The sequence below is a fragment of the Rosa chinensis genome, chromosome 5 (assembly GCF_002994745.2).
Source record: "Rosa chinensis cultivar Old Blush chromosome 5, RchiOBHm-V2, whole genome shotgun sequence".
NCBI classification, from domain to species: domain Eukaryota; kingdom Viridiplantae; phylum Streptophyta; class Magnoliopsida; order Rosales; family Rosaceae; genus Rosa; species Rosa chinensis.
The window spans coordinates 26,591,858-26,663,946 of record NC_037092.1 but is presented as its reverse complement, the minus strand read 5'-3'; the positions used below and the strand labels follow the sequence as shown (position 1 = coordinate 26,663,946).

The 72,089-nt window shown below is 38.5% G+C and overlaps 3 protein-coding genes and 2 long non-coding RNA genes across 5 annotated transcripts in view; 3 read left to right on the top strand and 2 right to left on the bottom strand.

The window, feature by feature from the left end:
• LOC121053065 overlaps positions 1-10,758 on the top strand; it is a 10,801-nt gene extending 43 nt beyond the window's left edge. Inside the window, exons 1-4 of the long non-coding RNA XR_005810620.1 lie at positions 1-124; positions 207-326; positions 10,572-10,619; positions 10,744-10,758. The exon at positions 1-124 is cut by the window's left edge and continues 43 nt beyond it. This is a non-coding gene — a long non-coding RNA (uncharacterized LOC121053065). The remainder of the gene's footprint in view (positions 125-206; positions 327-10,571; positions 10,620-10,743) is intronic.
• Positions 10,759-32,837: 22,079 nt separating this feature from the next.
• LOC112166614 (squamosa promoter-binding protein 1) lies at positions 32,838-34,493 on the top strand. The gene is made up of 2 exons (XM_024303489.2): positions 32,838-33,260; positions 33,926-34,493. The coding sequence occupies exons 1-2, from the start codon at positions 32,905-32,907 to the stop codon at positions 34,155-34,157; spliced, it is 588 nt and encodes a 195-aa protein (XP_024159257.1). The 5' UTR covers positions 32,838-32,904; the 3' UTR covers positions 34,158-34,493.
• A 7,433-nt stretch (positions 34,494-41,926) lies between these two features.
• LOC112165413 (probable protein phosphatase 2C 39) lies at positions 41,927-44,725 on the bottom strand. Its single transcript, XM_024301899.2, has 5 exons — positions 44,473-44,725; positions 43,327-43,572; positions 42,904-43,180; positions 42,401-42,555; positions 41,927-42,253 (listed from the first exon to the last, which is right to left on the bottom strand). The coding sequence occupies exons 1-5, from the start codon at positions 44,503-44,505 to the stop codon at positions 42,116-42,118; spliced, it is 849 nt and encodes a 282-aa protein (XP_024157667.1). The 5' UTR covers positions 44,506-44,725; the 3' UTR covers positions 41,927-42,115.
• LOC121049426 lies at positions 43,956-44,451 on the bottom strand. Its single transcript, XR_005800175.1, has 2 exons — positions 44,334-44,451; positions 43,956-44,186 (listed from the first exon to the last, which is right to left on the bottom strand). It is a non-coding gene; the product is annotated as an uncharacterized LOC121049426 (long non-coding RNA).
• Positions 44,726-47,566: 2,841 nt separating the features above from the next.
• LOC112203539 lies at positions 47,567-48,358 on the top strand. Its single transcript, XM_024344497.1, has one exon. The coding sequence runs from the start codon at positions 47,567-47,569 to the stop codon at positions 48,356-48,358; it is 792 nt and encodes a 263-aa protein (XP_024200265.1).
• The last annotated feature ends 23,731 nt before the right edge of the window (positions 48,359-72,089 follow it).

Sequence of the window (72,089 nt, the reverse complement as noted above, 5' to 3'; positions counted from 1 at the left end):
TACCCAAAATCCCATCTTATTGTTGCTGATGGTGTTCTTCGCCAGTTTCACTTTGATATCAAAATTTTGGGAAAGCTGAAGGAAATGTCGAGAAGAATTGGGGGTCCGAGAAGAATTGATAAATGTATGATACATCTCGCATATTAGATTGGTTCTTTTTCTTATTGAATTGAAATCCTATCTCTAATCCCTTTTAGTTGTTAGAGGTCAAAGAATCACGGGCATTGGTTTGAAGAAGCTGCGGCGCGATTACGGGATTCGGTTTGAGTACTGTGCTTGATAAGGGTTCGGGTTCCTGCCTTGGGTCATTGAAAGGGGTCACTCAGGTAATCACCTCTCTTTCCACTCAACTTTCAATCTCTCTTCATTCTGAAGTCTTCGGATGGTTGATCTTCTATGAATATGGCTAGTGAATTTTGGATTGAATGTGAATCTGATTATTGGGTAATTGGTTTGCCTGATTTTCATGGAAAGGGTGTTTCTTTTTTGAATCATATTTTCTCTTTCTATCTCTCTCTCTCTATGCTGGTAATCTGATGATCTGCTATTGAAAGCTTCGTTCTTGTTCTTTGTTTTTTCTTTTTCTTTACCTTGGGTGTCTGATATGGATCATATATGATTGGGTTTCTGAAATCTTTGTTTCTTAATTGCTCTTAGGTACTAAGGAATTGTGAAGGGATTGTTTGATTTGATTGTGTAGTTTAGTAGATTTTCAATCGACACTTCTAATTGATCTAGTGGTTTTGTTAAAATCCTGCTCGAAACCTTCTAATCATCATCTTCGCTTTTCGCTTTTGGTTACTCTGAATCAGTCGATCCCTTTTATTGCTGTATTCTTCAATTCTTGTTTCTCTTGCTTTAGTAATTTCCTTTTTTTTATATAAATTAATTTTCCTTTTCACCAGTGAATGGTTCCCAGGGGAACCCAATATCCCTGCAATCTATCTTCTTCCTTCTTCAATTTTCTTTTTCTGCAATTCCTATCAATTATTGGAGACTTTCTTTTCTGATTTTATCCTGAAAAGCTATATTGTTTTGGGTCTTTTTATATGTATATGAATTCTCAGTAGAATTCATGGTTTTAATCAATCTATTGACTTGTTAGTTTGATTGTTCTTGTTCTTAATTGAATGGACAATGGTGATCGAACCTAATCTGTTTTACTGTTAATACTTATATGTATTTGAATTGTTTTCCTATCAATGAACAAAGTGAGAGCTCAACCACAATTGCTATATTCTCTTTTTCACATGTACTGTAATTATGAAAGCCTATTATATAAGAACAGAAGCCATATAAACAATCAGTTATCATTGAATTAAATGGGTGGAAATTTGCTCAACATTGTGTCTGATGTTGATTGCTCTTTAATCAAGAAAAACGAAAGAGGGTTGAACGAAGAATGAACTGCTGTTTCTTCTCATTTTGATATTGGGGATTTTGATTATCTAAAGTATAATTTGTTGGGGAAGTGATTTGGACATATATAATGAGTTTTATGCTGAGGTGCTTGTTGTTTTATTGATTTCTATCTCATTGAGTCCTCCAAACATATTCTTGTTTGCCTCTTTGGTTTGCTGCCAATATGTTCTTCACTGGGTTGCTTCTGGACTAGGATGGCCTTATAAATTATTTGAGTGCTGCTACTGCATTATTCTTCTATTATTGGTGCTGCTGTTCTCTTCTTTTGCTGCTGCAACTTTTCTCACATGCTGCATCACTTTCCAGCTGTTATCAATATATCTCTTCTTTTTCAGTTATCAAAAAAGAAAATAAGTTGTCTTCTCTTGAATGTTGTTCTGGTTTGATTTGCATTTGGTACTAGTACTATTTGGAATTGTTACTCTTAGTAAGCTGCTGCTTATTGTTTGTTAATGCTTAAAGTTCAGCGGTAGCTAAATCTTTACTAACGCTGGTCCGATGGGCGGACCACTATCAACGATACTTAGAGTTCCCGCTACCTGTCAAGTAAAAATATAAGGTGGCGTCAGAGGGAGACCGTGCTGGGCGGTCTTCTGTTATCCGATGCCTAAGTTAGTCAATGTATTTATGTTGACAAAGTAACAGTAGGTAAGTATTAATTGCGTAATCAATGAGGAGAGAGGAGAGAACCTTTTATAGGTGGGGAGGGAACTGAACTTCTCCATGTTTTCGATGTGGGACTGACGTGCTTCAGTCCCCAGCTTCTAGAGCTACTGATGCCGATGTGGCGTGGCGCGTAGCCGCGCGTCAGCAGCGCTCTGGAGGCGAGCCGGGGCTCAGGCGATAGCCTGTTTGGCTGTGTTTCTGTGGGTCACTCCTATGGCGGGAGTTGGTACCACTAGTGGTAACATGAGCATGGCTCATTGTAGCTAAATTATTGATACGCCCAAAATAGACGCTCAACTTAACCCTGCAAGATGTAGTCGTTAGCAATATAGAGTAAGCAGGGATCGTTCAAGCCGTTGAGGGTAACTTTATAATTCACACAAAAGAAAACTAAACTAAACTAAACTAACACATAAAAAAGAATAACAAAAATCTGAACTAAACTAAAGAAAATGTCAAACACTAGAAAAGAAGAAAGAAAGACGGAGGGTCAGAGAGGGGATAGAAGAGTGCGTTGCAATCCTAAGTTGAAACAGATTTGGGGTTTTTATGTTCCTACGAAAATAAAAGAGAAAACAAAAGGAAAACAAATTTGATTTTTGATTTTGAGAAAATAAGATGGAGAATATGTTAGAGACTCGGAAATCCACCACCAATTACTTTCGAACAATGTTAAGTTAACCTAGTTTCAATTACTAAGGTGTGAACATAAATCAACCAAGAAACAAGTCGGAGCAGATCATGTCCCTTATTAATGTTTCCCTAATTACTTAGTCTACGTGAACGCACAATAGCTAAGCCTATCAAACATGCAATCAAGGTATAGAACGCTATCCTATCAACAACACATATAGTGTCAACATATTTGAAGCATTAAGATCTCATGGAAACGATTGATTATAGAGTTGCAGTCTAGTGTGGAATGCCTACCTAGCATGCTCTTCTAGTTGTTTAAAACATCAACTTTTGTTCAAAGCCTTGCATACTTGTGGATTAGAAAACAAGACGATTAGGTGAATTATTTTCTAAACCTAGCTCCAATTACATGCATATATCCTAAGTGTCGACCCAAAGAACATAAACACATAAAAGTTTTCAATCAAGCAGAAATAAACAACCAATTCACACCAAAGATCAAGAAACTAAATTTAAACAAACATATGTTCTACATCATTGGGGCTTCAAACCTTGCCCCTAACAAAAAGATAGTTAGTTACACATTGTTTTAAAAACCAAAATAAAACAAATAGAGAAGAAGAAAAAGATGATGGCGGATGAATGAGAAAGAGAGATAGAAGAGAAGGTGAAAGGCGTGGTCCTCTTCAACGTGTGCAGAAGCTCAATATATATAGGAGAAGTTCAGCCCTAGTTTCCTTCTTCAACAATGCTTTTAAAACCTTCCCTTGTTGCTTGAGGATTCCTTTAATTGGTGCACAATTAAATGATTTTCAAGCTTTGGTAATCTTGTTGTAATCTTGTAGAATTATTCTAAGACTCTCCTTAATATTTTCAGCAGCAATAACCTTCCAAAAATTCCCTGGAAATCCGTCCAAAGAAGAATCTCGGCCAAAATGCCCTGTTTTGACTAGGATTCAATTTCTGACTCTGAAGCTTCCTTCTTGGACAAGGAATGACTTTGTCTTGACAAGTTTCTGGATGGTTCTTGACTCCCACGTGCTCTATGACATATTATCTTCTAGATTGATCAACAACCTTCTGGAAAAACTCCAAGTAAATCGCCGGAAAAGATCTCCCAAAAGGCTTCGTGAAAAGCTGACAGTTTCTGCCTTATCGGGAAGCCTACTTTGCGCTTGGTTTCCTACTGCCTCGTTGATGCTTATGACCAGTTCTTTGGCTGTAGTTGAAGTATGATATCATGTATTCATGGATCGCTGGCCCTTTCTTCAAAGTTGCAGCTGGAATGATGCAAGAATTGCTCCTCAAAACCGTTCCAGAAAGCTGATTCTGAAACTGCAGTTTTCTGCTTTGCAGCAACTGTTTTGCACAATGAATTCCGTGGACTTCCCTTGTATTTTCTGGCCAAAAGGTTATCAATCTCAGTCCTCTGCATCAGTACTTCATGATCCAAGGCTCCATTGCTCCCGTTAAGCTCTTATTTCTCTTGAATCAATTCACGAACAACCTAAAAAGAAAACAAAGTTAAAACTGACTTTTACAAGGAATTAACTACGAAAAGTGTAAGGGATTTCACACTATATTTGTCACATTTATGCTCCTATCAAATTCCCCCACACTTAGCTTTTGCTAGTCCCTTAGAAAAATAAAAACAAAGAAAATAAAACAAGAACTCAAAAGACTCAAAACAAACTATGCCTTCAACATTGTTGTCTCAGAAATCTCTTACTTTCATAGCATCAAGATTAGCACGCAACCAAGAGTCATTCATAAGTAATTCAAGAGTTAATTAAAACATATATTCCACATATAAGCATCTAAGACACGGATGTGACAATGGTGATGGGTGGAGCTTAGCATGTATCTAACAAGTATGATTCAAACCTCACAGGATTCACCACTCTTTCTTCTCTCAGATCAAGGCTAATGCTTAAAAGCTTTTTCACTCAAATATATGTGAGAGATAATAATATTTTCGACAAACAAAAAGCTCACATATAAAGAAAGAAAGGCTATGTCGAAATATATGCATTTTTTTTTTCTTTTACGATCTCATGAAGGATACCAACTACTTGCCGGACGGACCGAACCATATGCTCAACTCTTGTAACCAATCTCCACAGATCAAAGGCTGCCCATCTTAAGGATCAAAGAGGTCTTACTTCAAGGTTGTAATGGGGCCAAGGTTTAGAGGTTTAAAGAAGCGAAAGGGTAAGGAAAAATCACAAAGTGTTCTAAAAACCTAACGGAGCTTTCATTGAAGCATTGAGACGTCTTCTTCTAGTCACCAAGGCATCTTGCAACGTTGAAGCTTCTTGTGTGTCATTATTGAGAGCCGAATGTCATTGTGTTGGACCCTTGCTTCATTCTAACATTCCTTCAAACACTTGTGAAATAGGACAAAGACCAAATTCATCGAACTTAGGCCTTCACTTCAAAACAAACTCCTTATCCACAATGGGGGGACTAAAATCCACACATACTTGCACTCTTTTTTCTTTTCTTTTTTTCTTTCATTGCCGTATACACTTTTTTTTTTTTTTTTTTTTCAGCATACATATTTTTCTTCTTTCTCATGGACAAGTCTTTCCCCCACACTTATTCTTTCTCATCATCTCTTTTGTAGTGCCTTCAAAATCATGTCTGTCTCATGAATTAGCTCCACTAAATCTTTAGAACAAGGGTGGGGATATAACTATACTAAGTTTTAAAGGTTAGGATTTTGAGGGTGACGAAAGAAAAAGGTTTAAATGTAGGCTCAAAGGGGTTAAACTATGGGAGTCCCACGACAGGCACAAATATGAACACAGGCTATTTTTGGCTTTGGTGGAATTTCCTAGGTGCCTTTATCCTTTCCAGAATCAGGGACATGTATTGATAAAAGTTTCGATCAGTACAAGAGCAAGTTCTAGTAATCTCTAGAGTCCGTCAAACTTAATCTGTGGCAAGCAGTCAATCAAAGAGAAAGATAATGAGATCACTAAGCATCGCCAAAAAAAAGTAAGAATATATTTTTCAATAAACACTCACAAAGAATAGCAAATAGGCTCAAATTCTCACAAGGGGTATTATGAATCAAAACTCATCATCAACATGCTCATAATTCTGTACCAAGGTCAACAAAAACCACATCTACTATACAATCATATGCTTTATATATATCGTAATTAACCAAAGAATTCTTTTAACATCATCTCAATATTGTGATCCTCTTTTATCCATAATTTCGGAGATTAAGTTCATCCTAGACAGTTGAAAGGCAACCTAAGACTCGAAAAACAAAACAAGAACTAAAGACTCTAAAAGACAGAAAATAACTAACGAAATTTATTTTTTGGATTTTTGAAAATTTTCAATTTTTTTTGGTTTTTTTTTTTTATAAGACTCAAATTGGATTCCCTTCCCCCACACTTGAATCATACATTGCCCTCAATGTATGGCAAATTTAATCAAACAATGCATAATAGAAGCATAAAGAGAGGGAATCAAAAAAATTTAAAAGAAGAAAGGTGAGAAGGTTGATAGAAAAGCTCCCCCTTGTAGACCTCCCAATGCTCACGACCTTTGGAGATGACAACAAAAGACCCCAACCTCAAGACCATAAGGTCTTGACTTCCTAACGTAAGCTCCATGCGAAGTCTTGTTGCATCTTTGGCAACCATAAGTTTGTGTCGGCAGCCCATGTTCCAGGTCCCATAATTTTTCTATGCAGATTTAGATGACGATTATACCACTTGGAGGTGAAAGTGGACATTGCGAGCTCTCTGTGCATATGTGGAACACCTTCTAACTCCAAGCGGTTTGAAAGTTATAGCCCTATAAAGTTAGAGAAAAAACAGAAATTTGAACAGAAAACCGGGCAAAGTGACCTTTACCCACTCAAACCTTTATTCCGAGAGCATCACTGGTCCAATGGACGCGATTTTTGGCCTGAAGGTAGTATACATATAGAGCTTTGAGTCCATGTAAAGAACTCCTCATTTAATCCACGGAAATATGCCCAGTTTTTCTTTTTCTGTGACACAACTGCACAGTTTTCTGTTTTCCTGAGCTGACCTTGCTGCATTCAAACTGGAACTGGGAACACATATAAACTCCGAATCCAGTTCTGTAAAAACTTACAGAAACTAGACTCAAAGATCTTTCCATTAATGTATGGTATATCTTCTGGTTCCATCTGAGCGAAAAACGGCAGCAGTCTAAAGTAGACTGACTGTATGGTCAGCACCCTGTTTTTACAGAAGGGACACTTTTCACACTTCTCTACAACCTTATGACCTGCACACAAACTAAAAACATAAAAAGAAACTAAATAGAAAATGAAGAAAGAAAGAAAACATCCTTTGAGTTGCCTCCCAAGAAGCGCTTGGCTTAAAGTCTTTCAGCCTGACATAGCAGCTCTTCATCTAGAGTAATCAGGAGGTGTAGGCCGCGGTTCGATCAAATGCTTAAGCCTCTTCAAAGATGTTTCATGATCCCTTGACAGCAACTTGGGTAACTTGGGAGCAACGGAAAGATAGGATTTGATGCTTCTCTTTTTCTTTCGCTTCTTCCATTGCCTCGTTCTTCTCTTAAGTTCAACAATCATTGCTATAATGATCTCCTTATGTGATTTGAGATGTTCACTTATGACCATCTCCACATGATCAACAAACTCAAAAGTTGCTTGGATGGGGAGAACATGTGTAGAGGTTGAATGAGGCATTGCAGGATCAGATGGTCTTCCATGTGCTAGCAATAACGGCCCAAATGTAGGAGCTTTGATGGACTCCTCTTTTAAGCAATCCTCCCTTGTGGTCTCATAACCTTTTGGATCTTCATGTGATACCATGATTGTTTCAGGCACTTGGGACACACTTGCATGAAGATCATCCTTACTTCCTTCATGATAGGATTCATCATCATCAAACGGATCTTCCATTTCCCACTTTTCAAGCTCGGTCATGTAGTGATCCTCAAAAATCTCAACGTTGAGTGGCTCTTTATAAGACTCCTCCAAATCCATTACTTCATCCTCATCAAATGTTGAATCATGGAATGCATCATGGGGTTGGCACAAATCTGTAGTTGTCGGGAGCTCCTCTAAAGTTTCCATCGGTTTAGAAGGGTGCTCCTGAGATATTAAGTTCTCCAAACGCTTTAGTTTTTCTGCCAAATTATCATCAAGAGCTTGCTTTTCCTGAATCCAAGCTTGAAAAGAAGCATCTGAAGCTTGTTGTCCCTGAATCAAAGCTTGAGTAGCAGCATTTAGTTCCTTAATAATCTCATTATCATTATTAGACATACCTGAGTTTTGAGGAGGTGGTGCTTGTGGACAATAGTCATGGTATGAATATGGGGAAGCTTCAAACTCATTGAAAGATCCTTGTTGCACGTTTGGATCGTCTTTCCATGAAGAGTAAGGAGGATTATCCCATGCTGGATTGTATGGAGGTGAAAAATAATTATTCCAATGCCCTTGGTTGTCATGAAATCCTCCAACCATGGTATTTTGATCATAGTATCCCTGATATTGGATGCTCGGACATGTCTCCATTGAATGACCAACCATGGAGCATATGGAACACAACTCGTAAGATTGATGCCACATTGAAAAACAAAACAAAAATTGAAGTTAGTGATATATATACAAAAAGAATGTATAAATCGTAAAAGTCAAAATATATACAAAAATAAAACCAAACAATGTGAAAAATAAGTATTTTTCAATCCCCGGCAACGGCGCCAAAAATTGATACGCCCAAAATAGACGCTCAACTTAACCCTGCAAGATGTAGTCGTTAGCAATATAGAGTAAGCAGGGATCGTTCAAGCCGGGGATTGAGGGTAACTTTATAATTCACACAAAAGAAAACTAAACTAAACTAAACTAACACATAAAAAGAATAACAAAAATCTGAACTAAACTAAAGAAAATGTCAAACACTAGAAAAGAAGAAAGAAAGACGGAGGGTCAGAGAGGGGATAGAAGAGTGCGTTGCAATCCTAAGTTGAAACAGATTTGGGGTTTTTATGTTCCTACGAAAATAAAAGAGAAAACAAAAGGAAAACAAATTTGATTTTTGATTTTGAGAAAATAAGATGGAGAATATGTTAGAGACTCGGAAATCCACCACCAATTACTTTCGAACAATGTTAAGTTAACCTAGTTTCAATTACTAAGGTGTGAACAGAAATCAACCAAGAAACAAGTCGGAGCAGATCATGTCCCTTATTAATGTTTCCCTAATTACTTAGTCTACGTGAACGCACAATAGCTAAGCCTATCAAACATGCAATCAAGGTATAGAACGCTATCCTATCAACAACACATATAGTGTCAACATATTTGAAGCATTAAGATCTCATGGAAACGATTGATTATAGAGTTGCAGTCTAGTGTGGAATGCCTACCTAGCATGCTCTTCTAGTTTTTTAAAACATCAACTTTTGTTCAAAGCCTTGCATACTTGTGGATTAGAAAACAAGACGATTAGGTGAATTATTTTCTAAACCTAGCTCCAATTACATGCATATATCCTAAGTGTCGACCCAAAGAACATAAACACATAAAAGTTTTCAATCAAGCAGAAATAAACAACCAATTCACACCAAAGATCAAGAAACTAAATTTAAACAAACATATGTTCTACATAATTGGGGCTTCAAACCTTGCCCCTAACAAAAAGATAGTTAGTTACACATTGTTTTAAAAACCAAAATAAAACAAATAGAGAAGAAGAAAAAGATGATGGCGGATGAATGAGAAAGAGAGATAGAAGAGAAGGTGAAAGGCGTGGTCCTCTTCAACGTGTGCAGAAGCTCAATATATATAGGAGAAGTTCAGCCCTAGTTTCCTTCTTCAACAATGCTTTTAAAACCTTCCCTTGTTGCTTGAGGATTCCTTTAATTGGTGCACAATTAAATGATTTTCAAGCTTTGGTAATCTTGTTGTAATCTTGTAGAATTATTCTAGGACTCTCCTTAATATTTTCAGCAGCAATAACCTTCCAAAAATTCCCTGGAAATCCGTCCAAAGAAGAATCTCGGCCAAAATGCCCTGTTTTGACTAGGATTCAATTTCTGACTCTGAAGCTTCCTTCTTGGACAAGGAATGACTTCGTCTTGACAAGTTTCTGGATGGTTCTTGACTCCCACGTGCTCTATGACATCTTATCTTCTAGATTGATCAACAACCTTCTGGAAAAAATCCAAGTAAATCGCCGGAAAAGATCTCCCAAAAGGCTTCGTGAAAAGCTGACAGTTTCTGCCTTATTGGGAAGCCTACTTTGCGCTTGGTTTCCTACTGCCTCGTTGATGCTTATGACCAGTTCTTTGGCTGTAGTTGAAGTATGATATCATGTATTCATGGATCGCTGGCCCTTTCTTCAAATTTGCAGCTGGAATGATGCAAGAATTGCTCCTCAAAACCGTTCCAGAAAGCTGATTCTGAAACTGCAGTTTTCTGCTTTGCAGCAACTGTTTTGCACAATGAATTCCGTGGACTTCCCTTGTATTTTCTGGCCAAAAGGTTATCAATCTCAGTCCTCTGCATCAGTACTTCATGATCCAAGGCTCCATTGCTCCCGTTAAGCTCTTATTTCTCTTGAATCAATTCATGAACAACCTAAAAAGAAAACAAAGTTAAAACTGACTTTTACAAGGAATTAACTACGAAAAGTGTAAGGGATTTCACACTATATTTGTCACATTTATGCTCCTATCAATTATGCTTGTGAATGCTTATGTAAGTACATTGTTCTAGTGGTTGTGACTTTTGACAAGTAAATGAATTGTATTTCATCATCTTCCTTGTACACTTACATGCTCATGTGAATACCATGCTGAATGTGTATTTTGTGTTGTAGGTTGTCACATAAAGTTGTAAGGTATTATAAATAAGCAGCTTAGACACAGTAAGTTGCTTAATGGTTACATAAATTACTTATGGAATAATCGAGTTTTGACCTGAAATTAATTGGATCTTTTTCTGATGATAAATCCTCAGTTTGAAAGCTTAATTAAGATTGTTGACAATAGGAGATGCATATTATGAAGAGCAAGTAGGAGCAATGATTGACCAAATGCTTCAACAGGTCCATGTGCTTTGAGAAGGGTAAATTCAAACTTGTATTGCATTTCAGTTACTCATTGTTTTGCATTTATGGGTAGCTGAAATCTATGAAAATTGAATATAAACTTCAGTTAATTGAATATGAACTTGAACTACATACGATCTTTTAATCTGATAATTCATGTTCACCATATATGGGAGGTGTGTTTTGAAACTTCCATTTAGTTGCTTGAACAATTACTGGGTTTACTACTCTTTATTAGTTCTCTGCTCTCTAAAAACATATATAACACATATATGTATTATGTATATATGTAGCATAATATTGGTGTTTGTGTTTATGTATATATATGCTTAGGACCAGAATACTACTCTTTATTCTATGCATGCTTGTTTCTGTGTTGGATCTCAAGCTCATTTTGCATAGATTGGCATAAAAGAGGATAGCTACACGTTCTGTGCTCAGTTTGCTGGTTCCCTGCCATTTATTTTTGTTGTGCATTATTGAAATATTGCATCAATGGCTCTACTTATTTCTTTATTGTTGGTCAAGTCTTACTTCTCTTCAACATCTGTAAGGGTGGCTTTCAGGTGGAATTTTGTGGTCATCTTATAGTCTCATGATATAACCTTCAACTGGGATGTGAATCTGTTTTTCTGTGAGTATAGAACCTCCTAACTACCCATATACACACACTCAAGATGTGCTGCTTATGAAAAACTCCAGTACATATGCTTTAACTAGGAATGGAACATCATGGTGAAATGCCTTCATCCTTCCTTGATTATAAAACTTCTTTATGCAGATAAATTTGTGTTGGCTGTATGAGTATTTCTTATTCAATCAGACAGTCAACATCACAACCTCACAACTTGCTCGTTTTGTTTCCTTCTACCATGCTTACACTTTCCTTTTTTGTTTAGTGTATGTTAGTAGTCAAACTTCACAACTTGCTCATTTACTTAGTGAGTTTGGCATGTACGTTCCGGTTTGAACTATGAAAGTACTCTTATTTCAGGTTGCTAGTAAACTTTGAATTGCATATGTAGAAGATAAGTTGCAGCTGTTATTGGCCATGTTATGTCTTGATGTTTTGCTCCAATTTGGATTGTTATTGCAACAATATTGTTGACCTTATAAGCACTCAAGTCTTGATTGTCTCTGTTTTTCCCTTGTTCTTTTCAATGAGAAAAATGATTATGTCAACTAAAATGGATATGTATAAATGCATGGGACAAGATTTGGAGATATTACGTTGCATTGATATTAGGTTGATAGTTGCTTGATGACTTACTAGGAAGATTTGGAGAATGCCAATGGAGGAGTTATTGGGAATCAATGAAATCAGAAGTAGCTGATATGGTCAAAACTGGTGGTTGTCTAGGTGGTGCTATTACTGCAGCTCTCTTCTTGAAACAGGTATATGATCTTATTGTTCTATTCTCTTGGTTCCGTGAAGTTTCCCTCCTTTTTGTTTGTCATACTGATGCATTATTCTAGGTGCATGCATGTGTCTTTAATTTGTTGCTCCAGCTAAGATGTATGGAAAAGAAATATTTGTTTTTCCTTGGTTGTTAACTTTCTTGTTATGTACATCTTACAGGCATGATTGGGACAAATTAAAGAACATGCTATCCTTTCAGCTGAAGCAGGTACTTGGGTCTTCTAGTATTTATGGTTGTCACATATATTCATGAACACACGTGCACAATGCATGATTCTATTTCTTCTCTTCCTGATTGCCTGATTTATGAAGATTCTGTCAGAGTATCCTGGTGCAGAAAAGACTAGTGAGCAGCAAATTACTACTTTAGGAGAAACCTACCTAGAACTGGTGAAGAGATTGGATGAAGGTATTCTCATTCACCTGATCATATAGGAGATCCACTCTATTACTATGCCCTTATATTTGTTGCTTCCTTTTGTTATTCCTTGAGAGCCGTGTGCTCTTTACACCGTACATTATCTCATGTACTTACAGTCTAGGCCATTCTGGGTTTGCATGAAAATGGGTTGGATGGTACTAACTGTTGGGGGTTTTTGGGTTGACTGATAATCAAATTTGTGCTTTCTAAACACTAGATGACTGGAAGGATCATCATTCACAGTGGAAGATGTAAAGATGCATCTCTCTTTTAGTTTAGTTTATATTTTCTTTCCTGTAAGCTAGTTTAGTTTATGTTGTTATGTTTTTATGGGAATTGTTTATAGTATGTGTCTTCATTGCAGCTCTTCATGGTTTTACCGAAGGTCCTCCATTTACCCTTCAGAGGCTTTATGAGGTGATCACTTCAACTTTATACTAGGTATTTATGTGATGAAAATATCCAGCAGGTATTCTTCATTATTGTGTTCTGCATCTCATGGTTGACACTTTTCAAGTTCTTTGATAGTTGTGTTAAATTGTCTACATTAGCTACCTTTTTGAATCTACTATCCCTATCTCTCCTTTCATCTTTCTGCACCCATTAGATGGTTCCCTATTATTTCTTACTGAAAAATCTGTGGTATTTCCATTGAAACGGATTCCGTTGGTACATTTTTTTACTTGGCTTAGCATGAGTATTTATTGCTGAACATGATTCCTTTGTTTGTTATCCAGGCTATGGAATCAGAAAGCCAAGAATTGAAGTTGGATCTTTCAAGTTTGGGTGCTGTAAATACCATATTTGCTGATTAGAGCAAGATCTATCAGAACAAATGGGTATGTGTACTAATTTGAGCTTCAAAACTATGGTTAGCATATGATAACTATGACCCAACATGAGTGCTCATTGCAAGTCTGAACATTTATTGGGTTAACTACTCTTCATTAGTTCTCCGCTCTCTAATAATATATATAAAATATATATGTATTTTGTATATATGTAGTATAATATAGGTGTTTGTGTTTGCGTATATATATGATTAGGACCAAAATAGTATAAATTTCTTTTATACTTGGAAGAAATTTGGTTTATTGTTGCTTCATGTTTTATATAGCATCAGTTTTGTATTACCTTAGACAGAGGACTATCTATTACTATTGGTTGAGGTTTAATGCCTTATTGTTGTCTACTTGCATGTTCTGTTGACTATATGTGCAATTTCTTATCTATCTTGCATACTGGATATTAGATTATTAAGCTGACTTTGGTTTTTCTGTGTTGATATTACAAATTCTCATGGCAGAAAGAGCAAAGTAAATGAAAGCAAGTGCAAAAAGGTCCTACAGAATTAGTGCTTGGAAGCTTCTAAAGCTAGACTCCAATGAGGCCATGAGAGCAGCAAAACTTGCAAAGCTACTCTTTTATGTAAATTTCTAGATGTATATTGCTAGGAGAGTACTATTAGATGTACTTCTTTTGTGGATAAAAGATTACCTTTGCACAATCCATTTTGGTGCATGATGTGGATTATAACAATTTCTTTTATATATTGATCAGTTACTGTTAATTTGGTCATTTTTGATTCCGCTTCTAGCATATATAATGCATTGAATCATTCTTTTAGTACAACAATAACCACACAAAACTGTCATATGTACACAATATTTACAATATCCTCAAAATTAAAACTGTCGTCTGAATGCAAAACAGATCACTGATGCTATGAAAAAACTGTTATGTGAATAACAATCACACAACGGGTTTTTAAGTTGCCCGTTGTCTGAGTAACGTTCACACAATAGTTAATGTTGTCGACATGCTATCGACATGGATGCTGAGTTCTTCAGACGACGGTTCTCTAAATCATATTTCATCAGACGGCAGCGAGATATACAACAGTCAGCTCCTTATCAGACGACAGTTTTTAGCCGTCGTCTGATTCAATTTTTGTACTAGTGTATGGTCTTTACCCATGGTGAACATTTAACCAGTTTGGGAATGACCTTTGTGTGGGTCAGAGAGATACCCAACATCAGCAAAACCTTCCAAAACACTTATGTCGTTTTGGGATGGGCATAGAGGATGCAGACTAGTGTTGGTGACGTTCCTAGTGTGTGATGGGTCTGAATCCATCGTCTTTATGTAGGGATAGAATAAGCCAATATCAATCGTACATCTCAAGTACCGAAAGATATCTTTTACACCAATCTAATGGTGTCGCGTTGGCGCAGAGCTATACCTTAGCTAACAAGTTCTGTGCAAATGAGATATTCGGTCTTGTGCATTGAGCTAAGTACAATAATATTATACTTAAGTAAGATACTTCTGCCTCTAGCTCATCTTCGTCATCATCCTTTGGACGAAGAGGATCATTTTCAAGATCAACACTACGGACGATCATGGGGGTGCTTGAAGGTTTAACCTTGTCAAAATGCCTAAGCATCTATCAACACAATGCTCAAGTTTCAAACTGAGACATAATTGTGTTCTCCCAAAATCCTTCATCTCAAACTCGGATTTCAAGTGTTCAGCGGTTTCCCTTAACTCTTTAAGGGATTTCAATGAAGATCATGTCCAACATGAACCGAGATAGAATCTGAAACTTGTTATGGAAACGCGCGGGCATATCCATTCCTAATCAAGTAGTCACTTTAGTGAGCGTTTCAACCTTATTGTAAACGCACTTCGTGGTCTAGAGCCACTTGACTTGGGTAAATGAAGTTCACCATAAACCTTCATGTATATTCCGTATCTAGATCCCTATATAGATATGTAGTGACCACATTCGTAAGCTGCATGTTCAGTTATTCGGAAACTACCAAACTGACAAGGAAGTTGTGGTGACCCGAGAGAGGGGTCCCACAGTGCCGCGACCCCGAGCCAATGAGAAACCAACATGTCACGAATGACATCCCGATAACTCATCAACCTGAAATCGTAAAGCCTTTTGGGTTCAAACTGTTGGTTTACAAAACACTTTCTTGGACAAATCATTCTAGCAACAGAACAGCATATTTTCAATAGCGGAATTTAAAGTGGGCTAAAGGATTTGGGCTTACAATAGGAGCCCAATTTGGGAAATAACAAATTGCTAAGTAAATATAAGTATGAGAGACGCGCCCCAGGGCTCCGGGTCTCTCAAAATTTTTAAATAAGCGAATAGGAAATAATAAAAAAGCAAATAAATAAGTGACTTCAAAGCCTGATTAAGGACCAAAACCTTCTTTTGATAAAGCTAAAGAGAAATGCGCCAAGCCGGGCCATGTGCCTCCCCTGTACGCTTCCCTACCACATGCTCGAAACCTGCACACTATTGTAGGGGTGAGCTTTCGTCCTCCCATGCCCAGTAGAGGCCGACCCAACCATGCTAGGTTTGAAAGATAATATAGCTGAAAATATTTACTACATAATATTGTGCACGTTTATCGAAAAATACTTTAAGAAAAGAGGCAACCATAAACATTTGTTTTCTTTTATAAAACATATGCAGTATACTTCACACAACTTGGAGCTCCTAGATACTTACTTGCCAGCTAAACTCAAAAAAATCGGTGACCGACCCGGTTCGTCATCCTTCGAGAACCGGCCAACTACTATGTAGTCCTTGTGACTACAAGTAACGAAAGTGTCCATTTCCTGGCCCTGAGTCTCCTATGACTGGTTCACTGTCGATACTCACCTTTCCTCGGCAAACATAAGAGCACATCCCCCTCCGAAGGTTCACGGTTATCGACACCGTGGGATCCCTAGGAATCTACGAGTCTAGGTCCCATTCACTTTCAGGTCACAAATACAAACATACAATGGGTAGAGTATCTCAACATACAAGTCTAGCCTCGGTTTTCGCAAACAGCAATCATCAGTTATGCAAACATAGATATCACAAGGCATCGACTAATGATCAACCAAAAAAATACTTGCAGGAAACATATTATTTTACTAGAGCATTCCATGTATAGAAAAGTCTCTAACAAGGAAGGGACAGCACACCCTACCTGGATATGGAGTGCTTAGCCCAAACTTAGCTTCGTTTCCGACTTCCAATACTTCGTCCAATTCCATGTGCACACGCTTGAGTCCTTTAACAAAAACTATTTCCGATAAGAAATAAACTCATAATTTCAAATTGTTCAATTCCTTTATAAATTACCAATTTATCTCTAACCAATAATTATTGGTAACCATTCCCAAACAGTTCACTTAACGTAATAAGCTCATTTGGGACATGGTGATCGTACTTCTTTCCTTAGTGTAATTCGGGTCAATCGAGTTGACATTTTTACTTATTCTTTAAACCTTAAGCAAAAAGATAAATATCAATTACCATTCCCGAATGATCACAATTCTTAGAGTTATTCCAAGATATGATAGCTTTAAAGTACTTCGCTAGTGACTTAATTTCTTAACCATTCAAGTTTGGCTTAATCACACCATCAATTCCACGTGACGTGGTTATTCATCAAATTCCTTACTACCAACTCCTTTAAAGAGTTTACCTTGCAATACGACATTCCAATATTGATAACAGATTCACCATTTTAACTAACAAAACCTATTCTGTCCATACAAATTTCCAGTTCACTCTTATCCACAGTATAGTCAAGTTCTCACCAAACTTGACAACTCAATCAAGCATTAATCAATCAAGTGACCTTCCAAAAATGTATTTCATTCAGTAACAATCCACTAGAAAAATACAATCCAAAATGTATTTCTAAAATACAACCACCACACCAAAACCGGTGGTTTGGTAGAGACCAACACCTTACCATTTCTCCATTTCCAACTTGGAAACCAATTTCGTCTTGACTGTATTCCACAACCATCAGCCAATTTGAATCCCTACCAAACAGAACAGTATTAATTCTTAATTCCCGCAACCAATTCCAAATCCAAAACATAGTTCAAGGTTCTTACCCTTTTCTCGATATCAACCAAACTGACCCAACAGTTTGTCTCTTCTCCAAAACTTCCCAGAATGCAAAAATCCATCCAATCCTCAATTTCAAATTAAATGGCAGTGGGTTAGGGTTTCTAATCCAAATCGAAATTGGATGTGTCAATTGATGGAGGGTACGATAATTACCTAATCGGAAGGCCTGAAGATCCGGTGATTATGAGCGGCGGAGCTACGGTGGTCGACGAGTCAGCAGCGGCGCGTGTAGTGCTTGCGGCGGCTCTGATCGGAGTCGGAGGTCCAGAATTTGGGGGGTTTGGGAGGTCATGAAGCCAAGATTGTATTCATGTGGGTGTTATAGCTCCATTCAGGCCGGGAATTAAAGAATGAAGAACCGCATATCCTCGTCTCCAGCAATGGCGCTTACAGTGGTCTTCCAGCTTCAGACGTTGCAAAGGCTTCGGGGTTTGGGTGAGTGGCTTGTTCCGAATCAATTGGTAATGGTGGTGAGTGGAGAAAGTGATCGAAAGTAGCCTTTCCGATTAGGCATGGCGGCGGAGACCATGGTGGTTGCATGCAATGGTTGGAGGCAGTGCATCCCGGTGATTCTTGCTGGGTTTAGATCAGAATTTGGTGCTGGTTCAATTGCTAGTGACGGTTTTGCTAGGTGGTGGTCGGAAATGGTGTTTTCCGATGCTGGCAGTGGGAAGACGAGAGAGACGTCAAGGAGAGAGAGAGAAGGGAGGACGCAGTTGCAAGGGAGGAAGGAGAGAGTTTAGGTTTTTGTGGGTTCTTTAGTTCCTATTTATACTTGTGTCCGTGAAATACCCATTTTACCCTTGTGACAAATTACGAATCTCTTCTAACTAATTGTTTTCGGTTTTGGGCTTGTAACTTTTTCTTTTCTTCGTTTTTCGTCGGAAGCTTCCTAAATTATTTCTCAACTTCATCCTAGGCCCAAAACTAGATTTCATAAAATTTAAAATCCAAAACTTTGTTACAACTCAATTTATCGTCTCCGAAACTTCAACAAACGATCGCTTCACTTAACTTCTGTAACCTTCTAGGCCCAAATGAAAGAATCTCGGCCCAAACTTAAATCATAAGACCCAATAGGTGGTCTCGACACTAAAACAATCTCCAAAGTCATTTCCTCCACTTAAATCACCTTGCGGAAAAATCTTATTAGCAAGAAATTACTTTAGGAAATTAACTAAAATTTTCAGGGGCTCACAGTAGTGGAGTGCAATGACATCCATTACGAGAGAATATGTCTCATCGTAGTCAATTTTAGGGCGTTTTGTGAGAAGCCTTACGCCATAAGGATAGATTACTATATCTTTTTCTCAACACACTTTCTAACGAAGACTCATTAGTCAATAGGTTTTATGTTAGGAGCTGTTGGCATCACTGGCTCAAAAACCTTCCTCTTCGTTAGAGAATCTATCTTAACCTGGATCCAGTGTTCTAAAAAACGGCCGCCCAGGCCGCCTAGGCGCTGGGCGGCAGCAGGCCGACTCGAGTAATAGGTAATCGGAGGCATTGGGCGGACAAGATTTAGGCGGGCGCCTAGGCGGGTTGGGCGGCCTAGGCGGCTAGGCGCTAGGAGGGTTGGGCGGGCGCCTGGGCGGGTTGGGCGGGCTCCTAGGCGGGCTGGGCGGGCTCCTAGGTGGGCTGGGCGGGTTGGGCGGGCGCCTAGGCGGGCTGGGCGGCCTAGGCGGCTAGGCGGTTTTAGGCATTGAGATTCATCAAATGATTTAGATCTGAGATCTTAATGATTTTCGAAGCAAATGAAATTCATCTTTACATCTACATTTGAGATCTCATTGAAACTTTGAATTCTGAAACACTTAATGACCTCATGTTTAATTGATCAAAATATCTCAATGATCAATGCTTAGGACGATGAGGAGGTAGATAGAATGAAAGAGAAGATAGACGAATTGAACTTTGTCTTTTAAAAAAAGAAAAAGAAATAGAAATTCTAGTAAATATAAACTCTTCTAAGTAGTTTTTTAAACTCTTTTTAAGTCTTTATATATATTTTATATATAATTATATGATATAAAAATTAAGAAAATAAAAACCGCCTAGGCGCCGCCTGGACGTCCGCCTAGGCGCCTGGGCGCTAGTCCCCTGGCCACCTCCCGACTAGCGCCTAGCGATTTTTCGAACCTTGCCTGGATCGTATCTTTCCATTTCGGCCAAATTTCTCTACGTTGGCATTCATTCATTAATGGAGCGTGGTTCGATATCATCGGACTCAACAGACTCATGTGCAACGAAATGTGCAACTACATCATCAATTATAATGGAGTTTTTATCCCACGTCTTATGTACACTAGTGTAATTTTCAAAGAGCTCTCTATATTCTCAGGAATAGGTTCTGACGTTGAGGCGTTCCCTAACGATAACCATAACCCGGAAGATTCTCATGAGACGGATTTTGAGTCTTCATGATCAAAGGATAAGAATGTGCCAAAGTATCCTTCGAATCCACAGGCCTCCCATGCATCCTAGCTGGGGCCAAGGCCTATAACGCTAGAGTGCCACATTCTTTGGCGTTGATGCCATGCCTACCTCCAAGTAGGGTGGCGTTACAACCTCTCGTAGGGACGTCCTTCCTTGCAAGCATGTTTCCAGCAGATATGTATGATCTCGTCACTTTATTGGGAATCGAGATGAGACATAGTGGGGACAGGCCACGATAATTCCTGTCATTCCTGCTGAACATATGTGTTCTTATCTCCCCCTAACGACTAGAAGACTATCTCATCAAAGTGACATCAACAAATCTAGTGGTAAGGAGATCACCTAGCAAGGGCATTAAGTGGTGGACGATTGTTGGAGTCTCAAATCCAACTGATTTTCCCATTCCTGTATAAGGACCTATCATAGTGAGATGTGGTGGCGCAATTAGCACATAAATGGCACACTCAAATATGCGTAAGTACGATACTTGTACCCAATCACTAGCTGTAACGCAGAGATACATTGGGTGGCGGTAGGTCGTAGACGAATTAGCATAGCTGCATGCGATATTGCATCACCGCAAGCGGATATAAGGAGATTGGTGCGCATTACCAATATCCGGGCTACCATCGTAGTCGTTTCCGCGAGACCATTTGGGTGTGTTCATAGGAATATGATGTCCAACATCAGTCCCAATGCAATAACCATCGAATGTCTTCGATGCAAACTCTCTAGCATTGTCAAGTCCAATTGACAGAAAAGGATGATCCGGAGAGTGAGCTCGTTGTCATATGATATGTGCTAGGAGTGTAGTATACGCAACATTTACAGGTGGACAATGACACAACACGTGACCAGCGTGTTTACGTGTCAACCAACATCATGAGATATTTAAACGTCCGCAGTTGGTTGAATCAGTCCACAGAATCCCCACGGACTCTATGTAAGAACAGAATGAGTATTATCATATCCTTTGCACAGAACAGTCTCAGTCCTAATTTCCCTAAGGAATGGGCTTTGAAAATGAGCGTGAGGCCGTAGAAGCAACCAATTTTGGTTGGGCCTGAGCATCTGTTACGCTATTTGAAGCAAAATTGGTGATTATAGCATCACCTGGGCCGCCGCCACCACCATGATGGATGCCATCCATGGAATTATGGATAGGGAATGTGCCAGCCCTAGGCTGGTGGTGGACGGCTGAGGTACCTTAGGCAGCGGCGGCGGTCATAATTAGTCCAAGAATCAATCTTTGATTCGTGCTTCATTTCGCTCAAAAAATGGATGTTCGTGTGAAGTCTTTAGTAAATGGATCATCATATCATTACCAGGATGACCTATCCTGTCATGACAAAGTCAATATGTGTCTAAATCCAAGAGATCATGATTACACATATTTATATATGTGTAATTATATCTAAAACACTAAAATCAAGCTAATCCTCATGTCAATTATTATGTAATTAATCTACTTTTATTTATTTTGTAGAAAATAAGCAGAGTTACGAAAAGCGTGAGAAAATGAGGCGTAATTGGAGCTAATAGGAATTATCGACAAAATGGTGAAAAAGTCAACATTAGTCAACCATGATTAACTCGAAACGAGGAGATAGAAACCGATCACTCTAAAAATAATTTGGGTGAAGGTGCCTCAAGACCGGAGCAAAAGAGAGAGAAAAGAAAATATATAGAATAATAGTGAGAGGGATTAATTAAACAATGTTCAATTAATTAAACAAATGTTTAATTAATTAGATAATTGTTTAATTAAAGGAGGAGGCACGTGGGCTGTGCATCAACATAATGAAGGTGGCTTGATTAACATTAATCATCTCCGCCAATGACCATGTGACACGTGGCAAGAAAAAGAGAAAAGAGCAGTTTCCCAGCCACCCACACGAACCATTGCTTTTTTCTCCTTTAATCACAACCATCCATTGCTAACTCATTCTCGCCTCTCCCTTAAAAACACACGGACCACAGCTCACTTTGGGGGATACCTTCACACATGTGCAGCCATATACATTTGAAAATTGAAACCCTATTCCTATTCTCCCGAACAGACCACACCCCAATTCTCTCTTCCTTCTCCAACAGTAGCCGCAACACACACCAAGCCACCTCAATTTTCTTTCACCCATCACCTCACACTCTCTCCTCTTCCCTTCTTCATTTTTAATTTCAATCTTTTCGGATTGGACACTCAAGGTTTCAAGGAAATCATCATCAAGAGCACACATCCATTTTTGGATAGTTGAGTGAAGAAATTACTTGGTTCATACTAGCCCATAGCTAGAAGTGACCAAGCTAACTCTCCTCTCTCTTCCTTATTATCTCTTTCATAATTTTTCTATACTTTTGGTGATGTATTTGATAATGGGCTGTGAGTAGTTCAATTTTGGGAGTTAGGGTTGTGAAGCCCTAACTCATCTTGTATAAATATTGATGCTTTACTTTTAATAAATGCAATTTCCATTGTGTATGCTTTAAATCCGAATTTATTGGTCCTTAGAAGCATGTTTCTAGACTTTGTCAACCTTTGAAATTATGTTGTGGGCAATTGTGATGAATAGATTGATAAATTGACAACTTATTAGTCTTGTAGCATTTAGGATTTAAGTGTGGTGACCATTAGCTAGCTTAATTGTAGCTAAGCTTGCTTGGGTCTCTATTATCTTGCTCTCTAGGCCTCTAATTTTGGATATTGCGGCCTTAACCGGCGTAATGCCTAAATTAGAGAGTTGATTGTGGCCTTAACCGGCATAATCAATACACCGAAAGGATAATTGGTTTAGTAGCCTTAACCGGTACTAGATACAGGACTCGACACATATAGGAAATGCATGCATTTGTGAAATTGGCATCAATATTTGCAAGAGAGTTAGTGTGAATCATCCGACACTCTCATGCTCCCATTAATTTGAAATCCGAATTTAATTTATTGCTTGATAATTAGTTGTTTGCTTTTATTTTAGTTTGCATTTAATTTAGTTAATTCTCAATTCAAAACTCTCAAACAAAATTCTACATTCCATTGTGCATAACTCATTTGGGCTACAAGTTAGTGGCTTTGATTAGGCTTAGTGTGAGCTAAGCCGAGCATTGCCGAGGCCTGGTGCCTTGTGAATATTATTTCGCTCTATTTTATTTTTATTTTTCATTGTATGCTTTTAAGTTACTCTACCGCCAATTACCTCGGTTAGGTCTAACGCCTAATCCCTGAGGTAAGATAATCAAGGTTCAAATACTTCCCTTACTTGACAACGATTCATACGCTTGTGAGAGTATATGCATCAAGTCAGATCATTTGTCATAACTTTATTGGATTTAATAGCTCAAATAGTGACATAGAGTCCACTAGAGAGACATAAAAAATTATCTAAAATGCGCTTTTATTTGCAATCATTAGAGGTATTGAAAAGGAACTCATTTCTGTTCTCTACATGTGTTTTCGTATGGAATCCGTTGGCTATTCATAGGTGCGATTCGCCCTAGGAGCGTAGAGAGTTTCTGTGACAGTAATCAAGGTGCCATTTGGCAAGGGGAAGTTGGGTTATTCCATGTCCTTGAATTAATACTGATGGCCTAGCCATCGTAGTCACAAAGTAATATGCTCAGAATCAAAATGGAGTCATAATGAAAAGAACTCAAAATTTTATTCATAAGCCAACAGAGTACATCATTGTCTCTTAGCCATTAGGAGAATCTAATCCAGATGTTAGCTAATGCAAAACAAAGGTAGTCGTTTGACTTCTTTCAGTAACTCCAAATAAATATGACCAGGTGAGTAGAGAGATGTCGGTGGAGCAAAGCTCGCTTAACTACCACTTATCTCAAAACCTTCCTAGACATCATACTCATTTTGGATGAGCGTATGTGAAGAAAAACTAAACTAATGGCCTTTACTACAAAGTATATGGCAATTGCCTATTACATCTCTTGGAAAAATAAAGACTTAAGCAGAATTGGCGATTTATTGATTCCAGCCAGATTTCTAGTCTTCAACCCTTCACTCTAGATCATCTTCTTGATCTTCTTGTTCCACATAGTGAGCTTCTCTTGCTTCACAATATACTTTGTAGGTGGTGACAATTTCTTCACGAGCTCTACAAATGTGTGCCCAATGACCGAATACTCCACATCGAGAACATACATCTCTTTGCTCAGACTCCATTGATTAAGGCGCTTTGAAAGTGTCATTTAGATGGCTCTTAGTATTGGTGGCGCCACCAACATAGGTAAAGGTGTTGCCTCCCTCTCTCTTTCCACGTTGACCTCTTCGGTTCCGTGTTCGCCTATTTTGGCGGTTACCTTCCCAAGTAAAGGGATTATATGGACCAGAACGTCCAGAAGTATCCCTAAATTTGAGTTTTGCTCTTGGCGCCCTCTCATAGGGGCACGACTATAATTGGATTCCACAATATGCTCTGTTTCCACAAATCTCGAAATATAGTTCTTCACAAGGATGTTGTCATGCTTTTCAGTGACATTCATAGCTCCAATGAGCTCATGAAACCTTGTGATCCATCCTACAGTAACATCGATTCGATAATTCTTTGCAACCATCAAAGTAGAGACAGAGAAGGTAGAGAGAGTCCTCTCAATCAACATCACATCTGTGATATCTTTTCCGCATAATTCCATCAAGGATTTAATGTAAAGTGCTTCCGAATTGTAATCAAGAATTGTCTTGAAATCACAGAAGTGGAGGCTATGTCATCTCACTTCTAGGTTAGGAAGCAGGGAGTCACGGACGTTGCCAAATCTTTCATCGAGTGAGACCCATAACCTTCTGGGGTCTTCTTCATTCATATACTCGTACTGGAGCGAATCATCCATATGACGAGTCATTAGAATGATGACTTTCGCCTTATTTGCCTCCAAGGCTGCTCTATTTTCTTCCAAAGCTTGAGCTTGCTCAACAGTTAGCACGTCCTGGCTAGGCTCGAGAATCATATCCAGGATTCCATCGGCCTTGAGATGTTAGTGGACATCATGAATCCACTTGTGATATCCAGAGCCAGTTGTTCCCAATGGAGCAAAGTCTAGTCTGTTCAGGTTACTCATCGTGAAAGAGAACAAGAATTATGGTTAGTTTCGGAGAGTAAAAGGCTACCACGAAAACATATAAAACTTCTTAGTGTTGTCGCTTCCAAGAAATTTGGGATTTCTGAGCGTAGTCGCTTCCAAGAAATCTGATTCCAAGTGGAATTGGATTAGATCAAAACAATCATGTGTTTGCGGTCAATCATAACATCTCAACAAACTCTAAGTTTGGAGGACTCTACAAGCTCTAAGCTTGGAGTGAGCACGAAACCCCACAGTTCGGCTTTTGGTCTCCCCTATAAAAAAGAAAGGGAGGTTGCAAGTCCCCAGAAAAAGAAGAGAAATTAAAAAAAAACTCTAAAAAAAGAGAACTTTTAAAAACATACCTCGAGTAGAGCTTGAGAAAAATTGGGTCTTCTTTCCCTTTTTTTCTTCTTCTTCTTCCTTTGACCAAAGTGTGGGCCGCGGGGCCCTTTTTTTTCTTTCTTTTCTTCTTGCAGTGGGCTGCTTCCTTCTATATTCTTTTCTTCTTCTTTTTTTCCTTCTCTTTTTGTCTTCTGCTAACGTGGGCCGCAGACCTACTTTTTCTTTCTTTTCTTCTTCTTCTTCCGCTAGCTCACGTTAGGGGTCATCATGGGCCAGGCTAGGGTCGGGTGGGGGTTTAGGGTCAGGCCATGTCAGGCCTAGTCAAACTCAACAAAATTTAGGGCCGGGTGGGGTCAGGCCGGGGCTTAAATATGCTAACCTTACCCGCCTGAAATGCCCGAGCCACTAGGGCTGAAAGAGTAGGGCCGGGTTGGGCCGGCCTTCCGAATATGGCCGAAATGGGCCTAAAAGGGCCTTAATTTGTTTAACAAAAAGAAATATATTACTTTTATTTTTTACCTCAAAATGTGGTTCAATGGTTATATAGGTAATACAAGACTCATTATTTTTTATTAATCATATTTAATACAAATATATATATTGGAATTAACTTATAAGTTATAACATTTATAAATATTAGTTAAGATGGTTATATTCAATTAACTATCTCTCTAAATCTCCCAAAATTAATTGTTGTTTAACAAAGGAAACAAAAATTAAAGAAAATAAAGCTTAGGAAATCAATTACAAAAAATAGATAAGTTGTATGTTATAGACTAAAGAGAAACATATTTACAAAATAGAAAATTATTAGGGCTTAATTGGGCGGGCTTAAAGGGCCGGGCCGGGCTTGGCCCTAATGGGCTCAAACAGGTAGGGCCGAGCTTCATTTGCATGACCCTTACCCTACCCTATTTGAAAAAAAGTAGGGCCGGCCCGCCCTACCTGTTTGAGGCCTAGCTCACATGGGCTTCTTTTCTTTCCTTGTTTTTTTTTCTCTTTCTTTTCTTCTTCTGGGGCCCGCACCTTTTTTTTTTTTCCCTTCTTTTCCTCTTTTTAGGCCGGATGGTATTGGGCTTCAGTATATAGATTGGATTGGGCTGGTGCAGGTGCAACAATAAATTTTCTGGGATTCTGACCGGTTCAAGATTTACATCGTTTCTACATGTCGGTCCGGTCACTTTATGGCCGGTTCTGGTGGTTATTTTTCCAGTTCCCTAATTCTGGGGTCAAGTTGCCGGTGGTGACAAAAGTTGATGGTAGAAGGTGGACTGAAAGGGTGCGAACCGGGCAAGAGACCTTTTATTTCTTCTGGAGGTCGGTGCAGTATTTTTCCGGCCGGTTCTGGGGATGACACCACCGGTTCTGGACTCCTGGGATTGAGGGCTTCAATATATGCGGCGGTGGTTGCTATGGTTTGAAGGCTACGATTTTAAGGTTTCAGGGTTAGGGCTTCGTGCTGATAACGTGTTTAAGGAAAACCAATTTTGGGAGAGAATTAAGTCGTACTTTCATTGATAATAAGGGTCTCTTTATATAGAGGATTACAAGACATAGAATCAGAGTTGTACAAGGAAAAATAATCGTACAATTAATCGGATATCTATGAATATCTCCAAGAATATCTCTAATTCAAAACTTTATTACAACTAGGTCAAGTAACCTAGAGTTTGAGTCAGACACATATTCTGTTTTTACTTGAACAAAAATAAATTTCAAAATTAAACATTACTAGCCAAAGCCCAAGAATAAAAACTCAAGCCCACCCAAAAAGAAAAAACCGAAGTGGAATATGCAGCAGTCTCTCATGATTTGCAATGACATCACTATTGTGATCAATGTTCTAAATATTGCTAGGGCGGCGTGGAGAGACCTGGCGCCTAAGAGCTTAGTGCATGTGGAGGTCCCAAGTGTAGTTGATGCTGAGGTTCTGGCTATTATATATGGAGGTGGGTTCGTTACTGGACTCATATATTTGTTGAGACTGTTTCTCTATTAGTGCTCTCTTATTTCCGCACTCCAAACCTAATTCCCTGGCGATTTCGTAGTCATTGGCTAAAGTCTCTCTCTCTCTCTATGTTATGAATAATGTCCTAAATTTATTAAATTTAATCCAAGTAAAAACGTACTATCAAACAAAATTTCACCAAAGTAGAGAAACATACATTCTTCTCTTAATATTACTATAGATTTAACTGGCTCTTATATTGTTATCATACTAATTTATTTTTTTTTTTTTTTTTGAGAATAATCATACTCATTTCAATCCTTCAACATTCCATCATGCATGAGTGTTGCAATAAAAATTGTGCCTCGCAGGCCAAAGCCTCGTGTTACACTTCGCCTTCGACAATTTTGATTGAAATAAGATGTATGTGTACATAGTTTGTTGTCGGATTTACAAGTGAAAAACTGAGAAATATTTCTTTTGGAATCCAATGCTCAGTCTATTTCTTGGCCATTTATGGATCTAAAAAAGTATGAGGATGGAGGAAAGATGATGGGAAAGAGAATGCGATAGAAAAGCAGTTTGAAGAAAGAGCCAATTAATGCTTCGAATTAGTGTGTGGGAAAGGGACTGAATATCATCACCAAATTCATCATCGTGTATCGAGAATCATATGCATACATGGAGTGCAGGATGTGCTTTTACATGTAATTGGCCAAAACCTTGGGACCAACTAATTCCAGGTTGAGAATGACCTATAGACTTCCATTTCATCGTGCAGTTGTCTCATTTCTTTTACAGGTACGTAGAAGAAGGAGAAGCCCCCTTTCCAGCCATAAAATGTTCTCTGTTTTATTCATTTTCTTACACTGGTTTTGACCCAGTTAATTGCTTTACGGGATAGGATAGTCTCATGATTAACTAATTAAGCTACCCGATGAGTACTTTGTCTCAACAAAAAAAGCTAGATAGTAGCTTGTCAAAAACTAATTAAAATGTACAATGTGAAAATCTTGTCATAGAAGTCCAGGCTTTAGGGTTAGGGGATCGGATCCATCTATTTGGGGCACGAGGCATGAGGTTAGAACTTCAGGTTATGACAATTAGGTTTGACAGCAGGTTGGGCAAATTAAGAAGTACTTCAGTTTAAGGGTTTGAATCCAAGGGCCAGATAGGTTTTGGATCTGTAAACAACTCTCGTACCTATCCAATTAATCTAGTCAAATCCAATGCCATAGAATTTGACTGATCGATATATAGAAGTTTAGTCCAATCCTCTGAAATCCAAACAAAGGGTGTTTAAAACTTTAAAATGGATTCTCTTTTGGTTTTCTACATCACTGAAGAATGATGATATATCCTGAAAGGCTTTCCGATGACTACAGGGTCGTCCCTCCTTAGAAGTACTCCATGACAAAGAAAACTAGATAGGAATCCAAAAATTAAGGTCGGGACCAAAACCCAACTCAAGAGTACTGAGAGTGATAGGGCACAATGTTGTGGCGAAAATAACTTGGTGCGACACTCAACAGTAGGAAGAATCTTACAAGCTATAACATACAAAGGGGACGCGGAAGCCAGTGAGGTGATCGATCGATGTTCGAGCAATGATGCTGCGAGGACCACAGTGGTGGTCTTTATGCCTGAATCCTGAAAAGGAAAAGGGAAATTAGGGCATACTTGTTAAGTCTGCATATATTAAGAGAAGCCGATTGATGCACTCCCCAAATTAAGCTCTAACTCTTGGTTTTCTCATATGCTCTATCACGTGTGGCGAGATTGGAGTTAAGCACGTCCATATCTTAAATTAGTGAAGGCACAGGGGCCAAACATGTGGTTAATTGAATTGTGAAAATATGATGAAATAGAAATTATATCTAGTTCCAAACCAACTACCTTGTAAACATGCATTTATGCAAAGTATTTTTATATTTCGATTTGAAATAGCTTACACATCCTCACCATGAGTTTACGCTATGTAGATCTCATTTTTTTAAAAGATATAATCACTAACATTAAAAATAGCATTCAAAATATGTATAATTTTAGTTAAATCGAGCAGACACAGAACTTTGATCGATGTAGACATGCAAAGAAACCCACTTACTGCAAATCTAGCTTATTGCATACTAGCTGGGAAGAAGAATTAGTTGCTATCTCCTTCTTATTCTTTCACTTCCTTCTAAGATAAAATTAACTTGAAGATCAAACTAGACAAAAGTTTAGGTCCACAAGGCTAGGTACAGAAAACCCCATGACATGCATCAACCATTGGGTATCTGAGTACTATGACCATGTGAATTCAGGGTCCTATCGCATTGATTTTTCTCTCTATGAGGTGTGCCTATTTAGGTACCCTTTTCTGATAGCATATCCATTAATATAATAAGGTCCCGTACGTGAGTCAGCTTGTACCATTCACATATATATGCCATGACCTTTTGTTTTTTTAGATAGATATATGTCATGACCTATTGCAACTCTCTCTCTCTCTCTCTCGCTCTATATATATATATACATATATATACATATATATATATATATATATTATTCACATAAACCTTTGACATCTTTTTTTGATAAATTGAGTGATAACGGAGCAAGCTCCTTAACACACTAATTCAAAAAAAGGTGAATAATAATGAAGCAGGATCTAACCAAACTATCCGAAAAAAACAAACAAAAACGAAAAAAATTAACGAAATCTAAACTGTAGAAGACCCAATATATCACTCTCATAATACAACAAGATAAAAGGAGGAGGCACATTCCATCATACTTGCTCCAATAAAAATTCTCTAATATGTGTGAAGATTTGAAGTTCATTTGTGAGATCATGTATAAGCAATTTAACCAAAACGTACTTGAAGTTGCCAAGACATAAGTGAAGGAGAGCAAATATAATCAAATACAGCAGATGAATCTACCTCTAGATAAATATGTTTCCATTCGTGGACCCAAACAAGCTCTATAGCCATGATGACTGCCATGACTTCCGCCACAATAAAACTAGAGATAACAAGATTACAAACAAAAGCACCAATAAATTGACATTGATAATCACAATAGACACCACTGAATTTTGCAAAACCCTCTTCAAATTTTCAAGCACCATTGGAATGAATTTGATACATCCAATAATGGAGGGATGTCAATTAACCTCAACCACTCTAGAAGCACGTTACAATTTACAACAAGCACCAAAACTAATTTTCAAGGTACACAGATCTTGAATTATATTATGCATATGACTTGTTGCTAGTCGACTAGCTGCTTGGATATGCCTTGAAATTAGGCAACAAACCCCAACAACTGAAAAGACACCGCTCTCAAACCTGATTTGATTTCTAGCATGCCATCTATACCACATAACAGTAGTGAAACATATTAACCAAAGTTCTTTAAGTTAAAGCATCCCTCACGTACGCGTAGAGAAAAAATCAGTAGAGGTTAAAATCTTAGGCAAAGGTCCTGTTAGCATAGGTCTCACTCGTGATCAATGATGCTCTAATTCCACTATAATATCAGAGTACTTATTTATAGGACATATACATGACTTGAGTTCTTGACTTTAACCCAGAGGAGCGTGGAGTATTTCCAGCCCTAGAGCGTTCAACAAGAAATGCGCGTGCGCGCTCACACACACAAACAGTCACACACACACATATATATATATATATGAGGATTTAAAGAAAACCTCCTTAAATTTGAAATGTGAGGATGTTTTTATTTTTAGCATGTAATTTAATAATCTAAACCATTCATTCTCTAGTTACATATACACATATGAGTCCTATAAAAAGTTAGCTAAATCGGAAAACGTTTAACTATTTGATGAGCACAATTAATGTTTTTAATTTTATTAAACGAACTATATCTGTTTACACAAGTTTGAATGACCAAATGATTATAGATTTGGTTGATTTTTTGTAGACACAATTTTGTCTAGGAATCTAAAAGATCAATGGTTGAAATCATTGAATTAAATCATATACTAGTGTAAAATAATAAAAACTCTCAAATTCTTATAGTAAAAATTTGATCTTTTACTAGTAAAAATTCTTAAAATCTTTAAAGTAAGAAGGTTCTCTTTAGAATGGACCTCTGATCTACATTTTTCGATTTGGAGTTGGTTGCTCTAAGATCGAGCAAGGGGGAACACGTATAAGAATACGAATCGATCTCTCTATATTGGTTGCTCTTGTTCTAAGTACTAATACTCAAATCAAGGATCTATTTTAAGATGATTTAACTGTGGTCTTGCACGTATTATGCGTGCATAGTAAAGGCATATTGGGGGGGGGTTGTTGTTAAAGTAGATGACGAGCAGAGAAAGCATTCACCATAGATTTAAGACCTAAACCTTCGTCTATGGCCAGTTTGATTGAATAAAGCAACAGAAGTAGTTAGTTGTACTGCATGTTAATTTACTCCGATCCAGTAGGCAAATTTAATGGAAGCATGCATATCATATCTGCTCTGGTCCTTTATTAATTGTTCACTTGGACCCGTCATGTCTCTTTCAATTAAGATTCTGAACCACTACGTACTACTCTACAGGCTTGTAATACACACACACACACGTACACTATTTAAGTCGTCTGATCAATTAAACTCATCTAATCACAGAGAAATTAAGCACAAATTAAACACTATTTAAGTCGTTTGAAAGACAACTTTGTGGAAAAGTAATCAAACTCGTGTTTTGACATAGAAAATGTATTTGTGTTTGCTAGACAATTGCTTCTCACGTAGAGTCATTCTACACGTGGATAATCCGATTCATTTGTTAGGAATGTATATAGTGAGAACCGTCGTAATATCTTTTATCAAATCAAAATTCTTTCTCACTCTCAAAAGCTGGGTATGATTGAAATCGCCTTGCTCTACTTCTAACAGAAGCCAGCTCCATGTGTCCTATGTTAGAGGCTCACATTCTTCGGCCTCCTTTTCTCATAGATATTGTTATTGCTTAACCACCTTTTTTTTTTTTTGGCGAATTATTGCTTAACCACCTTGAACGCTCTTATATGTGATATTTTATTTAAATTAAGGACCTTAGTGTTGTTTATATGCAAAACACTAATATAGTCAACAATAGATAATGGCTTTTCAGATGTTTGATCTGCGATTCCCAAAAGGATAATTTTAGATAGTTTTGGAGGATCCCCCTGGACAGGTTAATTGACATGATAAGAGATGAGTGAAACATATATAACTAATTAATGTCGAACCAAAGAACCCTCCTCCATAAAAGAAGAGCTTTGTACCATGTTTGAGACAAATTGCAAACCAAAGTTGTCATCTTTTAGTTTGAAGTCTTTGTTATGTGTATTCACCGTTTCATTAGTCCAGTTTTTACCACCTTAAGATATTGACACGCGCGCTGTCACATAAAATGGAGTTGGTGTAGTTGTGGTCCTCTTCCACCTTTTTCACCCTATTAATTCAATACACCTTCTTCATGGCCTTCATAACTCCAAGTCTTCCCCAACACACTGTGTGTGAGCTAGAGCTAGCTTAGCTTCCTCAATGGAGAGGCAAACTTGGAAAGAAAAGATGCTCAACAAGAATGCTGATGAAGTTGAAGATGACTCGGACGAAGATGAGACTTGTGGCCACGGTAGCGGGTTGATCAGCATAAGATTTGAAGAAAATGAGAAGCACAAGGTCAAGGCAGCTGGGAGTACTGGAAAAAAATCAGGATCCAGTAGCGGAGGTGGAGGTGGAGCGTCTTCAGCACCGAGTTGTCAAGCAGATAGGTGTGGTGCTGATTTGGGTGATGCAAAGATCTACCATCGCCGCCATAAGGTTTGTGAGTTTCACTCCAAGGCAGCGATTGTGGTCGTCTCCGGGGCTCGACAGAGGTTTTGTCAGCAATGCAGCAGGTCTTTGATCTATCATCTTTCTTTCTTGTTTCTCCTTCTGTATGATTTACCACTAACTCTGTTGATGAAAATAATTTTGCTACGGTTCTGGCATCATGTTATCCGTAGAGAACTTGGAAGTTCAGTTAGTATATTAAATTTATTTCCTGTCTAAATCATGTCACAAAAAGCATTAGGTTTACAGCTATTTAACTGCTTTTCTAAGCAGATTATATTCTCTTGGAAGTGGCATTTTCCCAGGAAACGAAACAAAAGCTCAGATAGTACTATAGTGTGCATATGTTTGAATTATCTCATTAAATCAAGGTTTACCAGTATTGTAAATGTTCGCCAGAGGTAAAATAACATAGTCAGCCCTCATGCTAGTTTGCTAAATCATGTATAGCAAATATTTATTTTGAAATGGGGGTCGGAACCCAATCAAACTAGGAGGCTCGGCCTTGCGCTTATATCATTTAATAAAACAGGGAGGATATACACAATCCTCAGCAGCAAAGCATGTATAACTGGTTCTATATGAAATATCATGGAATTCACATCCCCTATGTTACTTGGATTTTGCGGAATCTAAGTATCATTTCTTCAAAGAATAAAAATTGTATCCGGTCATCATTTAGTCATCTTGTTTTAGAACTTAATTTTCAATGTTGTTGTGCACTACACAGGTTCCATGAGCTAGCTGAGTTTGATGAAGCAAAGAGAAGCTGTCGCCGACGTTTGGCAGGTCACAATGAGAGGCGCCGCAAGAGCTCAGGTGAACCTTATGGAGAGGGCTCAAGCCGCCGGGGTATCAGTCATCAATACCGATCAGAAAGTACTCAGGCTACTACTAAATATCATATGACATCCCCAGCCCCAGGAAACACTGCTAATTCCAAGCATTTCCAGATCAGCTAATTAGAGTCCACGCTAATTGTCTCTCTGCTCTCAGCTAGCTGCTAGCTCCCTCTCTTCTGTCATCCATGGCTTCTTTTATGTGATCTACCATGACTGTTCCTATGCTTAACAATGAGAATAGTGTTATTACATTATTCGATGGAATTAAGTACGTACGTACTATGCCTACCTAGAGCTACAACCTTAGATTGGTGCTTTGTTTCAGAGCCAAACAGCATAGGCCATCACATGTGGACTATGTAAGCTTTCACAGCTGAATACAATTTATGGTTGTTATGTATGAGGCTCAGACAAATCTGTTTTAATAAGGTAACTATCATGTTGTTAATAGGGTAATTATCATGAAATCAGACACCTCCTTAATGATTTCAATAAGACACTCACATGTTTTAAAGGGTCTACAATAAGGACCTTAGAATAAAAACATAATGAGAACTTTGAGAACAATAGTTAGATGAGCATATTTATTGTACTTTATTTGAAAAATCCTATAGTCATAAGAAAGAGTACTCCCAAATAGTTCTAGGCTCAAACGCTTATCAGTATGTGAATATGGACTTCCCACATTTTACATATATGCTTCGACCTTGAAAACCTTGCCAATTAGTAATCAGGCATTCATCATATTCTAAACGTTTCAGTGCTCAGAGACTTCATCGTTGGTATTTCAAAGTTCAAACACTTGCCATGTTTTCACTTAATAGTTCAAGGCCATGAAGTCTTGCTAACCACCGTTTTAACAAGGATTTGAAGTTCTCAAGCTTACTAGTTAGTATTCGTGTAAAGGTATTTATCAAATTTTAAATGCCTGGGACTCGGAAACTCACCAAATAGCTCTTCTTTTCAACACAAGAATGTTCTAATCAGCTCGATTTGCATCCAACAGTTAGTATAGAAGTGATTAGATCGTTTAGTCCAGCAATAAATATGTATGAACAGCACATGCAAATTAATGTTCTTGTAACATATCAAGTACGTTGCCCTTGAACATTGATTGCACAGATGTGATCGATTTCAATTTTGGACTTGGTCTTCTCCATAATTGAAGTACGTCTGTGATATTGATTAAAAGATGACCTGGCTAAGCAGACCTTTATGGATATCGCAACCACTAGGAGCTCGACTTCTACAATTATGTGCTTCATGCGGGTCATAGCAAGGTCCACTATGACATGTCTTTGATTTCAGATATTTCAATACCAACAGACCACACGACAACCTAGCTTTCTATTTTACTCTTGCCAGTGTCAGCTCCATTAGCTGTTTTTGTGTCTCAAAGTTTAGCTTTCCAATTGATGAATTATCTACTTTTTCTTTGTCTCCATGCACGTCACTTCTGTGAGGATATATTTGAAATTTTTTATTTTGGACATTACCACCGCTAGGATACCCTAGTGATGAAGATGTATTTCCTACTTTATTCTCTATTCCAAAGTAGCCATTAGAGTTTTAGTAAGGGTCTTTCATCCAAAGTATTAAATAAGTAACAATGATCTCATTGTTGAATAATGTTGACATTAAGTGTGCCTTGTTAAATTAGAATTAGTTTTGTAGTTGTAATAGGAGAGATTTCCTACTCCGAGTTAGAATATAAATTCTTGTATTCCAAGATTATGTACTTTGTAATCCCTATATATAGGGCTCCTATTATCAATGAATACACAACTATATTCTCCCAATTCTCTCTACGTACATTCCAATTTCCTTAAACATGTTATCAGCATAAGCCCTAACCCTGAATCAGAAGCCAAAAATCATTATTTCTTCTTCTCTAAGCAGTGAAACCCTAGAACCCTACCCTAGGATTACCTAGTGCGCCTCCCTGCGCCGTCGCCCGTGCCTACCTGCACACCAACGCAAAACCAGATCAGCCTTGCTAAGCAAGATCATGTAACAAGAAAACACCAAGTAAGTTTTTATAAAAGTTCCTGCTTCTTTTAATTTTTGTTTTCTTGTACTCAGGGACTTTCAAAATCCCTTTTCCTACATCCCACCTTTCTTGTAACGTGGGTTCGATTCACAAAAGTGGAACCATGAGGAGTTCACGCTAAATTACGAACTAAGAGCGTTCGTAAACCACAGACTAAGAGCATTCGTGAGCATCGAAATATTACGGACAAAAAGCATTGAAATATTATGGACTAAGAGCGTTCGTAGGCTACAGACTGAGAGCATTCGTGAGCATCAAAATTTGACCATACAAACGTCATTGTTTTCAATCCAAATCCAAATTTTGGAAGCTATCGATAAGGACAATGGTTATAACTCTTTTTCACTAGGCTCATCAATTAATTGTGATGTCTAAGAAATGTTTGAACTGAGAGAACGGTTTTACAAGTAAGCATAGCTCCACCAAAATCTCACCTTACCTTACCTTATCACAATCAAACTGGAGTTACCAAAAGAATTGAGTAACTACTACTTGTCTAAGCTTGATTATCCTTTTTGGATTAAATTTTGATTTAGAAACTTTGACGTAATCATTGGCTTTCATTGAAATAAAGTGTCGATTTTGATTTGAACTTTATTCATTCAAGTATGTTTCCCGGAGAGCTAGAATGCCTCGTGGATAGTGCTACTACGCACACCATACTTTGAAATAGGTAGTTATTTCTTGAGATGACGCCTGCTCGATCTTCAGTAACTACGATGGCAGGGTCATCTAAATTGATTCATGGTTGAGGACCAGCTCAATTCTTGTTGCCAAATGGCATAATCATTCATGTCATTGAAGCTCTCTACGCTCCTAGAGACGGAAGAACCCTTTTGAGCTTTAAAGATATAAGAGCCAATGGTTTTCATGTGGAAACACATTGTAAGAATGAACAAGAGTTCCTTTGCATCACCTCTAACGACTACGGACATAAACGAGTATTAGAGAAACTTATGTGTCGTTCTAGTGGGTTGTATACAACCACTATTCGAATAATTGAATCCAACCATGTCATGAGAGATGACTTATGGGATTCTGACACATATAGGTTTTGACATGACCGTTTGGGACACCCAAGTCGTGACATGATTATTCGTATATTAAAGACTTCACACGGACATCCTTTCTTAAGAACGAAGAAAAGTACGAATCAAAAGTCGGTTCAAAGAGAGCATTGCGCCGCCGCCGTGCACCACCGGCTGGCTAACGTTGGCACCGTGATCTCCCTGTGGCAAAATCATGGCTTTGACACCATGTATGGAGATTTGGCTCCCCTCTCTACTTCTCAAGTCAATTGTGACTTCATGGCTCAATCAGAATCCTCATTGGTTGCTTCAAAAGCCCATCTTTGGTTCTGCAAAGCCTGCTCTTTAGCAAAATTAGGATCGAGACCATCCTATGCAAAGGACACTAAAGAAAATATTTCATTCTTACATGGAATCCAAGGGGATTATGTGGATCGATTCAACCAACTTACGGACTGCTTAGATGTTTTATGGTGTTGGTTGTTGTGCGGACACGCTGGTCATATGTCGCGCTATCGTCCATTCGTAATGTTGCTTATGATAAACTCCTAGCCCAGATCATATGGCTATGAGTTCACTACCCAGATCATCCCATTCAGTCAATTCGACTTGATAATGCATATCATTGGGGATTGATATTAGGTATCATATTTCCATGTACACACCCTAATGGTCTCGCAGAAAAGCCACCATTAAACGACTAGATGGTAGCCCAGACATTGGTAATGCGCATTAATATTTTCGCTTAGGGTTATGCAATATTGCATGCAGTTATGCTAATTTGTCTACGACTCATAGGCACTCAACTTTTATTTGCGTTACAGCCAGTAACTGGGTGCGAGTCTAATATCTCGTACTTATGCATATTTGAATATGCGGTTTATGTGTCAATTGCGCGGCCACAACACATCAGAATGGGTCATTGCAACGAATGCATATAGTTATTTGTGTTGGATATAAATCTCTAACTATAAGTCTACTATGTAGAACCCTTAACAGGCGATCTCTTTTCAGCTAGATTTGAGGATTATCACTTTGATGAGACAGTCTTTCCATCATTAGGGGGAGATTAGAAAGTCAATGTTCAACAAGAATGACAAGAATTGTCGTGGTCTTTCCCCACTATGTCTCATCTCGATCCCCTAAAAGTGACGAGATCACATATACCTGCTGTAAACATGCCTACAAGGATTGATGTCCCCACAAGAGGACATGGAGCCAGCCAAAAGACATGGGCACGGCACCACCACCATGGATGGTGGTATGGTGACGCCACAAGGTGGCATAATGGCGTCATAGGCCATAGGTTCCACTAGAGAGTGTAGGAGACCCATAGGTTCGATGAATTCTCGCCCTATGAAGAGAACAAGTTTGGCACAACTTAATCCATTAATCATTGATACTCAAAATCCGTCTCATGGGAATATTTTGGATTGTGGTTATATCCAAGAGACATCGTTGGAGAACCAATTCTTGAGAATATAGAGATCTCTACAAAGTACCAATTCTTGAGAATATAGAGATCTCTACAAAGTACACTAGTGTACATGAGGACGTGGGATTATTGAGACCAATGACATCGAACCTTGCTTCATTGAAGAATGCCAACGTAGAGAAAATTGGCATAAATGGAAAGATGTGATCCAGGTTTAATTGGATTCACTAACGAAGATGAAGGATTTCGAGCCTGAGATGCCAACACCTCCTAACATAAAACCTATTGACATTAATAAGTCTTTGTTAGATAGCATGATGAGAAAAAGATATGGTAATCTCACCTTATGGCGCAAGGATTCTCACAAAATGCCCTGGAATCGACTACGAGAAAACATATTCTCTCATAATGGATGTCATTGCACTCCACTACCTTGTCAATTTAACAATTTCCGAATAACTGAACATGCAGTTTATAAATGTGGTCACTACGTATATTTATGGAGATCTAAATATGGAATATAATGAAGGTTCTTGTGAACTTCATTTACCCCAGTCAAGTGGCTCTAGACCACGTTTGCAATGAGGTTGAAACGCTCGCTAAAGTGAGTACTTGATTGGGAAGGGATATGATGAACTATGCCCGCGCATTTCCATGACAAGTTCTGGATTTGCAATTGTCGCGGTTTATGTTGATAAACATAATTGGAACCCTTGAGAGTTAAGGGAAACCGCTGAACACCTAAAATCCAAGTTTCAGATGAAGGACCTTGGGAGAATACGGTTTTGTCTAGATTTAGAACTTGTATACCGTGTTAATAAATGCTTTGGCATTTTGATAAAGTCAAGATGCACTCCCATGACCGTCCGTAGTCTTGACCCTAAGAGGGATACGTTTCGTCCGACGGATGATGACGAAGACGTGTTAATTGGCAGAAGTGTCTTATCTAAGTGCAATAGGTGCATTATTGTACTTAACACAATACAAGACTGGACAGCTCATTTGTTATGAACTTGTTGGCTAGATGTAGCCCTGTGCTAATGTGATGCCATTGAATTGTTGTAAAGACAATTTTTCGATACTTAAAGGGTACGATAGATATGGGCTTATTTTATCCCTACAAAGAGAAGAGGAATGACGGAATTATGGGATCGGACCCCATACAGCAAAGCGCCGCCGTCTACACCGCCATGGTAGGCGATGTCGCCATCGCCGGCACTGCTATAGCCACCAAGGGTGGCCGACCTCACCCACCTCCCTTACATCAAAACAATGGTGATGTTTTGAAGGGTTTTACTGATGCAGGATATCTCTCTGACCCTTGCAAGGTTGCTCCCAAACGGGTTCTGTCTTTACCATGGGAAGCACCTCCATATCTTGAAGGTCTACAAAACAAACTCTTATTGCTACTTCCTCGAATGCAAAATTATTTCTCTACATGAAGCTATGCGTGAATGCATATAGCTAAAATCTATGATTAGACATATTCGATGAACTTGTGGTTTGAAGTCTACCACAGATGAACCTACATGCATTTATGAGGATAATGCAGTTTGTATTGAACAAATGAAGCTAGGTTTCATCAAGGGCGACAATACCAAGCATATATCACCCAAGTTCTTTTACAATCAGCAACAACAATCACTTCTAAAGATTGAAGTGAATAAAATCCAATCAGAGGATAATGTAGCGGACTTATTCACTAAGTTGTTACCTAAATCCACTTTCGAGAAACATGTGAAGAGTATCGGATTGAGAAAGTTATCCAAACCCCCATGATTGTAGTAATCAGGGGGAGATGTCGACATCAGGGGGAGGTATGATGTCTACATGTTTGATCTCGAAGAGTGAATGACGTGTTGTACTCTTTCTCTCCTCTTCGAGGTTGTTTTTGTCCCACAGAGTTTTTATTACTCGAGCAAGGTTTTTAACACCAAGTTTGAGTGGCACAAGGGGGAATGTTGAAGAATGTTGACATTTAATGTGCCTTGTCAAACTAGGATTAGTTCTATAGTTGTAATATGAGAGATTTCCTACTCCGAGTTGAATAGGAATCCTTGTACTCCAAGATTATGTACTTTGTAATTCCTATATATATGGCTCCTGTTATCAATGAATACACACAACTATTCTCTCAATTCTCTTTACATTCCAATTTCCTTAAACACTCACTTACCCCATCAACATATTTTTGTTCCCACACACACAATTTAACATCAAATGACCATTTTGCCCTTAATTTAATTAAGAAACTACAACATGCCACTCAGATGCAGATTGATCTCCTCTCTCTCTCTCTCTCTCTCTCTGATCATTGACCTCCGATCTTTGATCTCTACCTCTGGCGCAGTGATGGCGTCCACGCCTGAAGACGACGACGACGCCCTCGCTCAACCTCGCCTCCCGCTTCCCTCTTGCCACCTTCAAAGTCGTCAACGCCGACAAAACGCATGTCTTCAGCAGATTCTCTCTCCTCTCTCTGGAATGCCTCCAGCCCCCCTCCGACGAACTCGATCAGGGTCTCTCCAACGGACCTTCTCCACTTCTCATTCCGGCGATTCTGATAGTGGTGGGCCAAGTACAAACTCAGAGTTGTGCAGCTCCGGTACATAGCGGAAGTCGGTCGCTGGTCTGCAACCGGAAAGAAGGGAGGAGAAGTTGTGGATGCCCAAATCAATTTTTTTTTTTTTTTTGGGTAACATGAGGGCGGATTTTTTTTTGGTAAAATGGGGGCAAAATGCCCAAAAGGAAAAAAAAAAGTTTTATCGGAGGGCAATAAATGTTTTGAATTAATATAATCTCCTCTTCTTTTTTTCTTTAGTCAAAGTTTTATTTGTCTAATTTTAAGAATATTAGTTCTTATTTCAGCGACCAAAAATTCTATTAAAGGGCAATAGAGGTCTATTGCCCCTCTATTGCGGGGCTTTAAAAGTCTATTTGGGGGCAATTACCTTTCCAACGACTTCTTTGAGGACCTCTGACGAGGTTTTCAGAAAAATCCGATGAATAGCGGTCAGTGACCAAAATCCGGCGAAGTCTCCTATAGTTTCTCTCTCTCTCTCTCTCTCTCTCTCTCTCTCTCTCTCTCTCTCTGTAATAAAGGGGTGAGGGTAAAATAATCTCAAAAAAAAAAATATGGGATATTAAGGAAAACCACCTTAAAGTATTTTAGGTAAGGAGGAATTAAAAAAAATTATTAAAGTGAGAAAAAAATACCTAGAATTGGGGTAAATGGACAAAATCCCTTTTAGTAAGGAAGCTTAAGATTAGAGCGACACAAACTCCGGTCAAATTCTGCAAACAAAGGGATTCTTCCCCGAACTACAGAGAATTGATTGACCAAATTATGAAAGCAGAAGAATTGACTATTAAGTGATTAAGTTTGGGCAAACTATTGCAGAATAAAAACCTCATGATGGATGAAACAGTGTACAACATGCAAAGGGAACACCACACCGATGAAGCACACTTCAATGCCATAGGTGTTTTATAAAGACAACATATCTGAGACATTGTTAAACCAAGTTCAATCAGACAAGAAACAAGCCAGAGAGAAATTACACATTCACCGAAATCTTACAACTACACAGGAAATGTCGTCCGAGCTCTTCCTATTGACTGCCTCTTCAGTAAGATGCTTTGCTGCTGCCCGAGCATCCTTAATATTTTTTACGGCATCCACAACTTCTTGGTTTGTCATCACCTGGCATTAGACTATGGTTAACAAATTTGAAGTTCATTGATAGCACAAACATGACATAAAGAAAAACGCATAAATCCAAGCAGTTTCAATATGTTCCTTTGCAGTGTGTGTGTTTGTAATGATTGACTTCAGTTCAAATTAACCAACCTTCCACAGTCCATCACTTGCTAAGACAGCAAACTCTGTTTCATCATCTATCGTCTCCGACATCACAAAAGGTTCAGAACTTAAATGTTTCTTCAAGCTCTTGTCACCGAATGCCCGTGCTACAGCCAACTGCCCATCAACACGTGGTACATCCCCTGAATCCATCAGAACATAATGTCACAATCCCATTACTACAATAGTTGGAACAAAGCATTGCTATGATAACCCTGAGGACTAGAGAATATGTCAATTATTGGTAATCAATCTGGCATGGAAGCCATTCTGAAGCTTATTAGGTCTCTAAGGCCAAAAGAATTCATACTTCCCCACTAAACCCAAACTAGTCTGTTTAATAAGTGATCACATCCAAGTAGAGGGTCACTTGTCCCTGATAAAAATAAGTGGATATCAACAAATTTCTTCTCATATGAAAAGCCAAGCAAGCTCAGTCCAAACAACAGAGAACTTTTTCATGTGTTTTCAAACCAATGAACCTGTATTACCTGGAAAGTTTGATACAAAACCACCTCTGTTCTCGATTTGCTCTCTCTCTGTGCTTGGTTCATGATCAACAGATAGCTGCTTAGCCACACCATTCTTGCAGATAATAGCACGAGAATCCCCAACATTGGCTACCACAAGCTTGCGACAGTCAATTAATATGGCAGTAACAGCAGTTGAGCCCCCTTTGCCCAAATCGACTGCTTTCTCCAGAATGTTAGTATCAGTTATTCGATATGCTTTCCTGACTGCATCCTCAGTTTCTTTCCAGAATTCGGGCTAGAGGAAAAGGAAAAAGAAATGCAAAAGATGTAAAAATACTAAAAGCATAATGTCTACTCAATTATTACAAGAGCTTATCTTGAACCACAGCATGAGGGAACCTGAAAGTTAAGAAAGGTATTGTTGCCTGCTGCATATATTACCTCTTTTAAGATATTATTGAAGAGATTAGACTGCAAGTATTCAGGAATTTCATGACTCAAATGCCCATCAAAGATTGCAAATAGTCCTAGCTCATGGTCTTCAATTTGCTTAAACTGTGCAACAACATAGTCTTCCATAGCATGATGGGATTTTCCCTTTACCAAGTGGTAACCATGTGATATATTATGTGACATCTTGCTCTTACCTTTGCCAGAGTCAGGGTCCGATGGACCTAAAACTTTTTCCTGCAATAAACAAACTCAAAATGAGTTTCTCAATCTGAAACAAATCAAAAAATGAACAAACAACCGGCGATAGTGCTCAAAAAACAACATCAACGGTACAAAATGAGCAAGAGAAAGCAAAAACTTCATATTAGGGGAATCTAGTTTTCAAATTGCAAGGCATCAAATAACCCACTTGCACAAAAGCATATGACAAACATTTATAATAGCTATCCAAAAGCAGAACTAGAATATTAGTAGTTTTAACCAATTCAATGGGAAATATCACATTCCTGACAAAGCAACCAAATACTTGAACTCAATTTTAATCGGAAGTTCAGAACTCAAACCCTGCCACTCTCTCCCAGCAATTAATCAAAGCTAGAAACTCTAAATGCATCATATTCTTTTTAAATATGCTCGTCTTGGCTCTGGTACTCTTTTTATTATTCTTCATATATTTGATCAAAACACTAAACTTCCAGGCAACAACTAGATCTTCCACTAAACATTACTTACGAAATTGACTTGTCTAGTACACAGAAAGGGTATTACTCCTGCAACCTCATCAACTGAAAGTAGCAAAAGCAAAAGCAAAAGTGGGGTTTTGACTTTTGACACATCAACAAAACCTCCTGCAACATCCATAAACCCAAACTATCAACAATCCAGAGTGGACTTCCAGATCTAAAATTAGAACTACGAAAAGCACAGAAACACACACAACAAAGAAGTTGCAGCACCCAATTCAGACAAATGGGCTATTCTCAATCACCACATACAAGGATCTACAAGTAGAAGACTTTAGCCAACATGGGTGTGTTGCTGTAATCAAATAGAGAACCACCCATATGAAGATTGTTCAAACCCATGAAGGGAAATACGTCACGGATGAAAAAGAGTCCAACTTTGTAACCATACCTTCATCTTGTGGAGGATTTCCTTGCCTGTCATCGCTGTCCTGATGTGGAGCTTAATATTGTAATAATAATAATAACAACAACAAAACAAAAACTGGGGGGGGATTGGAATTGGAGCACGGTGGCCAAGAAATGGAGACGGTGGGGGGTTTGTATGGAGGCAAGTGTTCAGGGACAGGGATGAGGATGATGGTGGTGTTGACACGCTCTCGTTCTTCTTCGTCTCCGTCTTCGTCTTCCGTCTTTTTATTTTATTTTTTTTTTCTTCCTATTGGGATTTTTGCGCGTTCTCTGCATTAAATCAAAGACGCGTTCGCGCCGCGACTTTGTCTACTTTTCCTTGTTTTTTATTTTGTTTTTAATTGAAAAAAATGTGTTTCTTTACTTGGATCAATTACCTCGTTGAATTGAATTATTGCGTTATGGTGTGCTGGCCCAACGCTATATTGCGCGTAATAGGGTCGACTGCATGTGTGACACGCACGGAAAGATAGGGGGACAGATTTAAAAGGTCTAGATTTCATTTTATTTTGGTCTACTACAACTTTATTGGCTGAAGCGGGGTCAGGCATGAACCATGATATCCATAAAAAAATTTCTGTGCACCGACGGTGTAAGTGAACTATGATATCTAAGTCGTTGGTATAAATATAAGTCGGTGTTTTAATATGATACAATAAAACTTTTTTAGAGAAGAAGAAAAGTTACGATGGAGGAGAAATAAGCCAAAACATCTATAACATCATAAATAACAATAAAGAAAAACAAAATAATGAAGTTTAAACTTTGGAAGTCCCGAGCTGTCTTCATTACAATTTGAAGCAATGAAACTAGGAGTTATATCTTACCGCACAAAGCCAGTAGAAGAATTACCATAATAGGCTTATGCATCTGCAATATGATTCCCTTTGTGAGATATGTGAGATGAATGGAAATACATTTGAGAAATATAAAACAAACTATTATTCCATTGAACACGAAGTTGCCAATACACCAAAGAAGGAGACCGGAGAAAGTCAAGAATAAGAGAAGAATCAACTTCTAGCCACACATGTTTCCAATCTCTCACTCGAGCTAGTTCAATTGCTTTGATTAACTGTCATTACCTCTACTGCAACCGAGCTTGAGGTGTCAAAAGTAGAAGCAAAAACGCCAAGAACATGACCTCTATAATCCACAAAACCGCACCATACCCACCACGTGTCGATTGATCCTTCCAAGCCCTATCATAGTTTATCTTGATCCGCCCCAAAAAAGAACGATCCCAATTAACCTCTATTATTGAAAAGTTTTTTTTCCTTTAAATCCTTATATTAATTTTAAGTACAGGACATTATTTATCAGTTTTTTTTTTTAAAACAGATTTATTACAGATTAAGTCATTTTAATATTTTTGTCCGCCTAAAGCCAGTCTCAATACAAACACGTGCGTGCTTGTTTTATCTTCTTCCTTTCACTATGATTTTACCCTTGGAGCTTCTAAACAGAGAAAAGCAATTGATTTTGAGTCTCAATCATATCATATATGTATCACAACCAAAATTTGAAGCATAAAGAAAGGATAAGGTCACTCTCAGCATCCTTCTCTTTTAGTTTTGTCATCTCTACGCTTGCTTGCTAATTTTCTTCCATCTGTGAGTTTGAAGATTGTTGTTCATCGAAGATTGTAATTCACAAGTAGGTCAACCCCTTTCATTTTTCAATTCTCTGATCTCTGAGTTTGCCGTGTTAGCAGAATTAATCTCAATTAGCTTAATTACTTATTAGGTGGTTTGCTTAATTAGTATGTTACTAGCAAATTGACCCGCGCAATGCTGCGAGTGTTTTTTTTTTTTTCCAAGTTTCATATATAATAGATGAATACTCGTCTTCTAAAAAATATCTGTGCTACTTAGAATATAATTTTTTTTATTAATAATAAATTAACAACAAATGGGATACAGCAAACAACAAACTTTTTCCATAATTTGTAGAAATTTACAAATACTAAACAGACTAGTTCTCCTTAAAAAAGAAAACAAAATCAAATTGAAAGGATATATGGCTGAAATCTGAATTGTAAAAAAAAACAAAAAAAAAAAAGAGGAATATGGCATAATTGTAATTTCAGTCAAAAGCTGGGGGCAAAACTGTCATTTCACTGTTACATGAACAGTGATGAACAGTGCATCCATCTTTGTCTGCAATTTTTCCTTTTTCTCCCTCCAGATTTCATGACATCAAGAGCCTAGTTCGATCAGTGACCTAGTTTAAGTTCAAATCCAAGTTCATCTACAGCTTTCAAAGTTACAGTTATATTCAATTCTTCATACACTGATATCACACTCAGCTTTTCTCGCAATAGATTTAGATATGTTCATCTTGAAGAACATTCAAGTACTCTACTATCTTTCTCTGCAAGTGAATCATAAGAATAGTTGAAGATTTGTGAAAAAATTGTGAATCTTTATTTTTTGAAACTACAGACACACACATATAAGCAAGTAGACAAACACTATTCGAACCACAGTGTACCTCCCTAATATACTACTTGATGAAACAAACTAGCCAGCATGGTTACTCAAACTTGAATCATTTCTTTGAGGTCAAAATCCATATGGTTTTGTGGATTGCACCCACTCCTTGTCCTCCACAACATGCACTGCATCTGATGGTGGTACCAGTATTTTTTCTTTGGATTAAATCAATTGGAAAAATCATGATCAAAGTATAGTTGGCCAAACCTTGAGTCCTATTGCTATGACATGTGCTGAAATTTTCTCAAAGAGAAGTAGACGATTCTCAAACTTAAATTTGCTGCCTCATATAGACAAAACATTCTTCATTAGAAGTCTAATTTACAAACTTGAGGAATGGGAATGATGATATTGAGACTTATCTGGATAAGCTCAAGGCTGCAAGGGATGTTCGATCTTCAACTATTGTGCATTCATTGATGAGGAAGATATTGTAGTTGTTGGAACTTGTGGGACTTTAGTCCCACATGGAAGAAGTGTTAAAGGCTAATGGCCTTTATAGGGAGCTTCCCATGTAAAGAAGTAAATGGATGGCATGTATAGAAGTGGGCTTTGTGGGCTTTTCTAGTGGGTTTCCCAATGGATCAATCGGTATCTACTACGAAGAATCATGTGGAGAAACCTGAGAAATTCAAGGGTTCGGATTTCAAACGTTGGCAACAGAAGATGTTGTTCTATTTGACAACTCTTCATGTGGCAGATGTTCTCACAATCGAGGCTCCAAAGGATCTTCCCGAAGGAGATGGAGAGAATGTTCCAACTGATGCTCAAAAGGCCGAAAATCAGAAGGCCATTGTTGCCTGGGCGAGCAATGAGTTTCTGTGCAGGAATTATATCCTCAATGCCTTAGACGATTCCTTGTATGATATTTACTCATCATTCAAAACAGCAAAGGAATTATGGGAGTCGTTGGACAACAAGTACAAGACTGAAGTTGCTTGTTCAAAGAAGTTTGTCATTAGCAAGTTTCTGAATTACAAGATGGTCGATGCCAAGTCTGTTGTCAAGCAAGTGGAGGAACTTCAAGTCATTGTTCATGAGTTAGATGAAGAAGGTATGGGACTGAACTCGAATTTTCTTGTTGGTTCTGTTATTGAAAAGTTACCTCCTTCATGGAAAGATTTCAAAGTATATCTGAAACATCTAACTGAGGACATGAATTTTGAGCAATTGGTTCTGAAACTTCGTGTTGAAGAGGATCACCGGAAGAATGAAAGGGCTGATGCTACTTCTATGGAGCCAAACACAAACATGATTGGAGGAAGTCCATCAAAGGCCAAGTTTCAGAAAAACAAAGGCAAGAATGTTGCTGCCAAACCAAGTCTTGTTGCTGCCAAGAAGTCACTCGCCCCACAAAAGACCAATTGTTAGAACCAATCAGTATATACGAACAGTAACCGTATATATATATATATAATCTAAATCACAAATTGAATATATAATAATAATAATCAATTGAAATCAAATAACTTTAATTCGAAATTGAATCACTAACTTGATCAGATAGAGGCCTGCAATGCAGTGACCTAAGACAGAAATTCGCCCCTACTTGTGCTGTAGTTTCAGACGTCTATCTAGAGGATACAACTATCTGGTACAAGTTCTTGCACAAGAACTTGACCCTGACAAATTCTACTTTATGTTTCTCAGAATAACTTTTTGGGGAAAGGAAGAAGAAGATCGATCGATGGATTGTGACGACCGAAGGTCGTCCTTATATAAAAGCCAAGATGAACAGTTGCGTCGGCAGTTGTTTGACGTTGTTTGATTCCATCTATTGCAACTGTTAGATTTTATCCGAAAATTGAACAGTTAAGCAAAAAATAAAATCAGATTTAGTCAAACCGAGCCCAAGAGCCCCAAGGCCCAAGGCCCATCTTTGACTTATATATATTTGCATAATCCAATGGGAAACCCACTAGAAAAGCCCACAAAGCCCACTTCTATACATGTCATCCATTTACTTCTTTACATGGGAAGCTCCCTATAAAGGCCATTAGCCTTTAACACTTCTTCCATGTGGGACTAAAGTCCCACAAGTTCCAACAATACCCCACATTTTCGATTCAAACCCTAACAATACCCCACATTTGAATAGAAAATAAGAGATCGAATTAGGAACGCATCGTTATTTCGGAGAACTTTGATAGGATATGCATCGGAAAATGTGTCTTTTGGACTTGAACCTTTCATAGTGAATACTTATTGGATTTACTTTGTGAAGTAGTGAACTCAAGTCTTGAACTATTCACGTTTTGTAGTAAACCGAGACAACAAGTATCACACATATCATATCTAGACATAGTCCAAATTCTTACGGTTGTGTTCATTTTGGTCCTGAACAACTCCTTACTTCGTGAGAGTTTTAGAGAACTTAGCCATGTTGGTTCTCATAGATGCGACCCCACATCAATCTCATATAGGTAATGCCAATTAAGAATAGTCCGTACTATCCCACTTAAAAGCTATTAGCATTATTAAGAATATATGTTAATATTCATCCCTCAATCGTCAACGGAAAACACACTTTGTTTTATCTTAGGAATGAGCATATATGTGTGTGTTAAATATCTTGAGTCTTCCCCAACTAGTTTGCCTATTGAACCTAGACCATGGGATCTCCAATGTTGCTAGGTTAGGTTTCCGCCAAGTATTGACTCATTGTATTGGCTTTAAGCCCATTCCCCTCGATGTAAATAGGACTTGCTCTCTATTAAGGCCTTTAGTCAAAGGATCCGCTATATTCTCCTTTGATTTTACATAGTCAATGGAAATAATTCCATTCTTGAGCAAGTCTCTAATTGTTTTGTGACGTCGCCTTATATGCCTCGATTTGCCATTGTAGATTTGGTTCTTTGCTCTTGTAAGAGCAGCCATGCTATCACAATGTATGCAAATGGCCGTAACAGGCTTTGGCCACAATGGAATACCTTCTAGGAAATTTTTGAGCCATTCCGCTTCTTCGGCGGCTTTGTCTAAGGCTACAAATTCTGCTTCCATAGTTGAGCGTGTATTCACAGTTTGTTTTGATGATTTCCAAGATACGGCTGCACCTCCAAGTGTAAATACGTATCCACTTGTGGACTTACTTTCCGAATTATTGGAAATCCAATTTGCATCACAATACCCTTCTATTACGGGAGGATATTTGGTATAATGTAACCCATAGTCTATTGTATGCTTTAGATATCGTAAGACTCTTACTAAGGCAATCCAATGTTCTTTTCCCGGATTGCTTGAGTATCTACTAAGTCGACTTACACTATATGCCAAATCCGGTCTTGTACAATTCATTATGTACATTAAACTTCCAAGAACTTGTGTATACTCCAATTGAGACACACTATCACCTTGATTTTTCTTAAGATGACTAGAGGGATCAAATGGAGTAACCACCGGTCTATCATCATAGTGTCCATATTTTCTAAGGACTGTTTCTACATAATGAGATTGAGTAAGTATGTAACCATCCGAATTCCGTTGAATTCGAATACCAAGAATCACGTCCGCAATTCCCATATCTTTCATATCAAATGAGGAATGCAACATTTTCTTTGTTTGATTTATTACATCCTTACTCGTTCCCATAATGAGCATGTCATCCACATATAAACATACAATGACACAGGCGTTTCTACATACTTTGACATAGACACATTTGTCACATTCATTTATTTTGAACCCATTTGATAATAGTGTATTATCAAATTTCTCATGCCATTGCTTGGGAGCTTGTTTAAGTCCGTATAGAGACTTAACTAATTTACAAACTTTATTTTCTTGACCTTTAACAATAAACCCTTCAGGTTGTTCCATGTAGATTTCTTCATCTAGTTCGCCATTTAGAAATGCGGTTTTCACATCCATTTGGTGTATGTCCATATTGTGTACAGCCGCTATAGCAATTAGAGTTCGTATGGACGTAATTCTTGTCACCGGCGAATAAGTGTCGAAAAAATCTACACCTTCTTTTTGACGATACCCTTTAGCTACTATACGAGCTTTATATTTTTCTATGGTACCATCAGGTCTCATCTTTCTTTTAAAAATCCATTTATGGCCTATTGGTTTATGTCCAGGAGGCAAATCAACCAATGTCCAAGTATTATTTTGTATAATGGATTCCACTTCATTTTGAATAGCCTCTTTCCAATAAGGTGCTTCCAAGGATTCCATGGCAGCCTTATATGTTTGAGGTTCTCCTTCAAGATTAAAGGTCATAAATTCGGGTCCAAACTCTTTAGCAATCTTTCCACGTTTACTTCTCCTTGGTTCTAGAATTTCTTCTTGAACAGTAGAAGTATCATTTTCCCCAATTTCAGTACTTTTGTAGTTTAGGAAGAAGTGTAAGTCACTAGAAAAGCCCACAAAGCCCTTAGATATTATGGCTACTATGATGATATTATATCTAAGTCGAAATTGAATCATTACAAAACCACCGGTCTATCATCATAGTAGTCCCACAAGATGTTGTTCTATTTGTTACTGTTCGTATATACTGACCGGTATAGACCGGTCATCTTAAGAAAAATCAAGGTGATGGTGTGTCTCAATTGGAGTATACACAAGTTCTTGGAAGTTTAATGTACATAATGAATTGTACAAGACCGGATTTGGCATATAGTGTAAGTCGACTTAGTAGATACTCAAGCAATCCGGGAAAAGAACATTGGATTGCCTTAGTAAGAGTCTTACGATATCTAAAGCATACAATAGACTATGGGTTACATTATACCAAATATCCTCCCGTAATAGAAGGGTATTGTGATGCAAATTGGATTTCCAATAATTCGGAAAGTAAGTCCACAAGTGGATACGTATTTACACTTGGAGGTGCAGCCGTATCTTGGAAATCATCAAAACAAACTGTGAATACACGCTCAACTATGGAAGCAGAATTTGTAGCCTTAGACAAAGCCGCCGAAGAAGCGGAATGGCTCAAAAATTTCCTAGAAGGTATTCCATTGTGGCCAAAGCCTGTTACGGCCATTTGCATACATTGTGATAGCATGGCTGCTCTTACAAGAGCAAAGAACCAAATCTACAATGGCAAATCGAGGCATATAAGGCGACGTCACAAAACAATTAGAGACTTGCTCAAGAATGGAATTATTTCCATTGACTATGTAAAATCAAAGGAGAATATAGCGGATCCTTTGACTAAAGGCCTTAATAGAGAGCAAGTCCTATTTACATCGAGGGGAATGGGCTTAAAGCCAATACAATGAGTCAATACTTGGCGGAAACCTAACCTAGCAACATTGGAGATCCCATGGTCTAGGTTCAATAGGCAAACTAGTTGGGGAAGACTCAAGATATTTAACACACACATATATGCTCATTCCTAAGATAAAACAAAGTGTGTTTTCCGTTGACGATTGAGGGATGAATATTAACATATATTCTTAATAATGCTAATAGCTTTTAAGTGGGATAGTACGGACTATTCTTAATTGGCATTACCTATATGAGATTGATGTGGGGTCGCATCTATGAGAACCAACATGGCTAAGTTCTCTAAAACTCTCACGAAGTAAGGAGTTGTTCAGGACCAAAATGAACACAACCGTAAGAATTTGGACTATGTCTAGATATGATATGTGTGATACTTGTTGTCTCGGTTTACTACAAAACGTGAATAGTTCAAGACTTGAGTTCACTACTTCACAAAGTAAATCCAATAAGTATTCACTATGAAAGGTTCAAGTCCAAAAGACACATTTTCCGATGCATATCCTATCAAAGTTCTCCGAAATAACGATGCGTTCCTAATTCGATCTCTTATTTTCTATTCAAATGTGGGGTATTGTTAGGGTTTGAATCGAAAATGTGGGGTATTGTTGGAACTTGTGGGACTTTAGTCCCACATGGAAGAAGTGTTAAAGGCTAATGGCCTTTATAGGGAGCTTCCCATGTAAAGAAGTAAATGGATGACATGTATAGAAGTGGGCTTTGTGGGCTTTTCTAGTGGGTTTCCCATTGGATTATGCAAATATATATAAGTCAAAGATGGGCCTTGGGCCTTGGGGCTCTTGGGCTCGGTTTGACTAAATCTGATTTTATTTTTTGCTTAACTGTTCAATTTTCGGATAAAATCTAACAGTTGCAATAGATGGAATCAAACAACGTCAAACAACTGCCGACGCAACTGTTCATCTTGGCTTTTATATAAGGACGACCTTCGGTCGTCACAATCCATCGATCGATCTTCTTCTTCCTTTCCCCAAAAAGTTATTCTGAGAAACATAAAGTAGAATTTGTCAGGGTCAAGTTCTTGTGCAAGAACTTGTACCAGATAGTTGTATCCTCTAGATAGACGTCTGAAACTACAGCACAAGTAGGGGCGAATTTCTGTCTTAGGTCACTGCATTGCAGGCCTCTATCTGATCAAGTTAGTGATTCAATTTCGAATTAAAGTTATTTGATTTCAATTGATTATTATTATTATATATTCAATTTGTGATTTAGATTATATATATATATATATATATATATATATATATATATATATACGGTTACTGTTCGTATATACTGATTGGTTCTAACAATCAGCACAAATGGAGTAACCACCGGTCTATCATCATAGTAGCCATAATATCTAAGGACTTACACTTCTCCCATAATCCAATGGGAAACCCACTAGAAAAGCCCACAAAGCCCACTTCTATACATGTCATCCATTTACTTCTTTACATGGGAAGCTCCCTATAAAGGCCATTAGCCTTTAACACTTCTTCCATGTGGGACTAAAGTCCCACAAGTTCCAACAGTAGTTACCGTGCTTAGGGGTCTCCATTAAGAATTTACAGCACTCAAAACTATACTAAGGGCTCGGTTCGTCAGTTGGTCATTAGGGAAACTTAAGACCATTCTCAAGGCTGCAGAGATTCACATTGAGAATGAAACTCAAGCTAGTAGCTCTCTACCTCTCATTGCAATGATCGGTAAAACTCTAATTCTTGCAACAGGAACATCAATATCTCCTCAAGCAGCACTAAATCATGTTCAAACTCAAGCAGCACTAAATCATGTTCAAACTCAAGCACAATCACCACAAGTACAATAAATTGTGTCACAAGCACAAGTAGTTTCTTCTTCATCAAATGTTCCTCATGGTTTCTCATCAACTGCAAAGTTGCACCAAGTGCTTCTCCTAGTCTCTCACATGCACCAAGTGTACTTTCTGGTTTTTCATCAGCTCAAGCTCTTACTTCTACTGCAAGTATTAATTTTGACTACAACTTAACTCTACAAGGCAGTCCAACTACTCCAATCTCTTTTCAAACTCCATCTGTCCTTATATCAGCCATCTCATATGGTTTTGCACCAATGAATCCATATTCCATGTTAGACTCAAGTGGATGGATGATTACATGCATTTCCATACACATAATTGCATGATTGCATCTAACAAGCATACAGACGTATCTCGGTCTCCAAGGCACAACCCATTAGGATTTAGTGCCTCCAAATTAAGACTTCAATCAGTTTCTCATATATAAGTTATACTCCGCCAAACCATAAGGTACGATATTCATACCAACTTTAGCCACTAATTTAGTTGACAAACATAACTGAGTTGACCATCAAAGTTTATTTGGCTTGTACCACATCGATATCTTTATGATCAAAAGGGTTTTGATTACCTTGCTTATGTTGTAAGTAATCTCTCTCTATGGATAAGGCTTTATGTCTCCCCATCATTGTACTTTCTTTAATATTTAATAAAGTCAAAGAAGGGGACAAGCGGTGGGTTCTCAGAGTGTGGCAAATCCTTTGCGTCCAAATTTGAGGGTGAGATTTGTGCCCTTACTTATCTGTCTCTAAGGATCTAATATCGCACAATCTCGTATTTGCTTAATAATAAAAAAACAAAAAGAACTCCCATATTTAATTTTTACTTTTACACAGAATGTCCCTTTTACTACAATGAGGTTATCTTTTACCACCCTTATCACCCTACTAGTAATTAGAAACTTTTTCTCTGAAAGGATTAGGGCTAGGCATAAATGACCAAAAACCCGGAAAACCGAACAGAACCGACCCGGATCGGCAGGTTCAGGCCGGGTTTTAGACTGAAATGTAGAGTTTTTGGTCTGGTTCGGTCCCAGTGCTATACTTGCCGGTTCGGTCCCAATACTATACTTGTCAGTTCGAGCCGGTCCCGGACCCAAGTTTGTATATGTGGCTTCCACTTATAGGTTATATTCTGAAGTCTATACTAATAGCACAGACATGACTGCAGCAGATTGGTAAGCCCTAATCAGTTATACAACACCCAAATGGCCAAATGACAAAATCGATTGACCTCTTCTGAGTCTTCTCCGCCTCTTACCTCTCATATTCCAACCTCTCCGGCCTCCGCCTAGAGCCATCGAGCCATCGAACGAAACACCCCAATCTTCGACTCTTCCGGTCACCAGTCTTCGATTTATAGGTACTCTTCTGAGTCTTCTCGACTTGTATAGCAATGAGCAGCTGTTGTGAGCCCCCAAAAATTTTGTTTAATTTTTAGAAGGTAATTTTTCGAAAATAAGATTTTTGCACAAGGTGATTTTAGTGAAGGAATCGATTTTGGACATTTTTAGGTATCGAGACTACTAATTGGGCTATTTGAATTAAGTTTGGGCCGAAAATTAAAGTTTGGGCCAATGTCCTTCCAATTGGGCCTAAAGAATTACCAAGGTTTATTGAAGCAAAAGATTGTCGGGATTATTATGAAAAGATACAAATTGAATTTTTAGTAATTCGAGTTTTGGGCATACGACGGAGTCGACTAAGAACATTAGTGATGAAAAACGAATAAAGAAGCGAGCTCAAAACCCGCCTCAATTTTTGGTCGAATTCATCACAGGGTTAGAATTGTCATTTCACATGTACAAGTATAAATAAGAAAAAAAGAAAACCTAAAATCCCAAAACACTCTCTCCCTCACTCTCGGCCGCGTTCTCTCTCTCTCTCTCCCCGACCTCTCTTTCTCACACACTCTCTCTTTTTCCCTCTGCAACCACCGGAAAACACCGATTCCGGCCACCACCTAGCAAAACTGCCACCACCAATCGAACCAGGACCAAATTTCGACCTCAACCCAGCAAGAATCACTAGCATGCATCGCCTCCAGCTACCGCATGCAACCACCACAGTTTCCGCCACCACGCCTAGCCAGAAAGGCTACTTCCAACCACTTTATCCGCTCATCGCCACCATGAATTGATTCAAAACAAGCCACTCGCCCAAACCCCGAAGCCTTGTACCGTCTGACGCCGGAAGACCACCGAACGCACCTCACGTCAGAGTCCTGCCATTGCCCGTCTCCAATCTCCAACTTCCTGTCCGAATTGGATCAAACCACTACCAGAAATGGTATCAGCACCTACCATTTTATCCAAAACCCCATGGTCTTGACCTCTGATTCTGACCAGAGCAGCTGCACGCGCCGCCTCTGGCGCGTGGACTGCCATAGCTCCGCCGTGTATACCACCGGCGCATCTAGCCGTTCTGGTAAGCCAAACCCGAGGCCCTTTCCTTGTCCGGTTGAGTTTCACTTTCGAAATAGTGGATTTCTGATGTTTTGTTCTTCAATTTGGGATATGTGAATATTGGGTTCGGAGGAAAAGGAGGAATACAGATTAGAAGGGAAGGCTTTTGGCCTCGATTTCGAATGTGTTCTTAAAGGAAGGATGAAGAAATTATGGGGATTGCAGGTTGCAGTACGTGGTGAAGGATATGGTCTCGGCAAAAATGAAAATGGGTAAGGAATGCAGGCCTATGAATTTAAGAGTTTGATTGTTGTTTGGACTTCGAGACTAATTAAATAAGTTGTTGTTCTGTTGTGGAGATGGAGACTTGAGGTTCTTGGATTGCTGCAATTTGGAGTATCGGAAAAGATGAACTTTGGTTGGAATCGAATATGCCACGACGGAATTAAACTCCTAAATCGGAAAAGAAGCTTGGTAAGGGTCTGGTTTAGTGATCTTGTAATAGTTATGGTTAAGTTGAACAGATTATGATGGTGATATGAGCATGATGTTGAATGGTTGGAAAATGGATTGAATGAAGTTAATTTAAGATGACATTTTCGAGTCAAATGCTTAAACAGTTTGGTAGGTGAGATTGAAATTGGTTGAATGTGACAGAGTTGGTTATGCCAATTAAGAAGGTGTATCTGATATCAATTTTGGAAATGTCTTTTTGCCGAAGGGTATATTTTGGTGGTAATTGAGAATTAAAACTCAATGTGTTGAGTGAAGTCAAGGAGATTAAGTAATCACAATTGTTTGAGAAATTGATTATGAAAATGGTGGATTTTATTTGTTTGAGCTAAATTAGGATATTGGGTTAACGTTCATGAAATAAGGTTTAAAATCGGAGTATTCTAGTGTCACCATATCCGGAAGTTATCGTAAGAATGTGATCATTCGGGAATGGTAATTACTATTTATTTGCTAGTATTTATTGATTAAGTAAAAAGGGTCAAACTGGTTGACTTGGAATATATTAAGGAAATAAGTATAATCACCATATCCCGAAAGGAGTTTGAAAGGCGAAATCATTCGGGAATGGTAATTATTATTTAGGGCTAAATACTGGTTACTACCTGTGGTTTAGGTCCAAAATCAATTCAATCCCTGGACTTATAATTTCATCAAAAACACTCATGTACTTTCAATTTTGATCTAATAGGTCCAATTTGTTAATATTCTGCTATGGGTTCAACTTATAGTTGGATTATTTGATGAAAAACTTTTTATTTGATAGATTTCTAATAGCGAGATCCACTCCTAAATTGACTATGCATGCCACCTCAACACCATATCATAAAACATAGGCCATATATGAGCCACGTCAAAAAGTCAAATGACTCAATTATCGAAAGACTAACAGATTTGACCTATTAGATCAAAATTGAAACTGCAGGGGTGTTTTTTTATAAAATTAGAAGTCCAGGGACTGAATTGATTTTGGACCTAAACCACAGGGTAGTAACCAGTATTTAGCCCTATTATTTAATTGCTTAAGGTTTAAAAACTAAATAAAATGAGGTCAAACCGGTTGACTGAAATTTTAACATGGAAAAAAGTGTGATCACCATCTCCCGAATGAGCTTACTACGTTAAGTGAATTGTTCTGGAATGGTTACCATTAAATATCGATTCAGGATAAATTGGTGACTCATAAAGAAATTGAGCAAATGAGTTATGAATTGAGTACTTATCAGATTTAGTTTTTGTTAAAGCACTCGAGCGTGTGCACGTGGGTTTGGACAAATGATCGAAAGTTGAGAACGAATCTCATTGCTGATGAGCACTCCATATCTAGGTAGGGTGAGCTGTCCCTTCCTTGTTAGAGGCTTTTCTATATGTGGAATGCTATAGTATAATAATATGTTGCCTGCAAGTATATTTTTGGCTGTTCATTAGTCAATGCCTCGTGATATCTGTGTTAGACTTGCATGTTGAGATACTGTACCCATTGTATGTTTGTACTTGTGACCTGAAAGTGAATGGGACTTAGACGAGTAGATTCCTAGGGATCTCACGGTGTCGATAACCATGAACCTCCGGAGGGGGCTGTGCTCTTATGTTTGTCGAGGAAAGGTGAGTACAGACAGTGAACCAGTCATAGGAGACTCAGAGTCAATAAATTGACACTTTCGCTACTTGTAGTCACAAGGACTACAGAGTAGTTGGCCGGTTCTCGAAGGATGACGAACCGGGTCGGTCACCGATTTATTTTACTTTAGCCGGCAAGTAAGTATCTCGGAGCTCCAAGTTGTGTGAAGCATTCTGTATATATTTTATAAAAGAAAATAAATGTTTGTGGTTGCCTCTTTTTAAAGTATTTTCGATAAACGTGCACAATATTATGTAATAAATATTTTCAAATATAGTATTTTTCAAACCTAGCATGGTTGGGTCAGCCCCTACTGGGCATGCGAGGACGAAAGCTCACCCCTACAACAGTATGCAGGTTTCGAGCATGTGGTCGGGGAGTGTACAGAGGAGGCACATGGCCCAGCTTGGCGCGTTCTTCTTTAATTTTATCAAAAGAAGGTTTTGGTCCTTTATCGGATTTTGAAGTAGCTTGTATGTTTACTTTTATTTATTTCCTACTCGTTTACCAAAACTTCGAGAGGCCCGTAACCCTGGGGTGTGTCTCTCGCACTTGTAGTTACTTAGTAATTTGTTGTCCAAATTGGACTCCAATTGTAAGCCCGAAATTCATAGCCCATTTCAAATTCCACTTTTGAAAATATACTGTTCGGTTGCTAGAATGATTTGTCCAAGAAAGTATTTTGTAAACCAACAATCTAAACCCAAAAGGCCTTGCGATTTCGGGTTGATGAGTTATCGGGATGCTATTCGTGACATGTCGGTTTCTCATTGGCTCTGGGTCGCGGCACTGTGGGACTCCCCTCTCGGGTCACCACAGCTGCTATTCGATTTAGAAATTTGGGATTCAGTTTTCCCGAGTCCCGACTTTGTAGTTGGATAAGTTGGATTCCATTTTCAATTTTGCAGTTGGATAATTGGATTTTGTTTTCAATTTTTTACTTGGATCTTTGTAGTTTGTACTCTCTGAAACTCACCTCTGTTTGTAAATTTGGACTTGGATTTTGTAATTTGTAGATTGTAAATTGTAAATTGTAAATTGTAATCTCACTGTTTTCACATTCTCACCTTTGTTTCATTGTTTGTATTTCGATTTTGTTGAAACTTGAAAGCATTTGTTGAAACTTGATGGTGTTTTGTTTCGATTGTCCATTCTGCAATCTCTACTCTCTGCTTGCAATTGTTGAAGCATTGCTGCAATTCCCAGTTGGTTGCATTGATTGATTTGTAATTTGTTTACCTACTTGCAATTGCTTTATTGTTGTCCTGACTTTGTGCTGCAATTTCAGAATTCAGACTTGATGGGACCCTCATCGGATTCAAGTCACTCATTGAGTTACCATTCGACTCATTCTGATAGTGAGAAAGATGAAGCAGTTGGGAATGATGCAGTAGCTATCTGTCAGCAAGCTAAAAACAAGGAACTAGAAGTTGCAGTTGCAGTAGAAGGTGTAGAGGAAGCTCCAACTCAGGTATCCTGCGGTGAGTCAAAAAAGAGAAGAAGAGAAAATAGAACGAAGAAGGCTGCCCCGAGGTTCTTGTGTGGAATTATTACGAGAAGTATGACAGAACACTCTACATTGAAAAAGATGGGAAGAAAGAGGAATGTGGATTTGAGAAACGAGCAAAATGCCGGTATTGCGCCGCTGACCTTGCTGCTGATTCTTTATTTAATGGTACAAGTACTTTGCGTAGATATATAGAAAAGGTGTGTAAAAAGTATCCTGGGGGGAGAATTTGGAAGACAGTTAGCAAGTATTGATTGGTGATGGTGGAGCTTGTTAATGTTAGTAACCAAGGGGTTTAATTAACGTAAAAGAAAGAGAGAGTGAGAGAATGTGACACGAGATGTATAGTGGTTCGTCTCCCGCCTTAGCGGGAAACTACGTCCACTTGAAAGTTTAACTAATGTGTTGGGCCTTGCGGCCCAAGAGGATTACATGAGATGTAATGGGATGGCTTCTAAGTGTGAGGAGGGGTCCCTTTTATATCTAAGGGAACCCCTCCACTTTACATTTTCTTCCATGTGGGATGCTAAACCCACTATTATAGTCTTTAGAAAACATGCTTGTGAAGGTAACTTGGCAAGGCCGGGAAGGTGGTTTCCCAGCGAGGTATTGGCTGTTTCCAACTATTGTGGCGTAGCTTGGACATCCGGCTAGGTGATGCATGTCGCGGTTAGGCCCCACCGTGGCTTATGGGCCCCCCTAAAAGGGTGTTACTTATGCTTGGTGATATAGAAAATAGCCTTGCTAGTAGAGGTATCTACAAGTCCCTAAGTAAGAGGAGCTTCTTGGTTGGGGAGTTATAATCATGAAGTCATCAAGCATAAGCAACCAGGCGGCACGGAGCCCCTACAAGTCCCCGAACTCCGTAAGCAAGAAGAGACTCTTTAACCTGCATAACAAAGACAAAAGCACGCACTTGTAGAATACTTGTTGTATTGGTCAACAAATGTGAGTTGCATTGATATGTGTTGGCATATACGAATGTGCGAGGTGCGTGATACATGTTGATGTATACATGTGAATGTCGTCGAATACGATCGGTTATGATGTATAGACTCGAGAGTGCATGTAATTGTGTGAACATATGAATTACATATGACAAATGCGTGATCCGCGCAAGAAAACGAATGAGGTCGATTTGATGAGGTTACACTCGGTTTAAGTTGCATGAGTGCGATGAAGGCAAGCGTTTGTAATTCGTGAATGATGAATACGTGAACGCTTGTGTTTGTTTGGTTTTCGCTCGTATTAATGGAATGAGAAAAGAATTTGATTTGTTGCAAAGGACAAATGGTAGAAGAATTCAATGTTCCATTAATGTGTATTATGTCGAGGGGATGTGAGTATAAAACTTGGGAATGCCGGAAGGTAAGAGCGTGAAAGCTCGGGGGTGCCGAGAGGGCATGAGCGGAAAACTCGGGGCTGCCAGGAAGGTGTGAGCGGAAGGCTCGAGGATGCTGGGAAGGCGTGAGCGGGAAGCTCGGGGGTGATGCGAAGGCGTGAGCGGAAGCTCGAGGGTGCCGCGAAGGAGTAAGCGGAAGCTCGTGAGTGGAAAGCTCGAATATGATGCATGAGGCATAAATGTAATCGTTGTTAATTATGCTGGGCTGTATGTACAAGTCCCCGAAGTCCCCAAGTAAGAGGGTTTTCTTGCGGGGTTGATACCAAAGAGTAGCTTTGTGCCGTGTTGCTAGCATAATTAGTGCAAGTGCGTCGTCCATTTAGAATTGGTCTGAGCGAGCGTTTATGCCCTTTCGGGTGGGCCCCCTGCTAGGCCCTCCAAGGAGTCCTCCACTCCTAGGTATAGACCTCCGTATGGTCGGAAAATTATTTGATGAGGGGAGCTGCGTTTAAGCAGTGGGTGTTAAGTAGCGAACCTAATCTTTGATACCTAAGCGTCGGGGGTTAACTGTCGGATCAATGGTTGCCGTGACCTACGTTAACCGGTCCCTTTACTCTTTCCCGAAGGAGAAAAACTTGACTGCAATGCCGCGTAGCGGTCATTGTCATTATCAGGCGTTGCCTTACCGCTTGGCAGTTGGTCGTAGACCATAGACTCGTTGAGTCTAGACCCGTTTGGGTCTCTTTCCCGTGGAGAAAGTTTGACAAAATATGGTGGCCAAGAGGCTAGACAAAATATTTTACATATAGTGTACATGTAAATCTTACTAATTGTATGAACAACAAATAAGCATGACATAGTTTGTCTAAGTAAGCGTCACATGTTTATTTAATTGAGTTACAATTAAATAGAAGCATGGCATATGTGCATATCATGTACTTGTTGTAAAGTTGCTAATAACATTTTGTATTTTTGTAGGCATGCTTAAGGATCATTGAGATCGATATTTAAAGCATGGGATTGCATGTAAGGCATAGCTAGTGGTTTTTCTAAATCTTCGAAATGTTGTAGGCATGCTTAAAAGTAGTAAAAGCATGTAAAGACATGGCAATGGTTCTAATTGCAAGAGCGCAAAAGATAAGATATGGTTACTTATCTTATGCCGATTTGGAGTGAGTTGGCGTTGGAATTGATATAAGTACCCAAATCATGTTGGAGTTGTCCAAGCATGACGCTCCATTACTTTGGCGAAGCACCTTAGTATAAGGATGATGATTTTGTTAATTTGAGAGGTGATCGGTGATTATGCCTCCCTAACATAATATAAAGCAAATGATTAGTAATTGATATATATCGCAAGATGCCAAGTGACCGGTCACACTATGTAAAATCATTTACTTTGTGAACATGCCCCAACTAAATGAGTATGTACAAATTTGCGACAACCTATGATGTAATGATGTATTTGGCTAACGCAGGTAGATGTCCCGATTTGAATACCGGTAGGCATGATAATATGACAAATGCTAATCAAAAGTTCTTACAAGACTAGTTATCACTTAATGAAGCACATAACCATATTCTATAAAGTTTAGGCATGCTTTTGATACAAATGTTTGATAGCGTAGGGTAATGGTCACAACCATTTGGAGACAGCATGCAAAGTAGCCAAGTGTCTATGGGCCTAACAGGCTTATGTGTGATTAATTTAGCCAAGAGTTGTAAGTAAGTTAGTCCAACTGTAGTCAAGAGATAATGACCAATGAATACCAGATGTGGTGTTTTAAAGCTCAAAGAATATCAGATACTTGTGTCTATATATGCTGATCAATATCAAATGCTTATAGCTGGAACCTGGAGGTAGTAAACCATACATGTATAAAGCATCAAGATAAATATGTGTTTAGTACATGTATATAGTGTCCCATGCTGTTAGTGTGTGGCACTTGATCATAGAACGTAGTGAACTAGGCATATAACTGATATAAGTGAATTGATGAGATATAGACCATCACATGGCAAGTGGTTCATGTACCAAGTAGTGCGCTGTATGTGCATCTTGTTACTATAAATATATGTTTATGTGAGTGTAGTAAGAACATAGATGCTATATATGTTTGATAAGCATTGAGCATGACATAAGTTGCCACGGTAATTTAAACATGGCCAAGAGTTATTATCATATATTGGCAACACGTATCCTTGTGTCAAAAACGAATCCAACAAACATGGCATGTAGCAACTAAATATAAGTTTGCTTTCCAGTGAAGAAAAATGAATTTGAAAGTTCCTGTTCATTTTGTTGGACAACATGGTTGGTCTAGGATATGTGTAGCAGCAATATAGTAAGTGAGAAAATAGATGTGGCATTGATAATTGTATGTCAATGAGTGAACCTACTTGTGCTATACGTGTGCATAGAAGACAAGGACAGTAAGACATTGAATTTTAGCCATGTCTCTGTTGACTTCTACCTTGATCATGGGCAAGTGGTAGGCACGTGTCGTGCATATCAAATAAAAGAAGACTTAGAAGACTTATCTCGTTGTCTTCTGCTGCAAGCGAAATTGATGAAGAACCCAAAATTCGGAGCGAGAGCTCGGTGACAGCTGCAATTGCATATTGCAGATTGGCCAGTGAGGAGTGCTACTCAGCTGAGCTTTGGCCGTCGGTGGAGGGTAGCGGAGGATGCTAGCGGTGGAAGCTTTTAGTCTGCGGTGGCTCCTAGCGGAACGGAGCTTTAGGACATTAGCAGATCATGGACGGCAGAGCTCTTGGCCAGTGGAGCCTTTGTCCAGTGGAGCGGAGCCTTTGACCAGCGGTGAAGCTCAGATGTGAAGCTATCCGACTGTGAAGCTTAGTGGAGCATGGCCAATGATGCTTGCTTGGAGCTCGACGGAGACAGCGGAGGCCTGGAGCTCAACGGAGGCTTGACGCCATGAAAAGTTGATGCTCCGCTGACTCTTGGGTTAGTGGTGTATAGTCCAACGGAGGGAGCCAACAGAACTTGGTCAGCGGAGGAAACTAGCGGAGCAGGCCAGTGGTGGAAGGTTAGCAGAGATTGTCCGGCGGATGCAAGCCAACAGAGGCAGGCTAGCTAAGTTAGTCCGACGGTGATACCTAGCGGCTATGCTCAGCGGAACTTTTCCCAGCGGTTTGCGTCATAGGTGTTTAGATTAGATTGTTGGGTGCCAAAATTAGATGGCGTTAGCTTCATAGCGCTCGCCGGCGCTGCTGTTGCCGCTGGCGTGCTTTTGCTTGGCAGTATCGTTCTTTGATTCCGCTGGCATCGACTATTTGCTCCATTGGTGTCCTAAAGACAAGATGGAGAATGGTGGGTGAAACCAAAAATGGAGTCTGGGTGTGCATATTAGATCTCTAGGTGTCCAGAGTGATTTGGTGTTGCACCATGAGCTCGACGGCCTTGCTGTGGCTCGTTAGCCAAAAGTAGCGAGCCGAGGAGATACTCATTGACGTAACGAGGAAGGCTGGGAACAGCGACCAAATGAGACGACTCAAAATTTCTTCTTTTTTTTTCTTTTTTTTTTTGGGGTTACCGCTGAAGATGGGTAACGTTTGCTGCTTGATCTTGGCTTAGGAGTTGGACGCCCAAGATGCTCAAAATTTGTTTTTTTTTTTCGGTTTAAGTTGGAGTTGACCAACCTTATCAGTGTTGACCGGCCCCGATGGGAGTTGGCCTGCCCCCGATGGGCGTTGACTCGACGCCTACAGGTCAAAGTTCGTGGTAGGTGACGAAGCTTTTGTGTTGGCTTCCCACAGACGGCGCCAATGTTAATGTTAGTGACCGAAGGGTCTAATTAATGTAAAAGAAAGAAAGAGTGAGAGAGTGTGACACGAGATGTATAGTGGTTCGTCCATCCGCCTTAGCGGGAAACTACGTCCACTTGAAAGCTTAACTAGTGTGTTAGGTCTTGCGGCCCAAGAGGATTACATGAGATGTAATGGGATGGCTTCTAAGTGTGAGGAGGGGTCCCTTTTATAGCTAAAGGAACCCCTCCACTTTACATTTTCTTCCATGTGGGATGCTAAACCCATTATTCTAGTCTTTAGAAAACATGCTTGTGAAGGTAACTTGGCAAGTCCCGGAGAGGTATTGGTCGCTTCCGACTACCGTGGCATAGCTTGGACATCCGGCTACGTGATGCATGTCGCGGTTGGGCCCCACCGTGGCTTGTGGGCCCCCCTAAGAGGGTGTTACTTATGCTTGGTGACATAGAAAATAGCCTTGCTAGTAGAGGTATCTATAGAGCTGAACCTAGCTTGAAAGTTAATAAAGGGTGGTCACAAGAATCTTGTGTCAAAGCTGCTTGTCAAATGATAGTTATTGATGAACTGCCATTTAGCCACATTGAGAATGAAGGGTTTAGGTTGTTCTACAAGGTAGCAGTTCCTCGATTTGAAGTGCCTTCTAGAAGAAAAATAGTGAGGTGTTTCTTGGAGATGTACGAGGAGAAGAAAGAGGAGCTTCGAATGGTTTTAAAGAACCACAGAGTGTGCTTAATGACATATACGTGGACATCTGTACAAAACATCAATTATATGGTGTTAACAGCGCACTTCATAGATAGTGGTTGGAATTTGCACAAGAGAATCTTGAACTTTTGTGTAATTCTCAATCAGAAAGGCGCAACAATTGGAAAGCTGTTAGAAACATGCTTGCTGTAGTGGAGGATAGACAAGGTATTGACTGTGTCTATTGATAATGCTAGTGCAAATAAGGTGGCAATAGAGTATCTACAAAGGAAAATGGCTGGATGGAAGAACCCCCCAATGTTCGGCGGCAAGTTCATGCATGTGAGGTGTTTGGCCCACATCTTGAACATTATTGTTAGGGCTGGTTTGAAAATTACGGATACAAGTTGTGCTACAATCCTAAATGCTGTGAAGTATATTAGAAGTAGTTCCAACAGATTGGACTGCTTCAAGGTGTGCATTGACAAGGAGACGGTGGAAGGCCACATAGATTCTCAAAAGATTCTAGCTTTGGATGTTCCAACGCGATGGAATTCCACATTTTTAATGCTCGATATAGCTTTGGAGGTGAGGCCAGCTTTTGATCGGATGGCTGATGAGGAAGAAAATTAGTACAAAGACTATTTTGATGAAGATGAAGAGGTTGAGGAGGAAGAAGATACCGAAATAGAAGTTCAAAAAAAATTAGTTCAACCAAGAAAAAGAGTTGGGCCACCAGTAAAAGCAGATTGGGATAAAGCTAAAATAATTTTGAAGTTCTTGAGGGTTTTTTACGATGTGACAATGAGAATCAATGCAACCAAACATCCCATTGCTCACAAAGCTTTTCATGACATTGTAGCAATAGAAGCTGAGATTGATGCACTCTTTGTGCCTCCGGAGATGAGTGATGGAACTCATGGAAGTGAAACTGAACTTCTAATGATGGAGATGGCAGTGAAGATGAGAGCGAAGTTTAGGAAGTATTTTGGAATGGTTGATGATATGAATCAGTTGCTATTAGTAGCCCTTGTTTTGGATCCTCGATTCAAGTTGAAAAACATTAGTCACATATGTTTAACTCACCTCCAATTTGATGCTGCCGAAGCAAAGGCCAAGGCCAATGAAGTCAAGGAGCTGTTAGTTTCCTTAACTGATCTCTATAGATCATCAAGCAATGCATCTTCAAAGAGTAGAAGTTCTAGGAGTAGCACTAGAACAAGCTGCGTTATTTCTAGCAACACAAAAGCAACAGCCACATCTTCCAAGTCCAAGTCCAAGGAGAAGACCAGGAAAATGTTCGGGAAAATGGCTGAGATGTTAGAAGGTTGGCAAAGAGCCCTAGCTTAATCGGACAAAGTTGTTGTTGAGAGTGAAGTTGACCGGTATCTACTTGATCCAATGGAGAATCCCAAAGATGAAGATTGGCAGCTGCTTGATTGGTGGAAGATAAACGGCTGCAAGTATCCAAACCTTGCTCTTGTTGTAAGAGATGTACTTGCAATCCAAGTTAGTACAGTAGCATCTGAGTCCTCATCCAGTACCAATGGGAGAGTCATTGGCCCTTTTAGGAATTCTTTAACTCCTCAAAGTGTGGAAGCATTGATTTGTTTGAAAAATTGGATCAAGAAACGAGATCAATCTGAGATTGGATATTATCCAAGTCTAGAAGAGCTTGAGTGTTATGAAAAAATGGAAAGAGGTACATACTGTACATTTGCTGCTGTTTTAAAGTTCAATTACTTTATTTGGTGTTTTGTCGTTACATTTCATTGCTGATTGTTTCATTTGTAAGTGGTATTTCACTTGTTGTTTGACTTGTTCCATTGTTGATTGTTGTTTCACTTGTTGCAGATGTAGCAAAGGGAAAACAAGTAGCTGTCAAAACTGAAGATGATGCAATTGCCGTAGCTAGAACCTCAAACTCTGCAAAAGTGTCCAAAAAAAACTGCTGTTGCAGCTCCTTCAACAAGAGCTGCTGCTGGAACCGTTAAATCTGCAAAACAAGTGCTGCTGCAATCAACCAAAGCTAAAGGTATTATCAAAATTAGTGCCTTACAACCTTTTTTTTGTTTTTATTCCTAGTAAGTTCATTGGATTGAAGTATAAGTTGTATTGTTGCAGGGAAAAAGAAATGAAAGGAGAAGAAGAGCAGTAGCATAGCTACACATGTGGAATTGTTGATTTGTTTTTAATTTGTTATTTTGTTGAGACAATGAGAGTTGCTGAGTTGGAGAATTGGGATAAAGCTTATTGAGTGAATTTGGACATTTGGTGGCTTGTTGGCTTATTGTAGTTTGCAGATTTGTGGAATGGTTTTAAACTTTCAATTTTCAAACTTGCTGGCTTGCTGCACAGGTCTTGTTGACTTTCAGAGTTTCAGTTATTGTCTTATTGATTATTTGAGTCTTTGAGTTATTGAGTCCATTGTCTTATTGACAATTCGAGTTAATGACTTTTAGTTTTATGTGGTTGCAACTTGTAATTGTGTTATTTGTGTCGTTGATGGTTTCATATTGTTTTTCACTAGTTTGAATACCTTGTTGAGTTGTTGGCTTGCTAGTTGCTGACTTGCTGCACATGTGGATTGTGAATGAGAAATGCATAATGGTTTTATAGTTTTATTTGCAAGCTGCTGCAGCATTGTAGAAATGCATAATGGAAATGCTAAATACCTAAATGGTTTTATAAATTTAGTCTTTATTTGCAGCCTTGCTAGTTGCTGCTAGTCTTGGCGTCTTGCAGGTTGCAGTTCTCAACTTCTCATTGCAGATTTGTTGTCTTTATACTTGTATAGCCTTGCAGCCCTTGTTGTTTAGTCTTGCGGTTCTGATTGCCTAAATAGTAGTAGCCAGCAGCCAAGCATGAGTGCAGGACAGCATGTTAAAGTGTCCAAAATGCAGCACTGCTGCTAACTCTGCCAGGAACCGAAAGCCTGGAGAAACTGGCCGGGTTCTTCCTGGTCCGGGTTTTGGCCGGTCCCAATATTCTGCCTATCCAACCTAGGCCCGAACTTACTTTGCCGGTCCCAGTACCGGTCCCTGTAAATCCAGTGTTGGTCTGGGACCGTGCCCAGCCCTAGAAAGGATATACAAATGCATTTGGACCGATGGTTGGAACACATTCACGGCATAGGTTAGAATTGCTTGTGTAAATGATTTAATAATAACTGATTTCCCAACTTAAAAAAAAAAACGAAATTGCCAATTTGGTAATTATCTAAATATTAAATGAGAAGAATAGAAAAGGAAGATTTTGGGTAAGGGAGAAAATCAAAATTCTAATCTACCTACCAATGTTTTGGCCTTCTGGAATCCTCAAACCCTTACTATAAATTGCGTCAAAATTGTGAGGTATAGGAGGCAAAACATAAGCTCTTAGAATATGTTTAGGAGTTTATACTTGATTGATGGTTGAGATCTATATGCAGAAAGTAAAGAGATGGATTAGGCTACATGAGGCAAAACGTTGGTAGGTAGATTAGAATTTTGATTTTCTAATCTACCTTTTGTTTTCCTTTTTATACTTTGTTCTCAGATATAATGAAATTAAAAAAATAGTTTAAATTTATTTAATCAACCTATTTGCTTTTTAATAACAATAAGAAGATTCATGTTGCTTTAGATGAAAAATAGTAGGAAATTGAACAAGAAAATGTCTACAAGTGACCTTCTTGAAAAGGAGGTATGAGCTCTTCAAGAAGGCAAGTAAACCGTGCACCCTCTGTGGAGCAAAGATTGTCGTCATCTCTCTTCCATGTCTTTTTGCTAAACAAGTATGAGTGATCTCACCACTTAATTTACTTGATCATTTCATACTGAGGGGTGAAACACATTCACAATCCACTTAATTTAACAAGAGCCAAAACGTTGGTAGGACCTACCAACGTTTTGCTCTTGTTAAATTAAGTGCATTTTTATAGTAAAGGCTCTTGTTAGCCATACATGAGGGGTGGTCTGAGGTTGAATTGGAAACAGATTGTGTTGTGCTAGTTAGTGCGTTGGCCAATCCTAATGAGGACTACTCCGAGGTAGGTCGAATTCTGGATGATTGCAAAGAGTACATGAGTGCTTTTGATTTTGTTCAAATTCGACATCTATATCATGAAGCAAATAGTGTGGCTCATTGTTTAGCACACTTTGCTAGTTTATCTTATTTTGACGATGTTTGGATTGGGCAGATTCCCTCTATTATTGAGGATGTTCTTCTTCAAGATGTATGCAATTATACTCGAGGTATAGGCACCATGTTCCCCTCGTGGTATAATAATTCCATCAGTAATAACATCTGATGGGTTTCTACCCCGCCTCAAAAAAAAAAAAAGTAAAGAGATGGAAATGGAGATGATGCGAACAAATGTAGTATTTCTTAATGTTACGAATCAATGATTTACCATATGTATGGATATTTGTTACATTTAATTTCATATTTTGTTTTATCATAATTTCATTAATCAACTATACCTTTTCTTTTTCTTTTCCTTTTTATACTTTGTTTTCAGATATAATGAAGAAAAAAATAGTTTAAATTTATTTAATCAACCTGTTTGCTTTCTAATAACAATAAGAAGATTCATGTTGCTTTAGGTGAAAAATAGTAGGAAATTGAACAAGAAAATGTCTGCAAGTGACCTTCTCGAAAAGGAGGTATGAGCTCTTCAAGAAGGCAAGTGAACCGTGCACCCTTTGTGGAGCAAAGATTGTCGTCATCTCTCTTCCATGTCTTTTTGCTAAGCAAGTATGAGTGATCTCACCACTTAATTTACTCGATCATTTCATGGAGCTACGAGATTAAAAAAATGGCTAAATACTAGTTAGTACCCTGTGGTTTAGGTCCAAAATCAATTCAGTCCCTAGACTTCTAATTTCATCAAAAACACCCATGCACTTTCAATTTTGATCTAATAGGTCCAATTCGTTAATATTCTGTTATGGGTTCAAGTTATAGTTGTACTATTTGTTGAAAAAGTATTTATTTTTAATACTAGGACTCACTCCTAAATTGACTATGCAGACCACCTTGACACCACATCATAAAACATAGGCCATATATGAGCCACGTTAACAAGTTAGATAACTCAATTGTCGGAAAACTAACAAATTGTACCTATTAGATCAAAATTGAAAGTGCAGGGGTGTTTTTGATGAAATTAGAAGTTCAGTGACTGAATTGATTTTGAACCTAAACCACAGGATAATAATTTGTATTTAGCCCTTAAAAAAATTAAAAATTAAAAATTAAAAAAATTAAGCGAATGTAATATAATATGTGAAAATGTGTGAACTATGTTACTATTATACAATTTTGTATGACATCTACTTTGGAATTATAGGTAGTACTTTAATATATTTATTGTGTCTTGCTCAACCTTATCAAGTGAAATTATGTGTCCCATGTATCTATACTTTTTGACATAGAGAATTGAGTATGGATCAAGAAACACATTATTCATATTTTTACCCGTGTTTTAGCATTTAGATTTCGATAAACTCAATAGTCATGATCAAGGTGTATATGATGTCGCAAATAACATGGAAAAAAAATATATTTTCTACCAAAACAGGAAATAAAACTTTAATTAGATTATTTGAGAAAATTTCATTTTACCTCCATAATCTTTACACCTTAAATTAGTTGTGCCCTTACAGTACTTCTAATTTTATCACATGTACCCTTATGCTCTCCAATTTAATCAATCTCGTCCAATTATTAATTTTTTTCGTTAATTATTTTGTAAATTGAGAACGTATAATGGGCTCCATTGTAGGATGATGATTCACTAACGTGAAATGCAAAATTATATTATAAGTGATGAGGATTTGAAAATATATTACACAATAGTTGGTATAAAAGCTAAGGGTTTGACAAGAAAGGAACAAGCAAACATAATTTATAATTTTCAATAGCATTATGACAAAAAACACACGAAGAATCCATGGAGGGATTGAATCTATTGATTCTCTCCCTAATTTTCAAACGCTTTCTAATTAAAAGCCAAGAAAAAATATTTACTTTTTGGGGAGAATATTAAGTTTCTAGACCTTCTTCATAATATCAGCATAATTGAAACTTGAAAGGTTGCCAGTTTTCGCTTTGAAGCCAATTAGCTGATTTAATACAAAATTGTTCACTAAGAGCCAGACCTCAAATGAATTCATCATCTGTAT

Excerpts from the sequence above, each read along its gene's own strand:
- LOC112165413 (XM_024301899.2), bottom strand. The coding sequence starts at position 44,505 with ATGACAGGCAAGGAAATCCTCCACAAGATGAAG. Across the intron at positions 43,181-43,326 it reads TCAATAATATCTTAAAAGAG|CCCGAATTCTGGAAAGAAAC; the intron begins GTAATATATGCA and ends CTTTTCCTCTAG. Across the intron at positions 42,556-42,903 it reads TTTTGTATCAAACTTTCCAG|GGGATGTACCACGTGTTGAT; the intron begins GTAATACAGGTT and ends TGATGGATTCAG.
- LOC112166614 (XM_024303489.2), top strand. The coding sequence starts at position 32,905 with ATGGAGAGGCAAACTTGGAAAGAAAAGATGCTCAACAAGAATGCTGAT. Across the intron at positions 33,261-33,925 it reads TTTTGTCAGCAATGCAGCAG|GTTCCATGAGCTAGCTGAGT; the intron begins GTCTTTGATCTA and ends TGCACTACACAG.
- LOC112203539 (XM_024344497.1), top strand. The coding sequence starts at position 47,567 with ATGGATCAATCGGTATCTACTACGAAGAATCATGTGGAGAAACCTGAG.